Source organism: Chrysemys picta, chromosome 1 (assembly GCF_011386835.1).
Source record: "Chrysemys picta bellii isolate R12L10 chromosome 1, ASM1138683v2, whole genome shotgun sequence".
Lineage (NCBI taxonomy): Eukaryota > Metazoa > Chordata > Testudines > Emydidae > Chrysemys > Chrysemys picta.
In genome coordinates this window covers 355,055,252-355,116,199 of record NC_088791.1, presented here as the reverse complement: position 1 = coordinate 355,116,199, position 60,948 = coordinate 355,055,252, and the positions used below count along the sequence as shown (strand labels likewise).

The window sequence follows — 60,948 nt, the reverse complement described above, 5'->3', positions numbered from 1 at the left end:
CTCCTTTGCCCACATGTTTGTTGACCCTACAAATAATTCTCGTAGATTGGTACCCTACAAATAATTCTCGTAGATTGGTGAGGCACGATTTCCCTTTACAAAAATCATAATGATTCTTCCTCAACAAATTATATTCATGTATGTGTCTTACAATTTTGTTCTTAATATAGTTTCAAAAAGTTTGCCCCATACTGAAGTCAGGCTTACTGGAGCCCTTTTTAAAAAATTGCCGAACATTACCTATCTTCCAGTCATTTGATACAGAAGCGGATTTAAAAGATTGACTAACTGTAGTCAGTAACCTTTTTGCAATTTCACATTTGCCTCTCTTCACAACTCTTGCATGATTACCATCTGGTTTTGGTTACTTATTACTGTTAAATCTGTCAGTTTGTTCCAAAACCTCTTCCAATGACATGTCTATCTGGTATAGTTCTTCAGATTTGTCACCTAAAAAGAATGGCTCAGGTTTGGGAATCTCCCTCGCATCCTCAGCCGTGAAGATTGATGCAAAGAATTCATTCATTTTCTCCAAAGTGGCCTTATCATCCTTGAGTTCTCAAGAATCCAGTGGTCCCATTGGTTGGTTAGCAATGCTTCTTAAGTACTTAAAAAGTTTTGCTATTACTTTTTGAGTCTTTAGCTAGCTGTTCTTCAAATTCTTTTTGGCCTTTCTAATTATATTTATACACTTTGTTTACCAGAGTTTGTGCTCCTTTCTATTTTCCTCGTTTTAACTTCCATTTTTAAAGGATGCCTTTTTGCCTCAAACCTCATGGGTTCTTTGCTGTTCATTTACAGGGTGAAAGCTCTCCCAGCTCAGATAGGAGAAGAACTGCAAGTCATGTCATGTCCGAACACCAGCACCCGCTCTCACCCTGCTACCTTCCTCCTGGTCGGTATCCCTGAACTTCAGGAGGCCCAGTACTGGATCGCCTTCCCTTTCTGCATCATGTATGTCATTGCTGTGCTGGGAAATGTCATTGTTCTCTTCATTATATACACTGAACCGAGCCTCCATGAGCCCATGTACCTCTTCCTGGCCATGCTGGCTGTCACCGACCTAGTTCTGTCCACGACCACCCTGCCCAAAATGCTGAGCATCTTCTGGCTGGGCTCCAGGGAGATCGGGTTCCATGCCTGCCTCACCCAGATGTTCTTTGTGCACGCCTTCTCATCAGTGGAGTCGGGTGTACTCATGGCCATGGCCTTGGATCGCTACGTGGCCATCTGCTGCCCCCTCTGGCACTCCAGCATCCTGTCCATCCCAGCCATAGTGACAATGGGGAGCCTGGTGCTGGCACGCGGAGTCCTTCTGGTGAGCCCCTTCTCCCTCCTTGTCCACAGGCTGTCCTTCTGCCAGCACTGCCTCATCTCCCACACATACTGTGATCACATGGCCGTGGTGAAGCTGGTGTGTGGGGATGCTACAGTCAGTATCATTTACGGCCTGTTTGTGGCTTTTATGGTGGTGGGGGTTGATGTGCTTATCATCTCCGTGTCCTATGCTATGATCCTCCAGGCTGTGCTCAGACTCCCATCCACCGACGCCCGTCTCAAGGCCTTCAGCACCTGCGCATCTCACTTGTGTGTTATCCTGTCATTTTACATCCCTGCCCTCTTCACATTCCTCACCCACCGATTTGGCCACAATGTCCCACACCAAGTCCACATCCTGGTGGCCAATCTGTACCTGCTGGTGCCCCCCATGCTAAATCCTATTGTGTATGGGATGAAAACCAAACAGATCCGGGAGAGGGTGCTCTGTATCTTCCAGCAGAAGGGAATCTGAGCAGTGTGTGCCTGTTTAATTTAATCCAGGAATATAAAACTTTAATCACCATGGCCTCTGACCCATTCATGATCTGCCATCACTCACACTGGCATGTGAGTATAGAGATGTCAGCATGGACATTAGCCAGGATGGGTAAGGAAGGGTGTCCCTGGCCCCTGTTTGTCAGAGGGTGGAGATGGATGGCAGGAGAGAGATCACTTGATCATTGGCCACTGTCGGTAGACAGGATACTGGGCTGGATGGACCTTTGGTTTTTATTTTATTATGGACTCCGGTGGGCTCCACCTTCCCTTCCTGCCCAAGGAAGTCATCTCATCAGATCACCTCAGTGGTAGCTCTAAGAAGAAATGTGAGAGAGAAACCCATGATACGCTCAGCCTGGGTTCAGGATGGCTCATTGGTGGGACTCTCCGTGGATCTCTATCACCTATCACTCTCAATGGCTTATATCAGCTTTCAGCAATGGCTTGTTGTACAACAAAAATAATGTGAAGTCACTTGGGCACAGCTGGGTCCCAGATGACTGTGTCTTCCAAATATACTCAAAGGTTCTAGGCTAAGGTAGAAACTGGCTGGTTTCCGGTGGCTTCTGAAATGTAGACCACATTGAGCTCTGCTACAGGGGTCTCAAACTATTCAAAGGGACTCTACTCTTACCTTATACACTACAGTTATTAATGTTTGGTATCCATTATACAGCTGCTTAGCACCATACATAGACCAGAAACCATCCAAAGCAACAACAAAACCAGTCTCTTCCCTGAAGACATCATGGTTAAATTCACACAGACCTACTTGGTGGAGGAATAGGCCAAAGAGAGAGAGACATGCTCAGCCCCAGTGAGGAGTATGGGGCTGAGAGATGCAGACACGCCCTGCCTCAGTGAGAACAGGGCTGAGAGATGCAGAAACATGACCAGCCTTTATAAGGGGAACAGGGCTGAGAGACAGACACACTTCCGGACCTTGTCAGAGGAATGGGGGCCAGAGATGTAGTTACATGGCTTGCCCCCTCCAGCTCTGAGCAGCAGCAATGGCATGCCAGACATATTAAGACCACCAGATGCAGACTGGGGAGTTTGGACAGAGGCACCAGCAGGCCCCTGGCTCTTGGCAGGAGAATGGGGCTGAGAGGTGAACGCACAGCAAATGGGCCTAAGGGATGTAACCTATAGGGCTAACCTGCTTGCTCACCTATAGAGAGATATTTTCTTCTAGATTTCTTATTTCTGTATGGTTTTGATTATTTGTTTTATTATAATAGGTTTAGATTAAACTAGTTTGGCTGCAGTACAAGGGACTTACAGGCTACATCCTATATGTTGCGCTAGGGCAAATTTAGCATACACAGGTCTGGGACCTTTCACCCGGATAGCAAAGTTGGCTCACATTTGTTTGGGACCTTTCACCTAGAAAGATGGTTATGAGCTAAAGCATAAGGTCCACCTATGATGAGTTAAAGCAAGGTACCATAGGGACTTTCCTAAGTTCATAACTTTTAAACTTAACAGGTACACCACAACTTGGATAAAACCAAATAACTGGTTATGATCAGACCGAAATGACCGGTTAGGACAGAAATAACAAATGTGATACCTAACCACAAAAGGGCCATAGTAACGAACTGATGGATATGGTAATAGGCTGAGATCAATGATATACTGACCTGTAGGAAAAAGACACTTCAACATTAGTAAGATGAGGAAATACAAATAAGAGAAAAGGGAAAAAAAACCCTACTGAATATATATCAGCCATAACAACGTCAGTGTAACATATTATAAAAGTATCAGGGGGGTAGCCGTGTTATGTTATCAGCTTGCATCTGATAAAGTGAGAATTCACCCACGAAAGCTTATGCTCCAATACTTCTGTTAGTCTTAAAGGTGCCACAGGACCCTCTGTTGCATATTATAAAAGTGGCATCCCAGCCTAGGGGCAACAGGAGAAGGAGATGTAGTCCTTGGGAGGTGCAGGAATGATGGCCACTGGTGATGATGGGGAAGGTGATAAGGAAGAGGATGGTAACCCTTCAGGTTGTTGTATAAGGGATGGTGTGAGGATATGGAAGTGCAGATGTACATTCTCTATCTATCTTGTTAAATTGGGGTATTTGTGACTGTGTAACTGTGCTAAATGTATTAATAAACTATAGACAATATAAAAGAGTTCCTATAGTGTGAGTGTTGTAAATGTGCACATCAGGGTTCCCAACTCTATAATAATTTAAATAATACTGGGCCTGATTTTGGGACAAGAACCTATCAATCCTTAAAGTGATAACTGAGGATCCTTAAGTGATCTATATAATTAATACACAATCTAAAAACGGTAGTGGAGAGAGGCCTGGCAGCCTCGTTAGTGGTGGGACCTACAATGCAATGCTAAAGTGTACTATACTGTTGGAGCCACTCTGAATACTTTGTGTAAAATACCTTATTGACGCTAACCTCAGCCAAACCTGGTGGAGTATTAATGGATTCGAGGCTGAACACATCTGGAGTGCACAACAAGGTTTGTAACCAGTCTGTATCTGGTACAAGAACATTACACTGTGTCAGGAAGAAACTAAGAACAAAAAAAGAAGGAAAACAACCACAAAGGTTGCAGAAAGATGGAACAGCTTCAAAGAGGACAAGATCTCATTGACGTGTCACTTTTTAATGCCCAGAGAACTTCACCTTTGATAAGACTTACCAAACAGTAATCGTAATGGGGGATTTGATCATTAGAACCATAGATCGTTGGGTTTGTGATGACTGGGAGAACTGCATGGTGACTTGCCTGCTAGGTGTGAAGGTTGCAGATTTCTTGAGTCATCTAGACAGACTTATGAGTAGTGCTGGGGAGGAGCCAGTGGTCGTGGTACATGTTGGTACCAATGACATAGGAAGGATAGGAGAGAGGTCCTGGAGGCCAAATTTAGGCTGCTCGGTAAGAGATTGAAATCCAGCACCTCCACGGTAGCATTCTCTGAAATGCTTCCAGTTCCATGCACAGGGCCAAAGGTTCAGGGAACCTTCAGGCACAGCTTCAGGCAGAGCTCAATGCATGGATGGGATGATGGTGTAGGGAGGAACTAGGGAACATTTTGGGAAAGGATGCGTCTACACAGGAAGGATGGCCTCCATCTCAATCAACATGGAACTATCCTGCTGGTATGTAGAGGATTTTTTAAACTAAGGCCTGGGGGAAAACTGACTGTACTGTGGAGCACATAGAATCATAAACCCATAGGGTTAGAAGGGACCACAAGGGTCAGCTAGTTTAACCCCCTGCCGAGATGGAGAATTTGTTAGAATTTGTTATGGCTATACCATCCCAAACAGAATACTATCCAGCCTTCACAGGGAAGGAGCTTCCACCAACCTCCTGAGACATCGGTTCCATTGTCCTACTGGTCTGACAGTTAGGAAGTTTTTCCTGAGATTTCATCTAAATTTGCTATATTGTAGTTTGAACCCATTGCCTCTCATACTGCCCTCTATGGCAAGAAAGAACAATCTTCCTCCATCTTTTTTATGGCAGCCTTTAAAGTATTCAAAGACCACTATTATGTCCCCTCTTAATCTTCTCTTTTCCAAACTAAACATACCCAGTTCCTTCAGCCTTTACTCGTGTGGTTTGTATTCCACCCCTTTGGTCATCTTTGTTGATCGCCTCTGGATCCTTTCCAGTTTCTCTACATCCTTCCTACACATTGGTGAACAAAATTGGACACAATGCTCCAGCTGAGCCTTAACCAGTGCCAAGTAGAGCAGTACTCACCTCGGTGACTTGCCTTGTACACCTCTGTTAATGCAACCCCAAATTGCACTTGCTTGTTTTGCAACAGCTAGGGCTTGGGGGTCTCCTGCCAGGGGACATGGGGCCAGGAGGAGGTGCAGCCCCCAGGCAGCCATGAGCTGCCCATAACACCATGGAAGGGTTAATGTGGAGCTGTCCCTCCCTTCAGGCCTCCCTCTCCCCAGGTGCTGGGGGGAGCATCTTGCCATCAGGCCCGCACAGCCAATGAGAGCGTGAGGTGAATGTTGCAGAGCTTCTCTCTGGCATCTCATTGGCTTAGGGCACTGTCAGTCAGTGTCCTGAGGGGGCGGGTGTTGTTCCTCAGTCTCAGTGGGGTGTTAATGGGGAGGGCGGCTGGTCACTCACTCATGGGGTGGGGTGCAGGCAGAGTTGAGAGACAGCAAGAGAGACACCCACGGGTGGGGGATGGGCAGATGGGGGATGGGCAAATGGGGGATGGGCAGCTCTCCCCCCCCGTCTCCTGAGAGAGGCCCACAGTGGGGACACCCAGGCAGTGTCACAGCCCCTAGGCAGGGGACAGGCACACAGAAAGGATGACTCCCTCCCTGCCATTGTGGAGATGGGGCCCCACTGGGCAGAGCCAGGGCACAGCTCACAGTTAATGACACAATATGGCTGAAGCCAGTTTCTGTCCACAGAGGTGTCTGTTAAACCCCAGAGGGCAGAGCCAGGAAAGGGAATGTAACTGAGTGGAGGCACCTCCAGGAGCAGGGCACTCAGCCCCCTCCATCTCCTGGAAGGGAGCTTGGAGGTCTCAACCCCAGGGCTTTCAAAAAGTCACTGCACAGGCTAAGCTCCCGTCATGCCCCCAAGTCTCCTACCCCTTCACATGTGTGGGAGAAGGTCCCAGGTGTCCCAAGCCTCTGGCAATGACTGTGCAGCTGGGGACGCTTCCCTAGGGCCAAGGGAGGCCCACCTCTGGCAGGGTATTGCTCACAATCCCCGCTGGAGGGTTACATCTCCACAGCCGAGGGGGTATCTCAGTACCGGTCAGCAGGGTGCCACGTGGGAAGGTACTTCCCAGGCCTGAACCTGTTGCTTATATCTGTGTTGTTGCTAGGATACAGAATCTCAGGCTGTCTATTGATAGTTTAGATGTAACTAACACCAAGTGACCATGGGACTAATAAAGGAATGCTTGTGGGGAAACTGAGTTGTGGGAAACTGTACAAAAAAAGTTAGGAAAACAGTCTTCAACTGAGACACTCACTCCTATGCTTTCCCCATTGCAGCCCCGTGGCTCCCTGAGCTCCAACCACCTGGATGCACATGAGGCCCCCTAAGCAGCTGGGAGACCATGGAAGATAGGGAGGGTGTCTGCAGGGACCAGAGAGCCAGGGGGAACAGTGTGCGGAGATGCTGGAAAATCCTGCTCTGGGCAGGGGAGGGTTTATGGGGCTGGACAGAGATGCCACCCACCCACCATGGCTCCTGTTCAGACTGTGACCTGGCAGGTCGCGCTGGGGCCCTTTCACTCCAGTTTGTCCCATGTTTCTGGGCAGGGCCAGCTCCAGGCACCAGCTTACCAAGCAGGTGCTTGGGGCGGCCACTTCGGAGAGGGGCGGCATGTCCAGCTGTTCGGCGGCAATTCGGCAGACGGTCCCTCACTCCTGCTCGGAGCAAAGGACCTCCCACTGTATTGCCGCCACAGATCGCGATTGCGGCTTTTGTTGTTGTTGTTTTTTTTTTGTTTGGCTGCTTGGGGCGGCCAAAACCCTGGAGCCGGCCCTGGTTTCTAGACGCTGATGGCACAGGTGGGCTGGGCTCAGAGAGGCCTTTATAGCATTGCCCCGGGAGCTTCAAGCCAGACAGGAGTCATTGGAGAGCCCAAAGCTTCCTCTTGTGTGCCAGAGAAAGAGAGTGCTTTGCTGTGGGATTGCTGTGTGCACCCGGGACACAGACACAGACCCCTACACAGCATGAAGAGTGACAGGAAGGGTGTCCCAGGCAGCTTTCTTAACTCAGGCCTCCAAGCTAGGCATTGTCCCCTTGGACTTTGGGGCTATCTGAGAGTGTGACAGATTGGCTGTGATCTGCTTATCTTCCCTTTACTGCAGAGGAGCTGTCCAGGGAGACTGAGTCTCTTCCTCCCCTGCAGTGCACAGATCCCTCATTAACTTGCCACTAGGAAATTCCACTTTCTGTCCCAGGACTTAATGCAGCAACTGGGCAGGGCTGCTGGGACAGCAGGTGGGTTGCACAGTGTTACGGGCAGACAGTTTATTGCATAGGAATAAAGGATAGAATGACAGAAACCTCTATGGGAGACACAAATTACCCTGGGAGCATGTAGCAAAGCGACGACTCACCGGCGCAGCGCCTCCTGCTGGTTGTTCTGGGAATTAGCTCGATTCCAGCCTGGAGCGCCCTCTGTAGGCTGGTGGCTCACCTGCCTCAGACCCCAGTGTCCCTCCAAGACCCCAGTGCCCTTTTACCTCGGGGTTGTGCCCCAGCAGTACCTCCACACTCTGGGTCTGTCCCTCCCAGGGGAACCCCCAACCCTCTAAACCCACCTTGCCTCAGCGGCTACTGCCAGTCATCATCTAGCCCCCGCTCACTAGAGCAGACTGCAGTCTGTTAGCCACTCATCATCGGCAAGGGGGTTACGACCTGCTGCCTTTGCCTATTCCCGGGCCACACCTCTGCAGCTCCAGTACCTCCACAGGCAGCGGCGGCTCCAGGCACCAGTGCTCCTGCCAGTCCCTGTGAGGGCAGCGGTCAGGCAGCCTTCGGTAGCATGCCTGCGGGAGATCCGCCGGTCCCTCGGATTCGGTGGCAATTCGGCGGCGGGTACGCCAAAGCCGCGGGACCAGGGACCTCCCGCAGGCATGCCGCCGAAGGCAGCCTGACTGCCGTGCTTGGGGCGGCAAAAAAGCTAGAGCCGCCCCTGTCCACAGGCCTTGACCAAGGCCTCAGCCTGGGGAGTTGCCAGGCTGGAGCATCCCAGCTCCTCTTGCCCTTTTCCCCAGCACGGCTCTGATCGGGTACCTCTTTCCCAGGCAGCCAACCCTTCCTACTCCAGTTCTAGAGGGAGACTCCTCAACTCCTAGTCCACAGCACCTTTTATCCAGGCCAGCTGTGGCCGGACTAAGCCAGCCACACCTGTGGCCAGCTATTCACTCAGCTGTTTTCCCCAGCCACAGCCCTCTCCAGGCTGCTTTTACCATTGGCTCCCCAGGGCAGCCCTCTCCCAGGGGTGTTTTAACCCCTTCAGGGCCGGAGCGGGGTGACCACCACACTACGGAGCAAGACTGGGGTGTTCCTGCAGAAGCAAAGGGCTGGTCTGGGGTCTGGCCACAGCAACGAAAACCAGAAGGATGGGCTGTGTCCTGGGGAAAAGTGTTTACACTGGTGCCCAGGCGTCACTGAACTCTTCAAACAGTAACTGGCCTGAGTCCCTGAAAAGGGACAATCCAGATCCCTGGACAGGGAGAGAATCCGTGAACCTTGCTACTAAAATCCCAGTGGTAGTGACCTTTCTCAGTGGGGGATACTCCAAGAGGAGAACTCTGTCCCGCTGGCTGCCCTCCAGGGGATCCAGTTGTCGGCACACATAGACAGCCCCTAAAAGAGGGGGGAGGGAGCCATCCCTTGTGCACGCTTTTATACACAACTATCAGTAATGGGGAGGCAGCCTTGGGTGGAGCTTAGTAAAGGTTCTCAGGTGGAGGGGGCTTTCCTGTTGGCATGATGCCTCACTAACTCCACCCCTTCCCTAGAGCGCGCAGCCAGGGTGTCCAGGTTGTGTCGCCTGCTCACTCCAGAGCATTGCCATGGCACCAGAACAGCGGCTAAGGGCTCAGTGCTCTCTGGGGCCTGCTCCTTGTATCTGAGGGAGGCTGGTACCTAGGAATCTCCTCTACTGTAGCTAGCAATGGATTGCCAGGGAGGTGATGTCCTGCACCGAGCACCCAGTACAGCGCAGCTCTGGCACAGGGGAAGGGAAACTGCCTTGTCTCCTAGGCTGGGGTGGGTAGGTGGAGGGGAGCACTAGCTCAGCACAGCATGTAGGTGAGCAGTAATGGTGTCAAGCCGTAGTGTAGCCACTGCTGAAGGCAGGGACTATTTGGTTTGGGAAAGAGGCAACTGAGGGGGGATATGATCAAGGTCTGTACTGTCATGAGTGGTGTGGAGAAAGTAAATAAGGAACACATAACACAAGAGCCAGGGGATACCTAATAAAATTAATAGGCAACAGGTTTAAAAAACACCTAAGGAAGTATTTCCTTACACAGTGCACAGTCAACCTGTGGAACTCTTTGCCAGAGGATGGTGTGGAAGCCAAAAGTATAACAAGGTTCAAAAAAAAAAAGAACTAGATAAATCCATGAAGGATAAATCCATCAATGGCTATTAGCCACTTTTATCAGGGATATAGCCCCCTGCTCTGGGGGTCCCCACACATCTGACTGCCAGAAGCTGGGACTGGATGACCGGGGATGGATCACTGAAAAATTGTTCTGTTCATTGCCTCTGACGTCTCTGGCACTGGGCACTGTTGGAAGACAGGAGACTGGGCTGGATGGATCATTGGGAGCCTTCCCAGCCCCTTCCCAGCCCCCTCCCCGCCTCCCTACAGCAGCCCGCTCCTTCCCAGCCCCCTCCTCCCTCCCTCCCTACAGCAGCTCACTCCTTCCCAGCCCCCTCCCACCCTCCCTAGAGCAGCCCGCTCCTTCCCAGTCCCCTCCCCAACTCTCTACAGCAGCCTGCTCCTTCCCAGCCCCCTCCCAACCTCCCTAAGGCATGTTATTAAAAAGCCTGACCCTGAAAGAGAACTCCGTGGCTGCAGAAGTGACCAAGCGCTGGGGACAGCAGTTTCTGCTCCATCGGGAGCGAGGGCTAGCACAGCAGAAAACTTGGAAATTGCAAACACTGCTAGAAAACTGGTAGCTGGATCTGTGTCTGGATACCCACCCAAAGCCTGGGACAGGATCAGGCCAGGACGATGGGAACCCTTTCCAGCTGGGACAAGAGGGGCATGGTGGGAGGAGAGGGGCATGAGAGGCATGAGAGGGCACATGGTGGGAGGAGAGGGGCAAACAACTGGGCATCAAAATGCACAGATTGACGCTCATGGGGCAGGGACCATCTCTAGCTGTATGTCGTACAGCGCCTCGGACAATGAGGCCCTGATTTCACTGTGGCGAGTGAAAATGATGAGTGAGAACCCTAGAGCCATGAAAAGTCGAAGCCGTGTTGTGCTGCAGACCCAGAAAAAGGTATTTATTAGCCCTGTTGCTCAGCAAGCCTGAGGTGGCTTTTCACATTAAGGGGGTGACTGAGCCATCTGCATCCCCGGCCTTGCTGGCCCTCACGTCACCTGCACGGACCTTGCTCCCCAGGTGCTGACCCGAGCTGTGGGTTTCAGGATGGTTTGATGCCCAAGACGTGGAGCACCCTCTGCCGGATCCGCGGGGTTCTCACCCCATAGATGATGGGGTTCAACATGGGAGGGAAGAGAACGTACATGTTTGCAATGAGGATGTGAATGTGGGGAGCCACATGGCCAAAGCGGTGGGAGAGGAAGGAGAAGAATGCAGGAGTGTAAAACACCAGCATGACACAGATGTGGGAGCCGCAGGTGCTCAAGGATTTGTGCCGTGCATCCTTGGAGGGGAGGCTGAAGACGGCCCGGAGGATCAGGATGTAGGACAAGACAACGAGGATAAAATCTAACCCCGCTGTTAGAAATGCCACAAGCAGACTATAGGTTCTCATGACCGTCGTGTCTGCACAGGCCAGTTTCACCAGTGCCATGAACTCACAATAGGTGTGAGAAATCACATGGGTCCTGCAATATGGGAGCTGCTTCAGCAGGAATGGGTGAGGGCCCAGTAACACGGCCCCCCTCATCACAACACCCAGCCCTAGCTTGGCTACAACCCGATTGGTGAGGATGGCCGAGTGTCGCAGCGGGTTACAGATCGCAACATAACGATCAAAGGCCATGGCCAGCATGAACCCAGACTCCATGGTAGTAAGTGAGTGAATCAAAAAAATCTGGGCCAGGCAAGCATTGGTGTGAATGGCATTGTTCCTGAACCAGAATATGCAGAGGATTTTGGGCACGGTGGTGGTGGAGATGACCAGGTCGGCGAGCGCCAGCATGGAAAAGAAAAGGTACATGGGCTCATGGAGGCTCGGCTCAGTCTTGATAACAGCCAGGAGGAGGCCGTTCCCCAGGAGGGACAGAATGTAGATGGAGCAGAAGGGGATGGAGATCCAGACATGCGCCGCCTCCAGCCCCGGGATGCCGTGGAGGATGAAGGTGGAGGGGTGGAGCATGGTCCAGTTGGAAGTTGCCATGGTGGGGCTGGTTGGGCATGTTCAGTTCCACGGCATGGTGGCTTCCTGCCCCTGTAACTAACCATTAAAACAATCGTTAACCATCTGATGGGAACATGATAAGGTGGTGTTTTGTCACCATTAGTTCTTCATGTATCCTGAGCTAATGGCACATGAAGAGTGAGTCACAAATAGCCTATTCCTGGCTCCCACACTGCAGCCATTCCACCCTCATTACAGAGGCTTTTAGCGGTAAGTGAGGGCTCCGTAGCAGTTCAAAGCTCTGTTTCTTTTTCTCTACACTCCTCTCATTAGATGCTCTATGAACTGTCCATGAAAAACCTGCCTGAAAATAGACTCATCAGGCTCAGTCCTGAGCTGGCGTAAATGGGCAGACAGCCATTAGAGTTGTACCATTTACACCAGCGGGAGATCTGGCCCATTGCCGCCAGCTGAAAGAGAGACCTGATTTTAATGGTTTTGACTAATTGTGCAAAGCCTCCTGAATACCAGCAGCAGGGGAGGGAGGGGATGGAAAGTGATGTGAGGATTACCATTCACCATTCACGTGAGTAATGGGTGTGGATGACTCAGCCCTGATACTTGTGGGACAGTGGTGGCTAATTAGTCCCTTGGAGGGAATTCAGCAAAGAGGATGGCATGGAGTGGGCCCGGGAGGCTCAGCTGCCCTTCTGGTCCATAGAGGCAGCCTCTGTTGGTCAGAGGTGAGGCCTAGTGGAATGGCTTGGGGGATTGTAGATTTGCTCCCCTGTAGCTTTCTCCAAGACTGTCAAGCCAGCATCAATTCCAGCAATAAATTCATGTGAGAAGAGCAAACCCCTGATTCTGCTGTGTCTAAAGTCTCTTTTTGCAGGATTAACAGCTAGAGTGAAGCTGCCCTGCTTGAGTGTCAGGAGACGCAGAACTGAGCCCGGCGTATTCCTGGGAGAGATGTGGCCATTCTCACGGCCCTGCCTTTTGGAGGAAGGACGCAGGAGGTTTATACCAGAGGTCTGACCTGGGAGCTCTCTGAGCCCAGGAGTCCCATGGACATTGACGGGAGCTTTGCCCACAAAGTGCCTGAAGGATTGGGACCTAATGATTTCATGATGAGAATGCAGGGCACGCTTGCCAGCTTTCCCTCCAATGACGTTCTCGCTCCTCCATCTAGTGTCTGTGGGTTTGTCAACAATGCAGCTGTAGATGTCACTCCCAGCTCTGAGAGAGCCAGGAAGCTAAACAAAGCAGGGTAGCCTTGGTGGTGTGGGGGCCAAGTTCAAGCCCATCAGAACCCCTAGCTGTGTATTTGGGAGGCTGGCCTGTCCCACTGTTTGCTCTGCGACAGCTACACTTCCATTTTTAGTGAGCAACCTGGGTCAGATTTAGTGCGGGTACGACTGCCTGAGTTGGGAATTACACCTCCAGATGTCGCCCGCTTTGCTCGAAGGAACCTTTTGGTAACTTTACTCCACACTGTCAGGACTAACGGCACCAGCATTCACTGCTCAGCCTATAATGAGTGAGCCATGAGCAGAATTCTGCCCATTATCCAAGTGCAACATATTAGTGGTTTTGCACATGCTAGGAGAACTTCCACCAGCTCCCAGCCTGGGTTTTCCGGGGTCACTGGGTGCAAAGTAGAGGCTGGGGCTCGTGTATACACGGGGTTGCATGGGTTTGACGAAGGGTCAATTTTGAACGTATTCAGTTAAATTGGTGCAAAAGACTTTGTGGACTTTTTGATTTCAGACTAAGAGTGGCTTATTGCAGTTTAGTTTAAGAAGATTAGGGAGAGATTTAAGCCACAATAAAAGTGTCCACACAAGGATTTGCATCTGTTTAACTAAACCATTTTAGTTAAAATGGTGCAAGTCTATGGGCTTATCCTCCTCTACAGTGCTTCTCCTGCCTGTGTAGTTAGTCCATCGCTGCAAGAAGTGGTAGCTATGTCAAGTGAAGACATAGGGATGTCTACAAGGGGGCTTAGGTCATTCAGCTGGTGCAAATCTGTGTTAGGCCTCCTTTATTTTGATTCGGGTTAAGCTGATTGGGAATCAGTCTAAGCTAAACTGCAGTAAGCCCTTCTGAACGTGAGATAAGAGCATCCTCAGAGGAGTTTGCACCAGTTTACCTAAATTGGTTTAAAACTAGTTCAACTTTCTCATGTAGACAAGGCCTCAATTAAGAAGCAGTGATGCCCCAACCCGGAGGCTGCCTGTCACTGGAGGGAGAGGCAGAGAGCTTGTCCTGGAATCGCAGCCTCCTGTCACATTTTGGAAGAACCCATTTCTATTCCACTGGGCTCAGGGGTGGGACACTCCCAGGGCAAAGATGGCCGTCAATTCTGGCCTGGAGGAAATTAGAGAAATGAAAACTGATAGACCCGTTTCCATGCCTGACAATGCAAACAACCAGCCAAGCATTCCCATGGCATGTCTGCTGCCCAAAGCATGCACCTGGACCCATGCTTGTGGCTGGGGTCTCAGGAAAACCAGGTGCTCTTCAGACTCCCTCTTGCACCGTCAGTTCCCCTGGGAGTAAAATGAGGATCATACTACACCGACCTCCCGGAGGGTGGCAACGCAGGATCCACCAGTGCCCGAGCTAGGTTCCGATGAGCACTATGGACACGCCCATTCATAAATCACTGCCCCCGAGCCTGGAAGTGCAAGAGAGCCATCTGCTGGCAGAGGAGTGTTACAAACCTGTAAGACACTCCTAGGAGTGGGTATTGCTTTGGGGATTTCTCATTTAACTGACTGGTATCTCAACACTCAGGCAGACAAACAGCTTCTTGTCAATGCCTGGGCTGGCTGCGACAGAGGGCTCACTCCATCCCAAGTGAGGGGTAATTTGTATGTGCTGCAGTTAGATCTGCGCATTTCAAAGCTTGGCTAGAAACTATTTGTGATGAGACCTCCATTGTCCTTTGAAGGTAGGACAGAGAGAGAATCGAGCAGAGTTTCTAATTACGGCTTCTGAGTACTGCTGTACTACAAATAAGTAACAGGAGATGAACCCCAGAGACAGCCCTGCTGTCACACACACAGGGGATATGGACCATTCACACACCTTGTGGGAGAGCAAATTCCCAGCAGATAGAAAGTGAAGCACAGAGGCCGTTGCCAATGCATTGAACTAATCCCACGTTTCAAGGGGCCGTTGTGTCTGAATGATACTCTAACCATAACCTCCCAGCCAAATTCTACCTTCAGCCAGGTGCAAGTGGTTGCTGTTAGATCCAATGGGACATAGGCGGGAGACATTTTGTGAGAGCAGAATCAGACCCTTAGAAGGATCAACATGGTCACATACTATCAAACCGACAATGCTGCCCAGAATATCCAGGGGTCTTTGCCACACAGGGGAGAGCTCGGAAGCCTACAGAATCTCTGTTACCTGAGGTTGTCAGAACCCCTAACAGGAGCAACTTAACTGGGGCAACTTAACTATTTCACTTCAGGCGCTGTAAGGAATAAATTCACAGGAATTCTGAGATTCTGTTTGATCGAGGAGTAAGGCAAGTCAGCATGCTCTTGTCTAACACTGCTGTTTATTAGATTTAAACATACACTGACATAAGCAATAGGTTTAGAACAGCCCAAATATTTACGTATATTCTGAGACGGTATTGAGTAATGAACAACAGATCAGCGCTGGCCAAATGCTTCCCTGCCGGGGAGTAAAGATGTCAGGAAAATGTCTCTCCCGGGATAGGTCCCGAGGACTGCTCCCAAGTACACTTCATTATTTAAACTTTTTTATAACTAACTTTTACAAAACATACAGGTCATAGTTATTACTATTTAAATTTGTTAATACACTTTTATTATTAGGGGCATCTAGACTTAAGGATGTTTATTTACATATTTTTATGATTTTTAGATGTTTACTTTTTTTAATACTGATTAGGAAAAACTGCCAGTCCTTCTGACCTTGCTTCTGAAAGCCTGTCTTCAAGTTAATCCTGAACTATGTTTTTCTTCTATTTTAATAATTCATAATGGATGAGTGCACACAATAGTGTTGCAATTAGTTTGATAACATTTGCGGGTGTATACATCCCTTAAATCCAGGGTAACATCACCATGTGGGAGAGGGAAATTCACACTGAATTCACATTTCCCAGCCAAGCCCCACTGAATAACCCTGCCCCTTCTGAGCAGTCAAAGGGGAATGAAACTGTGAGGCTCCCCCAAGCTACAGAGTTGTAGCCATGTTAGTCTGTATCAGCAAAAATGAGGAGTCCTTGTGCCACCTTAGAGACTAACGTATTTATTTGGGCATAAGCTTTCCTGGGCTAAAACAGTTGACAAGACGGTGTGAGTAACAGTAGGGGAAAATAGCATGGGGAAACAGTTATTACGTTGTGTAATGACCCATCCACAAACACCTTTTTGTCAACTGTTGGAATTGGGCCATCCTGATCATCACTAAAAAAGTTTTTTTTTCTCCTGCTGATAATAGCCCACCTTAATTAATAACTCTTGTTATAGTTGTATGGCAACACCCATCTTTCATGTTCTCTCTGTATATATAACTTCCTACTGTATTTTCCACTGCATGCATCTGATAAAGTGGGTTTTAGCCCACGAAAGCTTATGCCCAAATAAATTTCTTAGTCTGTAAGGTGACCCAAGTACTCCTGTTCTTTTTTCCTCCAAGCTAAGCACCTTTCCTGCAGACCAATCTTCCAGACATGTGTCTCTCACAGCTCTCTCCCCAAACCCTGAGCCTGACCCTATCTCAGCTTCCTTGGCCTGGCACAACCTGCGGGATCCCCTCTCACCCGTCTCAGCTCTGTGCTTCCTCTGGGCTGTTATGTGGGGCAGGTGCCACTAACCAGGGCCATTTCCGGGCTCCAAAGCCCTGCACTCACCCAGCTCCTGCGCAGCAGACAGGGGCTGCCCGGGCCAGCGGGAGGTGTCCGGAGAGTCTCTGTGAAGTGCTGGAGGAGCGCTGGGCAGGGCGGTTTATAGCCATCACTGTGAATCCCAGCAGATTTTTTGCCTCACCTGCGCAGCTGCAGCTCATGAGGGAGCGTGAGAATGACAAACAGTCCCCTGCTTTTCCCCTCCCTGGGCATATGGTGCCCCGAGAGGGCTGGGGAGGGTGACGGGCCAGAGGCAAGTGGAGACAATGGGAAAAGCTCATTATTATCAAACAAATTAAAAGCCATGCAGGGTTTGATGAGGGTCATGAACTCTAGGAGCCCGTTCAAGTGCTGTACGTTCCTGGAGTCATTCATAGATCCATCCGTAAGAAAATCGCTGGCTGTGGGTTGGTTGCAGAAACCACAACCTTTGATAGTTGCTGCGAATTTGAGTGGCATTGCGACCCCATCGGCCAGGGTTGACGTCTCCCCCTACAAATTATGTTCATCAATGTGTCTGACAATTTTGTTCTTTACTAAAGTTTCAGCCAGTTTACTCGGTAAAGACGTCAGGCTTACTGGCTTGTAATTGCTGGGATCACCTCTATTAGCCCTTTTTAAAAATGTGCGTAACATTAGGTATCCTCCAGTCATTTGGCACAGAAACTGATTAAAATGATAGGTTACAAATCACAGTTAGTAGTTCAGCAATTTCACATTTGAGTTCCTTCAGAACCGTTGGGTGAGTTATTATTTTCTAAGTAAGACTATGCTATTTACATGCATATATCACCTTGTGTCTGAGGTTCTGATTATTGGCACTGTACTGATATCTTACACATGTGTTGTGCTCATGGGTAACACCTACCAGGTAGAATTTAAATTAAGGCCACACAACTACATGTTGATGGCCCATCAAGGACAGTTATCCCTCACAATGTGAGTCATCAAAGCATGTGAGGACATGTTATATGCTCATGTGACCATGGACTCCACCTTGGGCCAATAACTTTCCACAAACAGAGGCTGTGGGCTTTGTTTGGGGCAGTAAAATTCCATGCACAGGACAGAGGAGGATTAGGACCAGCATGACCATTAGGTAAGATCTGAGTTATATATTGGCCTGGCTATATAATAAATAAATAAATTAATGGAGATATCCCATCTCCTAGAACTGGAAGGGACCTTAAAAGGTCATTGAGTGCAGTCCCCTGCCTTCACTAGCAGGACCTGATTTTGCCCCAGATCCCTAAGTGGACCCCTCAAGGATTAAACTCACAACCCTGGGGTTAGCAAGCCAATGCTCAAACCACTGAGCTATCCCTCCCCCCATATGGGGGATCTCCTGGGATTGGAAGGACCCTATATGTGGTTGAAATTGGTTTTCACTAAATGCTCATCATGGAGTCTGTGCCATTGCACTCTATATGTTTCTGGAAATATGCTTATGAGTGTAAATATGACATAACTGGAATATGCTTTATGCTAGATATGCCATGTAACATAACTTTGCAAACATTATGATCTGCTGCATACAAATAGGATTAATATATTCATGAATCATTTTTATATCTGGAGTTATGAGCATTGGCTCTATGCTTGTATTTGAAGAGTTTGCTGTACGAAACACATAAGGGATTTTTGGCGAACATATGGTGTAGGGTACATTCAAGAAATCATAAGTATTTAACTCACAATGGACTTTGGGAGACACCAATCCACATCTGAGCTTTCCTGGGAACGTACAAACTAACATGTAAACAATGACGTTGGCCTGCAACGGATTCATTCATGGACGTTTGACTTGCCCATGTGGCTACAAATTCCATCTTGCTGCTGTGATTTTTCACAGAAGAACAAAGGGGTTTCCACCCACAAGAGAGAGAATGTAAAAGGCCCTGGAAGCCTCTCCATTTGGTCTTCAGCTGGCTCAAGAGATGGCCTCTCCACCCCAAAGAGATGACTGAAAGAAACTGGAACATAGGACTGTAACTATGGGGGTGTGGGTGATTGCTGGACCCAGGCCATAAACGAAACCTTTGGTCTGAAAAGCATTGTACCTGAGATAACACCTAGCATGAGAAGTTAGTATTTGTAACTAGATCCTTAGTGAATTAAGTTAGCCTTGCATATTTTGATTTATTTTACTTAACTTACTTTTTTTCTGTCTGTTTTTACTTGAAACCACTTAAATCCTACTTTGTATACTTAATAAACTCACTTTTGTTTATTAATTAGCCCAGAGTAAGTGATTAATACCTGGGGGAGCAAACAGCTGTGCACATCTCTCTATCAGTGTTATAGAGGGCAGACAATTTATGAGTTTACCCTCTCTAAGCTTTATACAGAGTAACACACATTTATTTGGGGTTTGGATCCCATTGGGAAGTGGGTGTCTGGGTGATGCAGACAGGAACACTTGCTAAGGATGTCTAGCTGTCTGGCTCAACAAGACAGGGTTCTGGAGTCCCAAGCTGGCAGGGAAAAGGGGCTCACAGGTAGTCTCAGCACATCAGGTGACAGTCCCAAGGGGTCTCTGTGACCGAACCCTCACAGAGTCCGGTGGCCGGGTGGTGATCCGAAGGCTGGGATGCCTCAGGAGGCGGCATTTGTGGCTAGTACTTCACCAGTGCAGTTCCCTGTAAGCTGCACAATGGCTGCGCAACAGCCTTCTTAGCACCACACAGGTGCTCCAGGAACCCTCCTGGGGGACCTGCTGGGGTGGCCTGGCCTGGACCCAGCTGTGGCCAAGGTGTCTGTCTCCTGGCCTGAGCTCAGCCCCGGCCTGCACTTGCTCGGAAGGGGTGCCTATCCTCCAGCCCCAGGCCCAGAGTTGCCATAGTAGGGAAAGGGCATCTCCTCTCCCCCAGCCCAGGTACTGCTGTGGGGAGAGAGACCTGGGGGGAGTCCCCTGTCCCTGACGTAGCCCCAGAGCATGTTCCTGAACCCCAAATGCCTCATCCCGGCCAGACCCCAGAGCCTGCACCCCCAGCTGGAACTCTCACCCCAAACACCCAACCATCTGCCCCAGTCCTGTGCTCCTCATCTCTACCCCCTCACCCACCCCCTGCCAAAGCCCTCACACCTCTTCACCCCAACCCTCTGCCCCAGCCATGAGCCCCTCGTCCATGGCCCCACCCCAGAGCCTGCACCCCCAGCCAGTGCCCACCGCCCCACAAACCCCAACCCTCAGCCCCACACATCACCATCATATTGCTGCACATAACAAAATTCATTTTCCACTTGGGTGGGAAAAATTAGAGGGAACACTGGACCAGTGAGACAGAAATTTACATTTCTTGCTGGCTTGGTATAATCTAATGATAGAATAACCACCATTCTGGGGTGCATCTGCCCTATTTCTCAGCAGTTTGTCTTGAATTTGGCATCCTGCGCTGTGGCCCACTGATGCATGGTGACAAATGGACCACTGACAGATGCTCACTACTCACAGAGGGTATCCCCCTTTTACAGATGGGGAAACTGAAGCAGCAGGAAGGGGAGTGTTCTGAGCCGGGAACATAATCCATGAGTCCCTAGCTGCCAATCCCTTGCTTAGTCTCTCTCAGACCTGGCTCAGACGGTCCATGCAACATCACAGAGGCCTAGTGCTCTCTCTCCCTTGGATTATCGAGTGAGGAAATCTCCCCTGATTTCAGCGGGGCTGCACCCACTTCCAACAGCTGAGGGTTTGGCCCAAGACATTTAACTAGAGTCATAGAGTCATAGACTTTAAGGTCAGAAGGGACCATTATGATCATCTAGTCTGACCTCCTGCACAATGCAGGCCACAGAATCTCACCCACCTACTCCTGTATCAAACCCTTAACTTATGGCTGTGCTATTGAAATCCTCAAATCATGGTTTAAAGACTTCAAGGTTCATAGAATCCTCCAACAAGTGACCCGTGCCCCACGCTGCAGAAGAAGGTGAAAAACCCCCAGGGCCTCTGCCAATCTGCCCTGGAGGAAAATTCCTTCCCGACCCCAAATATGGCGATCAGCTAAACCCTGAGCATGTGGGCAAGACTCACCAGCCAGACACCCAGGAAAGAATTCTATATAGTAACTCAGATCCCACCCCATCTAACTTCCCATCACAGGCCGTTGGGCATATTTGCCACTAATAGTCAAAGATCAATTAATTGCCAAAAGTAGGCTATCCCATCATACCATCCCCTCCATAAACTTAACAAGCTTAGTCTAGAGATATCTAGAGATAAGGCATCAGCAGAGACCAGTGAGCTGGGAGTGAAGAGGACCAGATCTGCCATGTATTCGCTGGGTGACTTTGGCAGAGCCGATGATTATTATTTCTAGTGGGCTGCTACCGCAGAGTGGCACGCTGCACTGATTTCGTTCCTTGCAGCACATCGGAAGGGATGGTGTCCATAACCTCTGTTTGCCAGGAGCAGTGAATGGGTGATAGGAGATGGACCACTTGATGATTACCTGTTCTGTTCCTTCCCTCTGGGACACCTGGCACTGGCCACTGTCGGAAGACAGGATACTGGGCTAGATGGACCTTTGGTCTGACCCAGTCTGACAATTCTTATGTTCTTATCATTGGCCTCTATGCAGTGCCTACCGGTAGCAACCTAGATAAAGAGCTTCTAGATTCACTGATAAAAAGCATCATGCAGAGTATATGCTATGCTCACATTCAGCGCTCAACTTCCAGCCCTAGGAAACGGGTGCTGTCAAGGCTGTATCCCCACTTTGAACCTTAGGGTACAAATGTAGGGGCCTGCATGAAAACTGCTAAGCTTAACTACCAGCTTAGCTCTGGTCCCGCTGCCACCATTCCCAATTGGATTCCCCCCCTGGGAAGCCTTGAGAAACCTTTCACCAATTCCCTGGTGAATACAGATCCAAACCCCTCGGATCTTAAAACAAGGAGAAATTAACCATTCCCCTCCTTCCTCCCACCAACTCCCGGTGAATACAGTTCCAACCCCCCTGGGATCTAAAACAAGGAGAAATTAATCATTCCCCCTCCTTCCTCCCACCAACTCCTGGTGAATACAGTTCCAACCCCCTTGGGATCTAAAACAAGGAGAAATTAACCATTCCCCCTCCTTCCTTTCACCAACTCCTGGTGAATACAGATCCAATCCCGTTGAATCTAAAACAAGGAAAAATCAATCAGGTTCTTAAAAAGAAGGCTTTTAATTAAAGAAAAAGGTAAAAATCATCTCTGTAAAATCAGTATGGAAAATAACCTTACAGGGTAATCAAACTTAAAAAGAGCTCAGAGGACTCCCCTCTAGTCTTAGATTCAAAGTACAGCAAACAAAGATAAACACTCTAGTCAAAGGTACATTTACAAGTTGAGAAAACAAAGGAAAACTAACACGCCTTGCCTGGCTATTTACTTACAAGTTTGAAATAGGAGAGACTTGTTTAGAAAGATGTGGAGAACCTGGATTGATGTCTGGTCCCTCTCAGTCCCGAGAGCGAACACCCTCCCAAACAAAGAACACAAACAACAGCCTTCCCCCCCCCCCCCCCCCAAGATTTGAAAGTATCTTGTCCCCTTATTGGTCCTTTGGGTCAGATGCCAGCCAGGTTACCTGAGCTTCTTAACCCTTTACAGGGAAAAGGATTTCGGAGTCTCTGGCCAGGAGGGGTTTTATAGTACTGTACACAGGACAGCTGTTACCCTTCCCTTTATAGTTATGACAGGTGCCCTGTAGTTCCTGATAAGATGCCATGTACGTGTGTAAATAGCTGGCTTATCTCCCTCCCTGTCAGTTACCAAAGTCACCCCGGCCTCTGCCCAGAATCCCGCCTTCCCAGCTAACACAGGGGCTGATCCTTCCACCTCTCTCAGCTGCTGTCCTCCTCGCTTCCAAGCTGATCCCTTGCCCTGGCCCCGAGGCCTGGCTCAGGGCAAAGGGTTCCCAGCCCATTCCCATTGCAGGGACCCTGCCTGCTACAGGCCCCCAGCCAGGAGGAAAAAAAAGGAGCTTAAAGCTAAAGAAATAAGCCACACAATGGTCTCTGCCCTCAGGACTTTTTAGCTGAGGTTTAGGGCCCACCAGCTGTATGATGCACAATCTCGCCCACCCACCACATAGTCCTGCTCCAACCCTCAGTTGCCTTTATACGGCTTCCTGGCTTCTCTCTCTGCTCCTGACTGGCCTGTCAGCCCCAGCGCTGTGTCTTAACAGCACAAACCACAGGCTGCAGCAGCTCCCATCACAGCCCCGGAGCAGAGGGAGCCCAGCTGGGGAGGACTAGGGAGGAGGAAGGTAGAGATGATCCACCAAGTGATGGGGGAGGGGAGGAGAGGAGAGAGTGAGAGGCAGAGCTTTGCGGGAAAAGGCACAAAAGTGGAAGGGGCTTTGAGGGAATATGTGGGGCCTCTGGGATCCAGTTACAAGCAATTAGAAAGGGGGCAACCCAATGAGTTCTACATAGACCAATTCCCCAGTTTGTCACACTGACACAGCACAGTAAGATCAGGAAAGGGTTGAATGTCACTTTGACTGTCCAGTCAATGATTCAGGGAAGAGGGCCCAGCACCATGTCACCAGCCAGCTCTGCAGGGCCAGAGCACCAGGAGAAAAATTTAGGTCCGTTTATGAGCAAAGATCCGGAGCACCCTGCTCCTGATCTGTTTGGTCCTCACCCCATAGATGATGGGGTTTACCATGGGGGGCACCAGGAGGTACACGTTGGAAATCAGCACATGGAAATACAGGGAAACATTGTGGCCAAACCGGTGCATGAGAGAGGAGAAGATAGCTGAGCTATAAAAGGCTAAGATGACACAGAGATGAGAGCTGCAGGTCCCAAAAGTCTTGAGCCGGGCGTCCTTTGTGGGGAGGCTGAAGATGGCCATGAGGATCTGGGTATAGGACATAGCAATAAGAAACACATCCACACAGATCACAGAGAATACAACAAAAAGGCCGTAGTAACTATTGATGCGGATGTCGGCGCAGGCCAGCTTCACCACGGCCATGTGTTCACAGTGCGTGTGGGGGATGATGTTGGTTCTGCAATATGGCCACTGCCTAGCCAGAAGGAGATAGGGCAGAACGATTGTGCTGCCACGCAACACCACAGCCAGGCCGATCTTGGCCACCAGAATGTTTGTCAGAGTGGTGGAATATCTCAGGGGGTGGCAGATGGCCACGTAACGATCCAAAGCCATGGCCACGAGGATCCCAGACTCCATCACTAAGAAAGAGTGAATGAAGTACATCTGGGTGAAGCAGGCACTGAAATCTATCTCCCTGGAATTGAACCAGAAGATGCTCAGCGTTTTGGGCAGGATGGACGTGGACAGAACCAGGTCGGTGACAGCCAGCATGCAGAGGAAATAGTACATGGGCCCATGGAGGCTCGGCTCCCTCTTTACAATGAACAGAATAATGAAATTCCCAAAGATGGCTATGGTGTACATGGTGCAGAAGGGGATGGAGATCCAGACGTGGGCTGCCTCTAGGCCAGGAATGCCCAGCAGGATGAAGGTGGAGGGGCTGGTGAAGTCAGTTATGTTGTATTCTGACATGCAGTAGGGTCCAACTCTGAGGCAGAGCAGTGTTTCTTGCATGTACCGTATGTTCCCCTGACTTCCTGTATGTACCCAGGGTCTAGAGTGATGGTTGCAGTAAAAATGCCTGGAAGGAGACACAATATTAATATGAGACTACATGCACTACTGGAGGATGTTCTCATGGGGGAAGGAGAATGGTCACTCCTCACACACTGAAAAATGACATTGTCATTATTCAGAGAAATGAATTATGAAGAACTGACCCTACTAATGCCAATTCCATATTTTATGGTCCTCTTTGTGTCAGTAATTCCTACACATTGTGGTGCGGGAAATCTTAATAGGCACCAGCAGGAAACACGAGTGTGGATACTGGTTATCCATCGTTGTTTCTTAATTCAATGAAACTCAGGCTAGAGAATCCATGGTATAGGTAGTTCCCCATTCACCCAGTTGCTCAAAAATTGAGAGTGAAAAAAACCCCAAATCTTTGCCAAGACATGTGCCGGGGGATACATCCCAACTAGAGCACAGCTCAGGGAAAAGACCTGTGTGTCATTGATAGCAACTCCAAGGAAACACCTACTCATTCGCAATTGTAGCCAAAATAAAGACAATGTTAGGAAGTCTAAGGTATGGGATGGAGAATAACCTGCTCTGGATACGTTCTCAGTTTTGGCCATCCATTCCCTATAAATGATTTAGCAGATAGAAAGGGGATTTTTGAAACAGGCTATAGGAATTGGGGAGGCTGCCATATGCAGACTGACTGAACAGTTTGGGAATGTTTAGTTTAGAGAAGAAACTAAGAACAGGGCCTATGATAGAGGATAGCAAAATAAAGAATTCTGAACCAGTACCATGTATATATGCTTAATGTTTTAAAAAGATTAATTCCCCTGAGCACAGGCAAATTATCAGCAAAACTGTTTTGGAGCAAAAATTTAGACAGAAAAATTGGATGGAAAATTGCGAATCATTTAAGAAAAGTTTATTAGATAGTTAAAAAGCCACATTTTCACAGTCAAGAAAGTGCACACCTTTTTCTAAAAGCCCATTTCAGGGGCAAAATGAAGGCAGCAATTTTGGGGTGGGTGGTAAGCAATATATAACAAATGGGAAAAATAGAAAATATCAAGCAATAGAAATTGGAAGTTATGAAAATTGATAATGGATGTTAAAGATATCAGGGAAAATCCACACTTGGTAGGGCTAAGAATCACAAAAAGGAAGTTATTAAGTATATAAAGAGCAAAAGAAATCCTATAAAAGGTTTAGGCCAATTCCTAGATGGTGAAAGAAAACATGTTAATGTAGCTGAAAAGGTAGAAGTGTTAAAAATAGTTTTGTTCTTGGATCATATGCAGTGATTAAGTACTTTCCAGTTCAGTAGCAGTCAAGGAGGAAGTTAAACAGCATCTATGGTAGAAACTCAGAGTTACAGACACCAGAGTTACGAACCGATCGATCCATCACACATCTCATTTGGAACCAGAAATACGCAATCAGGCATCAGCAAAGCTCCCCCACCCCCAAGGCAAATACAGGACAATACTGTGTTAAATGTAAAATATTTTAAAAAATGAAAGGTTTTTTTTTTTTAAAAGGATTTGACAAGGTTAGGAAACAATAAAAAAACTGGCATGGGATTAGTTCCAAAAAAAGGTCTAGGAACATAATTAATGCCAGCCAACCACAAAAAACAATAACAGAAGATGTGGAAATGGCAGAAGTGCTTAATTACTTCTTTGTTTTGGTTTTCATGAAGAAGGTTGCCATAGAGAATGCCGGTGAAAATGGGGTAGGTTTAGTTGCTAAATTAGGGAAAGAACAAGTTAAAAGTTACTTGGACAACTTAGATGTCTTCAAATCACCAGGGCCTGAAGAAATGCATCCTATAATACTCAAGGAACTGGCTGTGGAAACATCTGAGCCAATAGCTATTATATTTGAAAAGTCATGTAAGACAGGGGAGATTCCAGAAGACTGGAAAGGAGAACATATAGTGCCTATCTATAAAAAGAGATTTGGTATATCTAGACTTGGTCAGAACAATTCATGTCAAACCAACCTGATAGTTTTCTTTGACAGTGTAACAAGGGGGATGTGGTAGGGGGATGTGGTAGATGTGGTATATCTAGACTTTCGTAAGGCTTCTGATACATGACCTTCTCATTAAGAAACTAGGGAAATACAACCTAGATGGAGCTACTGTAAAATGGGTGCATAACTGGTTGGAAAACCATTCCCAGAGCATAGTTATCAATGGTTCACAGTCAGGCTGGAAGGGCATAATGAGTGGGATTCCACAAGGATCAGTTCTGGGTTCGGTTCTTTTCAATGTTTACATCAATGATTTACATGACGGCATAGAGAGTACACTTATTAAGTTTGGAGATGATACCAAGCTAGGAGGGGTTGCAAGTGTTTTGGAGGATAGGATGAAAATTCAAAATGATCTGGACAAACTGGAGAAATGGTCTGAAGTAAATAGGATGAAATTCAATAAGGACAAATACAAAGTACTCCACTTAGGAAGAAACAATTAGATGCACACATGCAGAATGGGAAATGACTCCCTAGGAAGGAGTACTGTGGAAAGGGATCTAGGGGTCATAGTGGACCACAAGCTAAATATGAGTCAACAATGTAACGGTATTGAAAAAAAAGCGAGCATCATTCTGGGATGTATTATTAGGTGTGTTGTAAACTAGACACGAGCAGTAATTCTTCCACTCTAATCTGTGCTGATTAGGCCTCAACTGGAGTATTGTGTCCAGTTCTGGGTGCCACATTTCAGGAAAGTTGTGGACAAATTGGAGAGAGTCCAGAGAAGAACAACAAGGATAATTAGGGGCCTGGAAAATATGACCTCTGAGGGAATATTGAAATAATTAAGTTTGTTTAGTCTAGAAAAAAGAAGACTGAGAGGGGACATGATAACTGTTTTCAAGTACCTAAAAGGTTATTACAAGGAGGAGGGAGAAAAATTGTTCTCCTTAACCTCTGATGATAGGACAAGAAGCAATGGACTTAAATTGCAGCAAGGGAGATTTAGGTTGGACAATAAGAAAATTTTCCAACTGTCAGGGTGGTTAGGCACTGGACTAAATTGCCTAGGGAAGTTATGGAATCTCCATCACTTGAGATTTTTAAGAGCAGGTTAGACAAACACCTGTAAGGGATGTTATAGATGGTGCTCGGTCCTGCCATGAGTGCAGGGGACTGGACTTGATGACCTCTTGAGGTCCTTTCCAGTTCTATGATTCTATGGTTTATGGAAAATATGGATAACTGGTCTTGTTAAATTAAACTGATTTCATCCTTTACTGAGAGTACACATTTGGTTGATCAAGGGAACTGTGCAGTTGCAATAGACTTCCATTTCTCTGAGGCATTTTATTTAATAGGGGAAAACATTCACATTAAAAAACAAACACTATAAAGTATGGAAATGCTAAATGGACTAAAAACTGGCTAACTGACAGATCTCAGAAAGCAGTTGTCAATGGCCCACTGTCAGGAAATGATGGTTTTCTAGTTGGATTCTGCAGGAATCAGTTCTAGGCTGATGCTATTCAATATTTTTGTCAATGATTTGGAAGGGCCCATGCAAACATATTTTCATACAGTCAAATGCAAAGTTAAGCTTCTCAGAAGAGGGAATGCAGGCCCAACCCACAGACTAGGGCACTGTATTATGGAACACAGGGACGCTGAAAAGGATTTAGGGGTCATTGTGGACAACCAACTCATCGTGAGCTCCCAGTGTGATGCTGTTGCCAGAAGGGCTGATGCGATCCTTGGATGCCTAAACAGGAGAGTGGTGAGTTGGAACAGGGGAAGGATTTTACCTCTGCACATGGGTTCCACATTTCAAAGAGGAAGTTGAAAATTGGAGAGGATGCAGAAAAGAGCCCCCAAAATGATTGCAGGCTGGAAAAAATGCCTAACATAGAGAGACACTTTAACACATCAAAAAGACAATCAAGCAAAGACTTTCATGGGGAGAAAGCCTTGGGTAAGAATAGGCTCTGTAATCTAGCAAAGAAAGGCAGAGCAAGGAAGCTCAAGACAGACAAATTCTAGCTGGAAATAAAGGCCAGATGTTTAGCACTGAGGATGATTAACAATTGGAATAAACTGTGAAGAGAAATGATGTGTTCTACAATTCCCCATGTCTGCAGATCCAGACTGGATGCTTTTCTGGAAGATCTGCTTAATGGTTTATCTACACTTAAAATGTCACAGTGGCGCTGCCATAACGTTTTAGTGTAGACACTACTTTCACTGATGGCACAGTTCTCCCATCAGTGTAGGTAATCCATCTCCCAAAGGGATGGTACCTAGATTGGTGGAAGAATTTTTCCATTGACTTCTTGAAAAGAAACCCTAAGCCAATGTTAGGTTGCATTAGCAGAGGTACGTGCAGGTCCCGGGACGTGCTAGTACTGCTCTAGTCTGCTCTGGTTAGGCCTCAGCTAGAATATTGTGTGCAATTTTGGTCACCAATGGATATGAATGATGTAGAGTAGCTAGAAAAGATTCACAGATGAGAAACAAAGATGACCAAAGGGATGTAAAACAAGCCATACGAGCAAAGACTGAAGGAACTGGGTATATTTAGTTTGGAAACGAGATTAAGGGGAAGACATCACAACAGTCTTCAAATACTTGAAAGGCTGCCATAAAAAGGAGAAAAGTTGATCTCTCTTACTACAGAAGGCAGGAGAAGAGGCAATGGGTTCAAACTACAGCACAGCAGATTTAGATTAAATCTCAGGATAAACTTCCTAACTGTAAGAACAGTAGGACAATAGAACAGATGCGCAGGGAAGTAACAGAAGCTCCTTCACTGGAGATTTTCCAAAGGAGTGTGGATAGCTATTAGTCTTTGATGACTAAGAAACAACAAATCCTGCATCTTGGCATGGGGTTTGAATAACTGACCCTTGCTGTCTCTTCTTTGGGCTCAATACAGGAGTAACTGGGTGAAGTTTAATGACTTATGTTATACAGGAGGGCAGACTGGGTGATGTAATGGTCCCTTCTGACATTAAACCGTATGGATATATTGATAAAGAAAGTAGATCAGGCATTTATATTTACTCCATCTCATAACACACGAACAAGGGAACATTCAATTACATTGCAAGTCTGAACATATAACACTGATTAAATTAAATTGTTTATATAATCCATATTTGGCCTGTGGAACTCCTTGCCACAGACTTTATTGGAACAAAGAGCTTAGCTGAATGAGATTCACAAATGGATTGGCCATTTTTGGTGGTTTTGGTGGCACCACCGTTAGTTAAGGCTGTCTGACACCTTCAATTACAAGACCTCATTTTCAGTTGCTGATACGTATTCCAAACTAAATTTCCCTCTCTGAGTGTCTGCTTTCAGCTAAATTCTATTTTGAAAGTTTCAGGCATAACAATTCAGCTGACTTCCCAAATGAAAGTAGGACAATAGCTGTGTTGCTTATGTTGAAAATTTTTTAGAATTGTTCCAGTGAGAAGCTCTTGCACCTCCATGCTGTCCAGCAGATAACAGCCGCCACCCCTATTAACAGTCAGAATCCTGAAATGCAAGAGGAGGAGGGGACAGTCTCTGTACATTAACACACAATTGGCTCCTCAGGTCTTTACTCAGTTCTTACTCCAAGGGGAGTTTTGCCTCAGTGTGACCTGAGCAAACTACTGTCCAGGGCCTCAGAATTTTGCCTTGCATTGTACATATACTGACATCCTCCATCTTAGTGCTCCACTGTATCACTGAAATGCAGCCGCTTTGGGTTCGAGGCCATCAGTCATGGGCAGGGGCACAGGAAAGAGGGACGATACTGGCCCTGGGATGTTTCATGGCTGTGCAGAGTGAAAGGACCACTAACTATTCTCTATTACATCATACGCATGTTGCACTGGGTTTGTCGAGCAGGTGAGCTCCTCAGCAAGAGATGGGTACCTGTGAATCCTGAGACACGACTGTCTTCCCTGGGAATCCCCCTCAGGTAGCCGTGTCCAACGCCTCTCTCACCCCAGCACCTGCAGCAACATCCCACACTGAGAGCCAACCCAGGGGTGTGCACCATTTATAATATAGCTCTGTGCAATCCTGGTGGGGGGGGGGGTGTCACTCTGCCTCTATTGGAGAAAGGCTTGGACTCTAGGGGAGAAGCGGCATCTGGATGTAAACACGCTGGAGACCAGCCTGTCTGTGCTTCTGTGCTCTTTATTCAGCTTCAGGAGTAAACAGTAATTAAGGGACCTTCCCAAAGGGAGATGAGATCTCTGGGGCTCTGTGCTGAGTCAGAGAGGAATTGGCTGCTCTGTGTATTTGTGTATATTTAAAAATTATAGTTGATTACTAAGAAAACTAGGGATAGTGCCTAGATCTGCATAGCGTCTGATACACTGTAAATGCCCAGGATGGATGGGTAGATAGCAGACAGAGAGATCTGAAAGTACATGACTGAGGGGAGACAGGAACACTTTCTGGAGACATACAGGGCTGTCTCTAAGGGATCAGTGATTATCATCAGTAACTATCATCATACTGTGTAGCACATTTCGTTGAGGGATCTTTAAGACACCTAACAAAGGAAATTCACAGTGAACATATCACCATTATACAGATAGGTGAACTGAGGCACAGGGAGACATGAATTGTCCAAGGTCACACAGAGATTGAGTAGCAGGATGACAGACAGAACCCAGGAGTCCTGACTTCCCTGCCGTAACCACGGTCTCTCTGTCACACCAGAGTGAAATGGACTCCCGCTCTGGCAGAGAACGTTTGTTGGATGGGATGCAGAAGAAAGGCTGGAAGAGGGAGCCTGAGCCTTCTCTATCCTCTCAAGGTGAATCTGAGGTTTTCAGAACTAGTTTCAGTTTGTGAGCTCCCCGCTCCTGTGAGGTGTGAACTCTGGGTGTCTTCTTCCGCTCCCACTCAGAAACCTGCCACCGCATCTGTGATGTTCCCCTCTGGTGTTACCCGGACTGGTGATCTGCTAGGCCTCTACCATCCCTGACTCTGGGAGCCAGCCTTGCCCTGCTCTGCTCTGAGAACCCCCACTCCTGGGCTGTTCACGCACAGCCTCTGACATGTAAGCTGCTCCTTGGATTATGCAAACGAATGACACTAGCCAATATCTCCAGTCCCAGACACAACCCTAGGAACCTCCACCTTGCAGTGTCCAGTTATGCTTGCTCTCCCCTTTGATCAGTGGTTCAGTCGCTTAGTGGTGATGGTGTCTGTAGATGTAGATAGAAGAGAGAGAGCAGGGCAAAATGTCTTCCTTTTATCATGTCCTTTCTTTCCTCTTTGCTTTGCTCCCCCCTCCCACCTTCAGAGTCAGGTAAGCATTACCTCATCGCCAGTGTCCACTGTTCCTGTGAGGCTGGGCTGGGTTTGTCCCATCCATGCCCTGATGAGGTGTGAACTCCCCCTCTTCTCTTGGAGAGTTTTTCCTGGGCTTGCTTTAAACCATGAGGATGCCTTTTCAGTCTCATAACTATATACATGAAATTATAACCTATAACCTCACTATAACATTACTTTAACAATTACTATAACATCACTATAACAACCATGCTCAGTGCATCATGAGCCTTCTGAAGACACCCAACATGACAAACTTTGCATTGGACACCACACAGTCATTTTATAAAGATGAACATGGGGGTGTAGGGTGTTCCCCTGAGGTACAGAGCTTCACAGCATCACAGTCACTGGGGTCGCTTTGGGGGAATAGACTCAGTAAAAGCAACACCAACAGAATGTTCCTGTGGATAGAGGGCAGCCGGGGCCTGTCCTGGAGACAGAGGCCTCCCCCTTCCCCCACCCCAAAAAAACACAACTGCCCTGGAACAAGGGGAGCCCTGTAGGCATGGTAGAGACTGGATTAGTGTTTGCTCTGGATTTGTTCTCTCCCTCTCTGTTCATTTCCACTTGTCTCTCCCAGGTGGAATTGAAATCTAATGTTCCAGGCTGAGTTACACATTCCAGGACTGCCCCGGCTGGAGAGCACTTGGATTCCTACAGCTGAACTCTCTGCCTGCTCCCCTGGCTCATCGGGGGTATTTCTCCGGTGTCGAGCACCTGGGTTTTTAAACTCTGGAATGAGACTGAGAATTCTCCTGTCTGAGTCCAACAGGGACATTGTGTCCACCTGTATTCAAGTGACTAACACTCTGTGGCTGGCCAGCATGGTTTGTCTGTAGTTAAAGGCAAAGGAAGGAGGGTTGGCTCTGATTTACCTGGATTATTGTGTTGATTATTTATTATCATTATTGGTATTGTGGAAGCCTCCAGAGACCCCGCTCCAGTTCAGGGCCCCTTGTGCTGCGCTCTTCGCACAAGCAGAAGGAGAAATAGCTCCTGCCCCGTGGAGCGTATTAATGAAATTAAGACAAGACACAGCTACTGTGTGTAACAAACAGATGAGTCCGCCGGTGAATCAGCGCTATACTAAAGAGCCGTTTATTACACAGTTTTGCAGAAATTTTAACAGACTTTCATATTGCAAAATAGAAAAACATTCAAAGGGTGAAAGTTCCACCTTAGAAAACTAAAGTAAGGCGAGTCCTTTGAAGAATTCCTAACAGATGGACGCGGGGATATGGTCCTGCTCTTGTGGGGAATTTTCCTGGCTTATACACGACCCTGGTGGTATAGGCTAGTGAAAGGTTCTGAGTCCTCGCTCCCACTCCTTTTACCCAGATCCCTGCCTGACCTCGAGGGCTCCCCTTCCACTCCCCTGTGTGGCAGAGTCCACATAACGCCAACAAGGCTGGGCCCAGGATTCTTGGGCGCTCACCCCTAATCTTGTCATGGTCACTTAGGACTCCTCAAGTATGGACTGAATTGCCCAGTTGTGGATGTGAACCTTCAGTCAAAGGAGGCTGCACCGTAGCTGCAACTCTTCAAAATCAGGGTTGCTGACTTTCATGCTGTAAATAAGCAATGCTCTGCCCACCAGCATCACCTCTGTCTTCCTTGGGTTCAGCTTCAGACAGCTGTTCCATCCAAGAACTGGGCCATCTTGGTGATAGTGATGTGGTCGTACAGGAAAGAGAGGGAGGAGCTCAGTCTCACCTGCATATAGCTGGTATTTCAGTCCATGTTGTGTGACCAGTTCCCATAGAGGCTGCATGGAGATGTTGAAAAGCCCCAGAGAGGGAACTGATCCTTCTGGGACTCCACCCGGGAGGGGTCTAGTGCTGGAGATGCAATTTCCCATCACCACTAATTGGGTATGTCCCGCCAAGACCATTTTAGTGCATCCCTCTGGATTTCTGCTGCCTCTCAAGTGAGACAGCAGTATCTCATTGTCAACAGTGTCAAATAATGCAAAGAGGTTAAGGAGAACAAGCATGGATGTCTGCCCCCCACTCATTGATAGAATGTCATCCATCAGTACCTCTAAAGCAGAGAAAGTGGATAGCAATTGATAGAAATGAGAAGTTATGAAGTATAGATAATGGCTAAGGGAAGCAAAAGTCACAAAAGACAAATCCATGGAGAGCAGGGCTAAGGAAAATAATAAGATGACTTTTTTGTATATTAGAAACAATGGAAATCCTAATAGAGGTATAGTCCTTTACTAGCTGGAGCCAGTAGGTGAACACTTCAATCTCCCTGGATATTCTATAACCAATTTAAAAGTAACCATTCTTGAACAAAAAAATTCAGAAACAGACTTCAAAGAGAAACAGCAGAACTAAAATTCATTTGCAAATTTAACACCATTAATCTGAGCTTGAACTGTTAATGATGCAGAAAGGGTAAAAATGGTAAATAAACCATTCTGTGCAGTATTTGGAAAGAAGCAGGATGATGCACTGAGATCACATCAACTTCTTTCCAGTCCACTGGTAACTATGGAGAATGGTAAACAGCACCTACTAGGGATCAATATTTTTAAATCAGCAGCCCCAGATATCTCACATCCAAAAAGTCCTAAAGGAGTTGCCTGAGGAGATCTCTGTTCAACTGAAGGTAATTTTAATAAATATTGGAAGACCAGAGATATCCAGTATCATGCAAATATTCAAAAAGTGTGATGTGCATTGTGGTGGGGCGATTGCCCCACACTCAGAGAGGGTGGGCTGCAGCAGGCCTAGGCGCCTGCGCAGCCGCCCAACCAATCAGGGAAGGGCTCACAGAGGGCCAATCAGAAGGCAGATTGGGGCCAACCAATCAGGGCCCGCCTCAGCCATATAAAAGACTGCCCAGATCAGGAGCAGTCAGTCTGTCCCAGGCCTTCAGAGGGGAAGGTCTGTCTCCAGAGCTGGGAGGCCAGCACCACGGACAGCGCAGTGCAGGCCTGCCTGAGAGAGTGGGAGAAGGCCCTACTCCATAGCCTGCTAGGCGGCAGGCCTGGGAGGAGGAGCCCTAGCGTAGCGAAGGGCTGTTGGGGAAGTGGTCCAGAGGGATAGTCAGAGGAGGAAGGAGAAGGAAGACAGTGAGACTGTCGCCCGAGGGCCTCTGGACCGGGACTCAAAGTAGTGGGCGGGCCTGAGTCCCCCCCCCCCTTTTTCCCCCTCTGTTTGCTGTGCTGTCCCATGCACAGCCACGGGCCACAGGGAGCGGCCAGTCAGAACCACACCGGGTCCTGGACTCTGAGGATCGGACTCGAGGGTGTGGGGCTGTTGTTTAACCACCCCCCCCCCCGGAAGGGGGTGTGAATGGACCAGGGAACACTGTCGGAGGGCAGTGCTCCGGAAGCGGACGCCGTACGTGGAGAGCAGCGCAAACCCGCGCACCCAACGAAGGCGAGACGACAGGCGGGACGCCACCCAAAGAGGACGCTCTTCTGGCTAAAACTATTTCCCGAGACGACCAGGAGGAGGCGCCGCAGCGGTGAGCTACTGACCCTGTCACACGTGGTGGAGAATGCGGGCATAGTGGTCCGCCCCTGATACGAGGGGCCAGCGCCAAGACTGCGGACTATTGCCCAGAGCAGTGTCTTGCGCAGACAGACGGTCGACCCAGATTGTGGGTACAGACCCGGACCCACCAAAGGGGTCCAGAGTGTGGGGATTGAATCGGGAGTAACCCGCTGAACCCCAATATGGAGGCTGAGAAGTTATTAAAATGGCTGCTAGAGAAGCAGCAGGAGCAGTTGGCCCAGCAGCACCAGCAGCAGATGCAAATGCTGCAGCAAGTGACCACTCAGCAGCAGCTGATGATGACTCAGCACCAAGAGAATCAGCAGCAGCTCCTTCGAGAGTTGGCCACCCAGCAGCGGGTGCAGCAGGAACATTTGGTGCAACAGATGGCCGCGTTATTACGCCCGGCGGGGGGCACCCCTGCCGCCCCCTTGGGGGCCGGACGGGGGGATAACCCAGGATCACTACCGGTACGCCTCACCAAGATGGGGCCTGAGGACGACCCAGAGGCCTATCTGGTGACATTTGAACGGGTGGCGACCGCCACCCGGTGGCCTTCAGAACATTGGGCCACGTTACTAGCCCCTTATTTGACGGGACAGGCTCAGGCTGCATATCGGAGCCTCGACCCCCGGGAAGCGCTCGAGTACACCCGAGTGAAGGCGGCCATCCTAGACCACACCGGCATTAGCCCAGAGACCTACCGAAAATGTCTCCGTAAGGAACAATATCCTCCGGGGGCCCGACCCCGCGCCGTGGCCCAACGCATCCGGGACCACTGCTGGAGATGGTTGGACCCAGAGGTCCTGACGGGACCCCAGGTGGCGGAGCTGGTAGCCTTAGAGCAGTTCACTCAGATCCTACCCCCGGGTGGGAGGGTCTGGGTGCGACGGCATCGACCGGCCACCCTCTCCACAGGAGTGGCCTTAATGGAGGACTACTTATCGGCCGAGGGGGCGGAGGCACCACCCCGAGCAGCCGAGAGCCTTGGTCGCAAGGGCGGCGCAGAGAAGGGGAACCCTCGTGGGGCGGGAGCCTCTGGACCACTGGCAGGCAACAGCCATCGGCACCCGAGACCTCCCAACCCTGAACCCCGACCCAAGTTATTGCCGATGGCGACTCGGAGGGAGCAACAGCCCCTGGAGCGAACAGGCCCCCCCAGAGGAGGCCCAAGCCCGGCCGAAACCCGAGAGAGGTGCTGGGGCTGCGGTCAAGAGGGACATTTCTGGCGAGATCGCCCTTTTATGGACTGCAGCTACGGGCAGGCCTGGATGGCCGGACAACGGGCACGGAAGAAAGGGGTAAGAAAATTGATAGTCCCGGTCCAGGTTGAAGGGAACCCCACCAACGCCCTTGTAGATTCGGGGTGTAGTCAGACCCTCATACGAGAGACAGACCCTGTTCGGTGGAGGGCGCCCGGGTGGAGTTAGAGCGCGACGGGGACTTCTTACGGGAGCAACGGGAAGACCCAACCCTAAGCCGAGCCTGGGAACAAGCCACCAACCCCGCTATTGAGGAGGACGGGGCGCTACGGACTCCGCAGGGCCCCCACTTTGAGGTATGGCAGGACCGCCTATACCGAATAGCGCAGGAACCCCAGACCCGAGAGACGTTCCGCCAGCTGTTAGTCCCCCGGAGACTGCGAGCCGGCCTCCTCCACTTAGCCCACGCAAACCCTTGGGCCGGACACCTGGGACGTGAGAAGACCCTACAGAGGGTGGCCCGCCGGTTTTTCTGGCCAGGCATCCACCGGGAAGTGGCAGACTTTTGCACCTCGTGCCCAGAATGCCAGCGAGCCGGACCGAAAGGGGTAGCTCCTGCACCCCTGGTACCCATGCCAGTCGTGGGGGTACCCTTTGAACGGATCGGGATGGACCTCGTCGGCCCCCTTGAGTGAAGTAAGACAGGGAACCGCTTTATATTAGTAGTCGTGGACTACGCAACACGCTATCCCGAAGCCGTTCCCCTAAAGACAGCGACGGCACCGACCATTGCGGGGGAATTGGTAAAGATTTTCGCCCGGGTGGGGATACCCGGGGAAATATTGACGGACCAGGGCACCAATGTGTCCTCCAAGTTAATTGCCGAGCTATGTTGCCTCCTCCATATCCGGACCCTCCGGACATCGGTGTACCACCCGCAGACCGATGGCTTGGTAGAGCGGTTCAATGGTATGCTAAAAGCCATGTTGCGGAAGTTTGTGGAGGAGGACCCCTCGCATTGGGACACCTTGTTGCCGGCCCTGCTGTTTGCAATAAGAGAGGTATCACAGGCCTCGACAGGGTTCTCGCCTTTTGAACTCCTATATGGCAGGCAGCCCAGAGGAATACTGGACCTCCTGAAAGAGGAATGGGAAACACAGGAAACATGGGTCCTTGGTTCCACACAATATGTGCTACAACTCCGGGAGCGACTCCGAACGTTAGGGGCCTTCGCCCGTGAGAACCTGGAATGGGCCCAGGCATGCCAGGAGCGCCTCTATAATCGAGGGGCTAGAGGGAGGAAGTTTGCCCCAGGCGACCGAGTGCTGCTTTTACTGCCCTCTGCCGAGTCGAAGCTCCTAGCCAAATGGCAGGGTCCCTATGAAGTGATCCGACGAGTGGGGCCAGTCGATTACGGCCTCGACCCCAGACAGAGAGGACAACTGCAACAGATGGTGGAGGAGTTTTCAGATGTTTTATCAGCCCGCCCGGGCCGGACGACCCTAATGAGTCATCATATTGCCACAGACCCCGGGAAGAGGGTGACGGACAACCATCGACCGTTACCCGAGAAAATGTGGGACACCGTCCGGCGGGAGGTGGAGACGATGTTGGAGATGGGAGTGGTAGAGGAATCGACGAGCGAGTGGCGAAGCCCTATCGTCTTAGTACCGAAACCAGACGAGACGACCCGGTTTTGCATCGACTTCAGAAAGGTCAACGCTATCTCTCGTTTCGATGCCTATCCGATGCCGAGAGTGGATGAACTGTTAGAGCGCCTCGGGGGAGCCAAGTACCTGTCAACCTTAGATTTGACTAAAGGATATTGGCAGATCCCACTGACGCCAAACTCCCGGGCGAAGACTGCCTTCCCTACACCTTTCGGCCTCTTCCAGTTCGTAACCATGCCGTTCGGGTTACACGGAGCCGCAGCCACGTTTCAACGCCTGATGAACAAGGTCCTCCAACCCCATGACCAATACGCAGCGGCGTACATAGATGATATCGTAGTTTACAGCCTCGACTGGGAGAGCCATTTACACCACCTGGCAGCGGTGTTACAAGCCCTCAGAGCGGCCGGCCTGACAGCTAACCCGGTGAAATGTCACTTAGGCCAAGAAGAAGTGACCTACCTGGGATACACGGTAGGAGGGGGGAAACTAACACTCCTGATTAGCAAGGTACAAGCCCTCAGAGATGTACCCACCCCCACGACGAAGAAACAAGTACGCCAGTTTTTAGGACTAGCTGGGTACTATCGTCGTTTTGTGCCAGACTTCGCATCTATAGCCGTCCCCTTGTCAGACCTAACGAAGAACTCCCAACCTCAACAGGTACAGTGGACTACGCAATGCGAGCGAGCCTTTAACACACTCAAGGAACGGCTCACTCAAGAACCAGTACTACGACACCCCGACTTCGCAAAAGAATTTATACTCCAAACAGACGCTTCGGAAGTCAGCCTGGGCGCAGTACTCTCCCAGGAAGTAGACGGGGAGGAACATCCCGTACTGTATTTAAGTCGGAAGCTGTTCCCCCGGGAAAGACATTTCTCAACGATAGAGAAAGAGGCCCTGGCGGTACGGTGGGCTATCGACGCCCTTCGTTACTACCTGCTAGGGAATAGTTTTAAATTAATCACAGATCACGCCCCATTGCGATGGATCCACAGCATGAAAGACACGAATGCTAGAATTATGCGGTGGTACCTCGCCCTCCAGCCTTACGACTTCCAGGTGCTCCACCGACCAGGTAAGGCCGATACTAATGCCGATTTCTTCTCCAGGCTAGGGGAGGAGGGCGAAGAATCAGATCAAGGAGGGGGGTCCTTAGCACAGGGGGTGGTCTGCGAGGGGGCAGCCAAGCCCCCATCCAACTGCCAAGGTCCTAGACAGTTAGCCCTGACGGCAGAGGATCCGTCACGCTCGTACGGGGTGTGTCCCAAATGCACGGAGAGTGCGAGAGGACGGAGCATACCCCCACCTAGGCAGACGGCCGTGGGAGAAGAACCCTTGCGGGAAGCCCCAGTGGAGGACCAGCCACACTCCTGGAACCGCCAAGGACTGTGACTTCTCCAGGTCGAGAGGGAGCCTCACTGTGGGAGGGACCAGCAGAGGCGGTGGACCACGAGACCCGTGGAGAATCAGGGGACCCGTGGGACACTCCGGCAGCTGAACGGATAGGAGGCAGTTTCAGGGAATCGACGGATTGGTACGTTGGACCCGGTAAGCCTCAGCGTGTATCGGTGGGACCCCCCCGCTGAGACGGTGGATAAGCCGGGTTGCCTGGTAGCAAAGACTAATTTCCGTGACTTTGGGGCCAGTAGGCCATGGGGCCCCGTGACAAGAGCTAAGTTTCTGGACTCTGAGCCGGTAAGCCGAGCCACTGTGGGATAAAAGCTAAGTTCCGAGCTCCTGAACATTAGGCCGATTAGAATACCACCCCCGGGAAGGTTCTTAAGTGGGAGGGTGTGTGGTGGGGCAATTGCCCCACACTCAGAGAGGGTGGGCTGCAGCAGGCCTAGGCGCCTGCGCAGCCGCCCAACCAATCAGGGAAGGGCTTACAGAGGGCCAATCAGAAGGCAGATTGGGGCCAACCAATCAGGGCCCGCCTCAGCCATATAAAAGACTGCCCAGAGCAGGAGCAGTCAGTCTCTCCCAGGCCTTCAGAGGGGAAGGTCTGTCTCCAGAGCTGGGAGGCCAGCACCACGGACAGCGCAGTGCAGGCCTGCCTGAGAAAGTGGGAGAAGGCCCTACTCCATAGCCTGCTAGGCGGCAGGCCTGGGAGGAGGAGCCCTAGCGTAGCGAAGGGCTGTTGGGGAAGTGGTCCAGAGGGATAGTCAGAGGAGGAAGGAGAAGGAAGACAGTGAGACTGTCGCCCGAGGGCCTCTGGACCGGGACTCAGAGTAGTGGGCGGGCCTGAGTCCCCCCCCCCTTTTTCCCCCTCTGTTTGCTGTGCTGTCCCACGCACAGCCACGGGCCGCAGGGAGCGGCCGGTCAGAACCACACCGGGTCCTGGACTCTGAGGATCGGACTCGAGGGTGTGGGGCTGTTGTTTAACCCCCCCCCCCCGGAAGGGGGTGTGAATGGACCAGGGAACGCTGTCGGAGGGCAGTGCTCCGGAAGCGGACGCCGTATGTGGAGAGCAGCGCAAACCCGCGCACCCAACGAAGGCGACGACAGGTGGGACGCCACCCAAAGAGGACGCTCTTCTGGCTAAAACTAATTCCCCGAGACGACCAGGAGGAGGCGCCGCAGCGGTGAGCTACTGACCCTGTCACATGCATATTAAATGCTTGGTAATTTTACATCAGTCCTGGGCATAATAATGGAAAAGCTGATGGGGGATTTAGTCAACAAAGAATTAAAGGGTGCCTTTTTTAGGTGACAACAAATTTGAGTGATAAAGAGAACTGGGGAGATGTAATAGATTTAGACCATTACAAGTTTGACCTAGTACCACATGACACTCAGATTAATTAACTAGTGCTAGACAATATCACTAGAGCACTCATTAAATGGAGTGAGAACTGGCTAACGGACAGATCTCAGAAAGGAGATGTCCCTGGGGAATCATCATCTAACGGGGTTCTTTCTAGTGGTTGACAAAGGTCCTTCAGCACCTAATGGCAACTGATGTATGCCTCTAGGGGGCTGGTTCATTGGCAGCCAAGAAGTGCCTATTTCCATGTGGGACTGGCAGCTGTGAGCCTCTGCTGGCGTGAGATGCATAGGACAGGTCAGCGCTTTCTTATGAGAGACATAAGAACGGCCATACTGGGTCAGATCACAGGTTCATCTAGCTCAGTATCCTGTCTTCTGACAGTGGCCAATGCCAGGTGACCCAGAAGGAAGGAACAGAACAGATAATCAGCAAGTGGTCCATCCCCTGTCGCTCATTCCCATCTTCTGGCAAACAGAGGCATGGGACACCATCCCTGATCATCCTGGCTAATAGCCATTGATGGACCTATCCTCCATGAATTTATCTATTTCCTTTTTTAACCCTCTTATACTCTTGGCCTTCACAACATCCTCTGACAAGGAGTTCCTCAGGTTGACTGTGCGTTGTGTGAAAAAGATACTTCCTTTTGTTTGTTTTAAACTGCTGCCTATTAATTTCATTTAGTGACCCCTAGTTCTTGTGCTATGGGAAGGAGTAAATAACACTTCCGTATTTACTTTCTCTATACCGGTCATGAATTTATAAACCTCTAACATATCTCCCCTTCATCATCTTTTTTCCAAACTTAAAAGTCCCAGTCTTTTAAATCTCTCTTCATACAGAAACTGCTCCATATCCCTAATCATTACTGTTGCCCTTTTCCGAACCTTTTCCAATTCCAATATATTCTGGGTGGGGCTCTCAGTTTCTCTGGCTGGAGCTCTTCCACTTTGTGCAATAAATTTTACTTTTTATTCTGTAAAGGCATCATAGTGAGAGAGGGATACCCCAGGTTGGTGGGACAGAGGGCTGAGCTGTCCCACAGTCCTGGTTGCACCCCAGGGATCCCATCACAGGAATTCTGTCCTTGGGCTAGTCCCAGAAAATGCAGGGACACTTAAAAGCACCCCTGTATGGGCAGGTTGTTCAATGCCAAGTGGACTGGCTGGTGATGCTTGGAGGAAACAGCCAAGTTCACAGACGTCCACTCTCACTGTGAAAGAACTCTTTCCTCCTTTCTTTGTACAAGGACCAGGCTCTCTGTGGCAAAACAGATTTTTATCTGTACGTCCCATCCTCCAGTGGCTCTGGTGTCCAAGCTGCTTGACCTGCTAGAACCCAGACAATGGGCCTTGCTTAGGTGGCTGGCAGCTATCACACCATCATGGGATGAGAACGTGGAGTGATATGATTGAATATGACCATTTTTATCATTGTTGCTACCACAGTTATACTATTGCAACAAATATTGTACACAGTATGTCCTGCCAAGTGTCAATGGGAAAGTTATTATTGGCTAAGTATGATTATCCTGTGTATATGTGTGTATCATCTTTGTGTCTGAAGTTATTAATATTGGCAATATACTGGCATGGGCTCTGTTTGGGACAGTAAAATTCCAAGCACAGGGCAGAGGATATAAAAGGACCCCCGAGACATCTCCATCTTGTCTAGACTGGGTTTCTCTAGACTGGGTTTCCACCAAGGAAGCTCTGAACAAGGACTGATGACCCCCAAACTGCTTGGGTAATTTCCAGAGAGACTTTTGCAATCAAGCACTTTATTCCATCGCTGCTATGATCCTGATCTCCGAACACTGAAAAATCTCTTGAATGTATCTGATCTATTGACCATTTATAACTCTTCTTCCTTTGTTTTATTATTAAACCTTTAGTATTTAAATGCTAAAGGGATGGCAGCAGCATGATTATTGGGTAAGATCTGAGTTATATATTCATATGCATAAATGTTTGGTCTCTTCAGATTAGAACTCTATATGTGGTGGAAATTGGTTTTCACTGACCGCTCATCGTGGCGTCCGTCTTCTGGGTGGCGAGCCAAGGGCTGGGATGCCTCGGGGGATTGAATTTTTGGCTTCTAGTTAGTTAACCAGGGCGGTAAGTCAGAGTTGGCAACAGGCCCAACAAAGAAAGTAACAGAACGCAACTAGCCGTCACCTTCAGCCCCCAACTAAAACCTCTCCAGCGCATCATCAAGGATCTACAACCTATCCTGCAGGACGATCCCTTATTCTCAAGGACCTTGGGAGACAGGCCAGTCCTCGCTTACAGACAGTCCTCCCACCAGAAGCAAAAACTCACTAGCAACTACACACCACACAACAAAAACACTAACCCAGGTACCAATCTCTGCAACAAACCCCATTGCCAACTCTTTCTGCATATCTAATTAAGAGACACCATCATAGGCCAGAGTCCCTAGCTGCCGATCCATTGTTTTGAGTCTCAGACCAGGCTTGTATGGTCCATGCAGCAGAACAGATGCATGGGGCTCCATTTGTTTCTTTAGTGCCGGTGATCAACCCTGATTTCAGTGGGGCTGCAGCCACTTACACCAGCTGAGGATTTGGCCCAAGACATTGAACTAGAGATAAAACGTCAGCGGAGACCAGTGAGCTCGGAGGGAAGAGATCCAGCTCTGCCATGGATTAGCTGCGTGACCTTGGGCACAGCTTCTTCATGCATTAAATGGAGATTGTTATTTATTATTTCTAGTGTGCTGCTAATCAGGATCGTTGAGTGACAGGCTGCACTGATGTGGTTCCTTACAGCACATCATTGGCCTTTATGCTCTGTGTAGAATTCCAGGCAGCGTGTGGTCCCTGGTAAACAATCGAGACAATGCTGAAGACTGAAATGTGTAGAAACCTTTTTTTGTGTCTGTAGTTTTTAGCTGTTCCTTTAATAAATTCCTCCTGTTTAAGAAGGACGGCAACTGCACTGATCACAACACACAAATAGCCTCACTGTATCTAATAAAACCCAAGGAGTCTGGTGGCACCTTAAAGACTAACAGATTTATTTGGGCATAAGCTTTCGTGAGTAAAAACCTCACTGCTTCGGATGCATAGAGTGAAAGTTACAGATGCAGGCATTATATACTGACACATGGAGAGCAGGGAGTTACTTCACAAGTAGAGAACCAGTGTTGACAGGGCCAATTCAATCAGGGTGGATGTAGTCCACTCCCAATAATAGATGAGGAGGTGTCAATTCCAGGAGAGGAAAAGCTGCTTCTGTAGTGAGCCAGCCACTCCCAGTCCCTATTCAAGCCCAGATTAATGGTGTTGAATTTGCAAATGAATTTTAGTTCTGCTGTTTCTCTTTGAAGTCTGTTTCTGAAGTTTTTTTGTTCAATGATAGTGACTTTTAAATCTGTAATAGAATGACCAGGGAGATTGAAGTGTTCACTTACTGGCTTATGTATGTTACCATTCCTGATGTTCGATTTGTGTCCATTTATTCTTTTGCGGAGGGACTGTCCCGTTTGGCCAATGTACATGGCAGAGGGGCATTGCTGGCACATGATGGCATATATGACATTAGAGGATGTGCAGGTGAATGAGCCCCTGATGGTGTGGCTGATGTGGTTGGGTCCTCTGATGCTGTTGCCAGAGTAGATATGGGGACAGAGTAGGCAACGAGGTTAGGTTTGCTACAGGGATAGGTTCCTGGGTTGGTGTTTCTGTGGTGTGGTGTGTAGTTGCTGGTGAGTATTTGCTTCAGGTTGGGGGGTTGTCCGTAAGCAAGGACTGGCCTGCCTCCCCCTGATACTTAATAAAACCCAGAGGAGCAATGCCAGTTCAGGGCTAGAGCAGTGGTGCTGGGGTTCAGGACTTATAGTTTCTATTCTCAGCTCTGCCACCAACTCATTGTGTGGCCTTGGGTAAATCACTGAACTGCTGCTCGGCTCCATGACATGGGGATAATGCTGCCTTGCAGCTGAGCTAAAGCTCTTTCAGATGTAGTGACCAAAAGTGTCATGCAAAGTGTATGTTAGACTGAGCTTCACTGTTCAGCTTCAGCCCCTGGGCAATGGCTGCCCTGTAGTTCCAGATAAGGTGCCGTGTACATGTTTAAATACCCAGCTAATGGTAGCTGTGCCTCTTATCTCCCTACCTCTGAGTTACTGAAGCCACCTTGGACTCTGCCCAGCATCCCGCCTTCCCAGCTAACACAGGGGCTGATCCTTCCGCCTCTCTCAGCTGTTATCCTCCTACATTCACACATGATCCCTTGCCCTGCCCCCGAGGCCTGGCTCAAGGCAAAGGGCTCCCAGTCCATCCCCATTGCTGGGACCCAGCCTCCTACAGGCCCCCAGCTGGGAGTAACAAATCATAGAATCATAGAATCTCAGGGTTGGAAGGGACCTCAGGAGGTATCTGGTCCAACCCCCTGCTCAAAGCAGGACCTAATCAAAACTAAATCATCCCAGCCAGGGCTTTGTGAAGGCTTTAAAAAAACCTACAAGGATGGAGATTCCATGACCTCCCTCGGTAACCCATTCCACTGCTGTGTTTCCTAATATCCAACCTAGACCTCCCCCACTGCAACTTGAGACCATTGCTGAAAGCTAAGGAAATAAGCTACACAAAGGTGTCTTCCCTCAGGACGTTGCATCTGAGCTTTAGGGCCCACAAGCTGTGTGATGCACAATCTCCGCTGACTTCCTCACAGCCCTGCTTCCAGCACTAAGCTGATTTTATACGGTTTTCTGCCTTCCCTCTTAGGATGACCAGATAGCAAGTGTGAAAAATTGGGATGGGGTTGGGGGTAATAGGTAATATAAGAAAAAGCCCCCAAAATCGGGACTGTCCCTATAAAATCGGGACATCTGGTCACCCTATTCCCTCTCCACTCCGGATTGACCGGTGGGCCCCAGTGCTGCGTCCTCACTGCCAGTTCCTTGCCAGGCTGCGACACATCTAGTCCCAACCCCAGAGCAGAGGGAGCCAAGATTGGGAGCGGGGAGGAAGGAGATTGTGACGTTGTGCAGTCTATATGGTTTTATAAAAACTTGATAATAAGTCAATATAATGTAACTGAGATGGTTTTAGAGAAAATACGGTAATAAGTGAATGTAACGTAACTGGGATATGCTTCATGCGAAAGGTCTCTTGTAAGGTATCATTACAAAGCTTATAATCTACTGAGTGTGATCATCTGATTTGAATAAATGTACCACTCTTGTATCCAAAACTAGAAATATAAAATGTAACTCTGAGGGCCTATTGTAATTGTGTAAAGTGTGGACCATTAATGATGGTTTGGAATCTTGATGACTCCCATTGTCTGCAGATGGCTGTATTTACCTGTGAGTCTTCCTGTATATGTGTGTGCTGGCAAGTGAGTAATGAAGTCTTGCAGTGACATGTGATCATGTCACCTGAACTGGAATCCATCTTTAACCTGGTGCTTTTCCAGTGAGGTGGGGGTGGAAACCCAGAGAGACAAAGAGTTCCCGGCTTATACAAAAGATATATAAAGGGGGGAAGAGAACAGAGAGGGGGAGGAGCCATCATGAAGAATCCCCTAGCTATCACCTGAGTTGCAACAAGAGCTGCACCAGGGGAAAGAATTGTGCCCAGGCCTGGAAGGTGTCCAGTCTGAGGAAAAACTTACTGAAACATCTCTGAGGGTGAGATTATCTGTATTTAGTTTGATTAGACATAGATTTGCGTGTTTTATTTTATTTTGCTTGGTGACTTACTTTGTTCTGTCTGTTAATACTTTGAACCACTTAAATCCTACTGTCTGTATTTAATAAAATCACTTTTTATTTAGTAATTTACTCGGAGTATGTATTAATACCTGAGGGAGGAAACAACTGTGCATATCTCTATCAGTGTTATAGAGGGCGAACAGTTTATGAATTTATGAACAATTTATGCATAAGCTTTATGCAGGGTAAAACGGATTTATCTGGGTTTAGACCCCACTGGGAGTTGGGCATCTGAGTGCTAAAGACAAGCACACTACTGTGAGCTGTTTTCAGGTAAACTTGCAGCTTTGGGACAAGTGATTCAGACCCTGGATCTGTGTTGGAGCCAGACGGGAGTGTCTGGCTCAGCAAGACAGGGTGCTGGAGTCCTGAGCTGGCAGGGAAAGCAGAAGCATGGGTAGTCTTTGCACATCTGGTGGCAGCTCCCAAGAGGGTTTCTGTGATCCAACCCGTCACAGAGATGATCCAGCAAGTGCTTGGGGTTGGAGAGGAGGGGAGCGAGTAACAAGGGTGGGGCTTTGGGGGAAAAAGCAGAGCTGAGGCGGGGCACCGGAGGAAGAGATGGAGAAGGTGTACGGGGACACTTTGGCAAACCAGTAAAGTGCCTAAAACCACTATGGCTTATGGTTAAAAAGCAACCTAGTCAAATGTAAATTGATCATTCAGCAATCTCGGCTAGACCAAGGCAGGAGGGAAGGGGGTTTTGGGTGCCGTGGAAAGGGCAGCTTGACCTTGCGTCCTTCCTGATAAGAATTGTGTTGAAGGTGCTGATACATGCATTTTAAAAAGAGCAGGAATGTCTATTGGGTCTCAGAGATGCAGACTCTGGAAAACTCACACCTGGTTAATCAATAATCAGAAGGAACCTCTTGCTTGAAACTGCTTACTTAACAAGGTTTCTTTAAGGGACATGTCATTCTATTATTAATGTGTATATATAAGGGGAAAAGATTGAGATAATTGGACTCGTCTGGGGACTCTTTTTGACTCTCCCTCTGGATACATCTTGCGGTCCCCACCGGCAGACGGAAGATTTGGCCACTGGAAGCCTGCCGCTGTGTCACTTGAAAACCACCCTCAGCTTTGGTAATTATAAAGGGTTGAGGGTGTTTTACTAACCTATTGCGGACGTGTGTAAGTGTTTGAGACTAAGTAAAGTTTAGCCTTAAGTGAAAGCACTCTTGTGTTGTCGTGTTTGTGCCAGCCATCTATCGGTCGGACGGCTGTGTCTCCCCAATCGCACAGAGTAAAGTTACCAAGAGCTTTGGGTTGAAAGAACCCCGGGTAACAAAGGGAGTGGTGCCTTGGGGAGGTGGACAGTGGAAGCAGCCTTGTGGAAAGATGTAGGGCAGGGGGCAGGGCCTTTGGGAATAGGAAGGGCAGGGCGTGAGGCCTCAGAGGTCCAGTTATCAGCAATTAGAAATCTGGACATCCTATGAGAGAATGAGTTGTACACAGAATGATTCCTCAGTCTGTCACACTGTCACAGCACAATAAGGCCAGGAAAGGGTTTAATGTCTCTTTGACTGTCCAGTCAGTGACTCACGGAAGGGGGCCCAGCACCATGTCACCAGCCAGCTCTGCACAGAGCTCGGTCTGAGAGCCAGAGCACCAGGAGAAAACTTTAAGTACCTTTATGAGTAAGGAGCCAGAGAAGCCTTCCCCGGATCTGTTTGGTCCTCACTCCATAGATGATGGGGTTTAGCATGGCGGGCATCAAGACACAAACGTTGGCAATGAGAACATGCAAATGCAGGGGCACATTTTGGGCAAATCGGTAGATGAGGGAGACTAAGAAACCTGGGATGTAAAAGGCTAAAATGACTAAAAGGTGGGAGCCGCAAGTCCCCAAAGTCTTGAGACGGGCATCCTTTGTGGGGAGTCTGAAGATGGCCCTGAGGATCTGGGTATAGGACACAGCAATAAAAATCGCATCCAGATCCATCACACATACTAGCACAAAGAGGCCGTAGTAACTACTAACACGGGTGTCGGTGCAGGCAAGGTTCACCACGGATATGTGCGCGCAGTACGGCTCGGGGATAATGTTGGTTCTGCAATATGGCCATTGCCTCGCTAGGAAGGGAAAGGGCAGGATGACTATGCTGCCACGCAGCACCACGGCCAGGCTGATCTTGGCCACCACGGGGTTTGTCAGGATGGCGGAATGTCTCAAGGGGTGGCAGATGGCCACATAGCGATCAAAAGCCATGGCCACAAGGATTCCAGACTCCATCACTAAGAAGCAGTGAAGGAAGTACATCTGGGTGAGGCAGGCACTGAAATTGATCTCCCTGGAATTGAACCAGAAGATGCTCAGCATTTTGGGCAGGGTGGATGTATGCACGACCAGGTCCGTGACTGCCAGCATGCAGAGGAAATAGTACATGGGCTCATGGAGGCTCCGCTCCATCTTTACAGTGAACAGGATGGTGAAGTTCCCCAAGATGGCTATGATGTACATGGTGCAGAAGGGGATGGAGATCCAGACATGGGATGCCTCCAGGCCAGGAATGCCCTGCAGGATGAAGGTGGAGGGGTTGGTGAAGTCGGTTGTGTTGGATTCTGACATGGAGTAGGGGAGAAGGTTTCCAACTCTGAGGCAGAACGGTGTCTCCTGCATGTACTGTACGTTCCCCTGACTTCCTGTATATGCCGAAGGTGATGGTTGCAGTACAAATACCTGGATGGAGAGACAATGTAAATATGAGACACTACATGCAATACTGGGGGCTGTTCTTATGGGTGAAGCAGATTGTTCACTCTTCACACACTGAAAAATGACCTTGTCCTTGAAATGAACTATGAACAACTGACCCTACTACTGCCAATTCCATATTTTATGCTGCTCCCTGACTCAATAATTCCTACACATCATGGCTTGGGAAACCTTACTAGGCACCAATAGGAAACACAGGTGTGGATACTGGTTATCCATCATTGTTCCTTAGGGTTTGTCTATACTGCCATGTTTTTTCACACAGAAGCAGCTTTCGGCATAGAAACAGTGGAGGTGTATACACTGCAAAGCAACTTTCAGTGATGGAACTCCTCAGTTTCAGTGACATAATACACCACTATGACAAGAGTTTTACACAAAAGTATCGTCAGCATCGAGGAAGAGGTGGAGGCAGAAGAAGATGTGGTGCCCAGGCCAGGGTCCCCCAGTGCTGTGTCCATGGTGTGTGTGTGTGGAGGGGGGGGGAGGGCTTGGCTTTAAAAGCAAAGTTATTTCAATTATAAACACTCTTTATTTGTTTCCATGCAAGTTGTGACAGCAGATGGCAGCAGCAAACAAACCAGCATTAAATCCTGGGCCTTAAAACAGTACAGCAGAGCTGCCATAGAGCTTCGGTGTAGGTATTACTTACACCAACGGCAGGGGTTCTCCTGTCAGTGTAGGTAATCCACCTCCCCAAGAGGTAGTAGCTAGGTCGATGAAGAATTCCTTGGTAGACCTCATGCTGTCTATATCATGGTTAGATTGATAGAGCTACATCTCTCAGGGGTGTGATTTGTTTGGTTTTTTTTTGCTATTGTACAAAAAAAAATGCAAATGCAATTTTCATTTGCATTAGCAGAGCCATAGCATGCCAGTCACGGGAGGGGATAGTAGCATTTTTCTTAGTGCTGGTTAGGCCTCAGCTGCAGTACTGTGTCCAGTTTGGGTCTCCACTACATAAGAAGGATGTAGAGAAACTGGAAAGGATCCAGAGGTGAGTGACAAAGACGATCCACAGGATAGAATGCAAGCCATAGGAGCAAATGCTGAAGGAAACGGGTATGTTTAGATTGGAAAGGGAGGGTAAAAATGAAGGAAAGATGCCACATAGAGCAGGAGAAGAAGCAATGAGGTCAAACTACAGCACAGCAAATTTAGATTTAATCTCAGATAAACTTCCCAACCGTAAGAATAGGAGAACAATGGAAGAGGCACCCAGGCAGGATGTGGAAAGTCCTTCATTGGAGGTTTTCAACAGGAGGCTGGATAGTCATCTGTCTGGGGTGGTTTAAACACAACAAATCCTGCATCTTGGCAGGGGGTTAGACTAGCTGATCCTCGCAGGACCTTCTCACCCTATGGCTCTATGATTCCATGATATAAAATCCTAGCGTAGACCAGGTCTTACTCAAACACAAGTTATGGAGCTCCATAGTGGGGTAAGTGGGTGAAATTAATGGCCTGTGTTATACAGGAGGTCAGACTGGATGATCTGATGGTCCCTTCTGACTTTGAACCCTATGATTCTAACAATATAGAAAGTAGTCCAGGCATTTATATTTATTCTATCTTATAACACACGGACAAGGGAACATTCAATTACGTTAGAGGGTCCTGTGGCACCTTTAAGACCAAAAGAAGTATTGGGAGCATAAGCTTTAGTGGGTAAGAACCTCACTTCTTCAGATGATTTGACTTCAGGTTCTTGCCCACAAAAGCTTATGCTCCCAATAATTCTGTTGTTCTTAAAGGTGCCACAGGACCCTCTGTTGCTTTTTACAGATTCAGACTAACACGGCTACCCCTCTCATACATTCAATTACATTGAAAGTCTGAACATACTAAATCTGGCCTTGCATTGGATGTCTACTAACAACTTTCATCCTGAAGGATCCACTGTGCCACTGAAATGAAGCCACTGTAGGGCTGGAGCCCATCACCGAGGGGCAGAGCAAAAGGGACATTTTGGCCCATGATATTAGAGCAAATTCAGCACCTGTGGCAGCGGCCCTGGGATGTTTAATGGCTGTGCAGAGCAGAAATGAAAACAGACCTATTCTCTATCTCATACATAGATTGTACTTGGTTTGTCAAACAGAAAGAGATGGGTACCTGTGATTTCTGAGACGGAAGCGTCTTCACTGGGAATATTCCTCAGGTAGCCGAGTCCCTCTCTCACCCCAATATCTGCAGCAGCATCCCACACTGAAACCGAACACAGTGATGTGCACTGTTTATAATATAGCTCTGTGCAATCCCAGTGGGGTTTGCACAGTTTCTAGGGGAGAAGCGGCATTTGGATGCAGACAGGCTGGAGACCAGACACACTCTAGCTCATGTCTGTTTCCATGTCTGAACTTCTGGGCTTGTTATCCAGCTTTAGCAGTGAACAGTAATTAAGGGACCTTCCCAAAGGGAGATGAGAACTCCTGGGCTCTGTGCTGAGTCAGAGAGGAATTGTCTGCTCTGTGTATTTGTGTATATTTAAAAATTATAGTTGATTACTAAGAAACCTAGGGATAGTGCCTAGGTCTCATGGGGTCTAATGCTGTGTAAATGCCCAGGATGGATGGATAGATAGTTGACAGACAGATCTGGAGAAAGATGACTGCGGGGAGGCACGACTGTGACATTGCCGTCTATATGATTTTATAAAAATATGCTAATGAGTGTGAATATAATGTAACTGGAATATGCTTCATGCAAAATGTCTCTTGTAAGGTATCATTACAAAGCTTATAATCTACTGAGTGTGATCATCCTATTTGTATAAATGTACCACTCTTGTATCTGAAACTAGACATATGAAATATATCTCTGAGGACCTATTGGAGTTATGCAAAGTGTGGGCCATCAATGGTGGTTTGGAATCTGGATGACTCCCATTAACCAGGACAATTGACTGCAGATGGGTATTTTCCTGTATATGTGTGTCCTGGCAAGTGGGTAATGAACTCTTGCAGTGACATGTGATCATGTCACCTGAAGTGGAATCCATCTTTAACCTGGTGTCTTTCCATTGAGAAGGAGGGGGTGGGAACCAGAGAGGGACAAAGGATTCCCGCCTTATGCAAAAGATAAATAAAGGGGTGGAACAGAACAAAGGGGGAGGAGGCATCATGAAGAATCCCCTAGCTACCACCTGAACTGGAACAAGAGCTGTACCAGGTGAAAGAATTGTGCCCAGGCCTGGAAGGTGTCCAGTCTGAGAAAAAAACTTACTGAAGCATCTCTAATGGTGAGATTATCTGTATTTGGTTTGATAAGACATAGATTTGCGTGTTTTATTTTATTTTGCTTGGTGACTTACTTTGTTCTGTCTGTTACTACTTGGAACCACTTAAATCCTACTTTCTGTATTTAATAAAATCACTTTTTACTTATTAATTAACTCAGAGTATGTATTAATACCTGGGGGAGCAAACAACTGTGCATATCTCTCTATCACTGTTATAGAGGCAGAACAATTTATGAGTAAAATGGATTTATTTGGGTTTAGACCCCATTGGGAGTTGGTCATCTGAGTGTTAAAGACAGGAACACTTCTGTAAGCTGCTTTCAGACAAGCCTGCAGCTGTCAGGGGACGTGATTCAGACACTAGCAGCCGGCTGGTGAGTCTGGCTCAAACCAGGCAGGGCACTGAAGTCCTAAGCTGACAGGGCAGGAAAGCAGGGGCAGAAGTAGTCTGGGCACATCAGGTGGCTGCTCCCAGGGGGTTTCTGTGATCCAACCTGTCACAATGACACTTCTTGCTGGCACTGGGGATTTTCGCTAAGGGATGAGAAATCATTAATTCTCATCAGTCGCTATTATCACACAATGTAGAAGCTTTCCTTGAAGGATCTTCAAAAGACAGAGGTACAGGGTGACATGACTTGGTCAAAGTCACACAGAGAATGACAGACAGACCCCAGCAGTCTTGACTTCATTGCCATAACAACGGTCTCTCCATTAGTAACTGAGCACATGGTAAGCAGGAAATGGATTCATACTGTCATAGGGCCTGTTCATTGGGTGGGCATGATGGGCTTCTGCAGGGTGCAACCTGAAACAGGGGTTCCCGTGAGCCTTCTCACATAACAATCTGGGCCTCTGTCACACTCTGAGGCTGGGAAAAGCTGCAAGTCCCTCCAGGTCTTGCACTTCCACAGCCACACACAGACAGGGACACACCCAGCTGCAGTTACATGGAAGCTTTCACGAGCCACTCATGAACCAACAATAGAGAGGCTCCAGCCAATTCCCCCAGCTCTCCAGCCTAGGACCCCAGAGCTGTACTGTCTTGCCCTTGACAGAAGACTGACCAGTGTATGTATATCGCCCTGCCCCTTCCCTCAATGTGGAGAGGACAATGCACCAGCCCCCTTTCCTAATCAGATTTCCCTTTATACTTCAAAGAACACACGGTTTTAGGTAAATAAATAGAAAGCAGATGTACTAAGTACAGAAAGATGGATTTTAAGTCATTATAAGTTATAGAGACAGATCAAAGCTGGTTACTTAAGAAATAAATAAAATCATAGTGTAAGTTCTATACGCTAGACAGGATTTGAATGAAGGAGCGTCTCACTCTAATGGTACAAACTATCCACCAATCTTCCATACACAGGCTAGACATCCCTTCAGCCTGGGACCACAGCCCCAGTTCAGTCCTTGTTCCTAAGGTAGTTCCAGGGGTTGAGTTGTTGGGGAGTGAAACCAAGTGACGATGTCGCTTTCCCCTATTACAGCTTCTGCCATGTGGAGGGAACTTCATTTTTCCAAGCAAAAGCCTCCAGCACAGTTAATGGAAAAGTTCAGGCACAATATGGAGTCCAGTGTCATATGAGCTGGTCACATGCCCTTGCTGCTTTGATAATTCATAGCAGGGGCCATTATCCATATTCTGGCTAGAACATCACAGGAAATTCCATCAGGTGGGGATAATCTTCATCTAACGCCTATTGTGTTTCTTAATGCACCATTACCTTGAATGGTTCATTCACATTATGCTGGCTAGATCCTCCTGTTACCGAAGAGCAATCACATTTGAAATACTGATACATAGTCAATATTCATAACTTTAGGTACAAAAATGAAACATGCATACAACTAGGATAATCATATTCAGCAAATCATAACTTTTCCATTGGTACATTACATGACAAACTTTATATAAAACACATCCTAATCACATCACCATGGTAAATATGGGTAGGTGAGGGTGTTGTTTTGGGTGCAGAATGTCAGACCTCCCCCATTAGTTTACTGCAGCAGAGTTAGTAATCTGGAGGCAGTGTGCCCAAGGCCTTAATTAGGTTTTGACCACACAACTCCCAAGTGTTGCAAACATTGTGGTGTTACCCACAGGTGTTCTTGCAAAGTTCTGTGTACCTTTCAACACTTTGTAAATCAGTCTAGTGCTCTAAAATGTCAGCAAGTGTGCCTCCTCTGGGTCCTGAGAAAAACACTATTAATGTCTGTGCAGCATTGTTTACCATTGTGCTTTTCCAACTGGTGATATCTCAACACAGATATTCATCAATGCCATGAGGTTGTGTGACTCAGTTTCCCCTTTCACACAGCAGACCAGGTTTATTATGGTTTCCCTGCTGAGAGAAGCTTTGAACCTCTTTGCAGATGTTAGCTGAGAAGCACTATCCCCATAGGGCTTCTTGTTTACTACTGGTAGCATGGCTAAGAGTTTTCCCCCAAAATCATGCATATTCCACCTTTTAATAGGATTTACCATCATTACCAAATACTTTGTTATAAGATTTACCAATAGCAACAAACTTTACATCATCTGATTTAACACCATCACCAAATCTTTTATCACAAGTAGATGTCTCCATGTATTTTTATTATACCATGCGTCTTGCTTGAACAATTTGGTTTGTTCACCATCCATTGGGTCATTCAATTCCTCCAATAACCTTGGCATGTATTTAGTTACTGTTTTTCCTTTCCCCTCGGTGTCCCCTTCAGTAGGGATCTTACTCTAAGGTTATCTTTGGTGTCTTGGTATGCCAGGGTCTGGTGATGTAAAGATGTAAGAGGACTTTGTATGGTCACTAGCCCTCTGTGGAAGAAGGGGGTAAAACAGAACAATCTTCCCACCAAGTGTAAAACACTCTGTCTGTGGTTTATTCAAAATAGATGCTTGTGTCTGCTCAAAATCATCAGCTAGAGAAGTCATCTCATCCACAGTGTTCACCCTTTTGTCCCACAGACTCTGTTTTACATCATCTTTACATATGTGTAAGAAATGTTCCTGAGCAACAACATCAAACATTCCTTCAAAGCTTATAATACCTTTGCCCCTTGTCCACTTTCCCATCAAATCTTTCATTTTATTTACATATTCCACTGACTCGTATCAGCGCCCCTCTTAGGATTTGTAAATTTAACTCGATATGTTTCAGGGGTAATGTGACATTGTTTCAAAACCATTTATTTGAATTTAGAATAATCTAACAGATTCCCAATTGGCATTTTATTGAGTATATCCAGTTTTTACCAATTAACTTTGCAACTAAAGTGCTCATCTTCTGTTTATCAGGAATCTTACGAATCACACACAGTATCTCAAAGATAGTGAAGTATTCAGTAATATCACCTGCCTCGTTGTATGCAGGACACAACTGTTCCCATTTATGGACTTTTGGAGATTTTCCTGCATTTCTCCTTTGATCACCTCTCCAGTCAAAGTCTTTTTCTTCTAACTGTGTTTCAAAGTGTTGAGTTGTGGTGGGAGTGAGACCAAGTGGTAATATCAGTTCCCCTTTTATAGCTTCTGCCATGTGGCGGGAACTTCATTGTCCCAAACAGAGACACCAGCACAGTTACTGGAAAAGTACAGGCACAAGATCGAGTCCAGTGTCACATAAGCTGGTCACCTGCCTTTCATGGATTTCAGCTATAGATGGGGCCAAACTTCTTCCATGGCCCATTGTGTTCATTGATGAGCCATCAAGTTGAATATCCATTCCCAATGTGCTGGCTAGGCTGGATGTAAACTACTTTGTGGGAGTCACCACAGGAGGAAACACGTTTGAAATACAGGTAGATTGTCAATATTTGTTACTTCAGAGGCAAAAATGATACAGTCACACACATAGGATAATGACATTCAGCAAACCACAGCTTTCCATAGATACCTCATATGACATATTTTGTACAAGATTTGTTGCAACTGTATAACAGTGGTAAATGTGGGGAGCAGGGTTTTGCTTTGGGGGTACAGAGTGTCACAGCAATAGAGCTATAGAACTAGAGTTCTCTGAAATCTAATTTGTATGTTTATAGAAACATACTTCCGTGTCCTGAAAAAGACTGCAGTCTGCTCTCTACCCTAGGAGAAAAGAATGCCGAGGTGCAGAGCAAAGGAAACTCGCCTCAGGGCCTTGGCCCCTGGTGTGCAGCTCCCCACTCCCAGAGGGAGGTGCTAGACTGGAAGCCGCATCCTGAGTCTGGGCCTAGAAACCCAGGGCCTGAACGCTGCTCTGACTCAACAACACATGGGCCCCGTGTGTGGGAGCCAAACGTGCACTTCTGGCGGGCGTCGAGCCACGGGAGCTTGAGCAGGGCTGTGACAGCAAACCTGGAGCTGCTCCATGGACCCTAGTGTACTGTGAATGGAGAGGGAGTGGGGCTGGGTGATCCCTAACCTGTGTGAAGAGGCCCACAAGCTGTTCTCTTCACCCTGATGTGGTTCAGCTCCCCCAGACACTCCAATTGGTTCAACACACCCTTGCCAAAGTGGAATTTTCCCTCATTACCTTCTACGTGAACCTATGTGAGTCTTACTGTTTTCTGTGAATCCCGTGTATTGCACCAATACCTAGGTGGTGGGAATAAGGGTGTGTGACTTTTGCTGTGACCCTCAAGGTCAGGTGAGGAGGCTCCAGCTCCCTGCACGTAAGTGATGAGCTCTGTTATATGCTGTGTTACTGTCAATTAATAAACCCTTCCGTTGTACAGCGCTGGCTGAGAGTCACAGCTGACTGGGAAGTTGGGGTGCAGGGACCTCTGTCTTCCCCAGAGGTCCCATCCAGGTGGTCCCGCCAAGGGGAAATGTACCGTGTGAACAGGCATCCTGAATGCTCTGATGTCAGACCAGGAATGCCATAGCCGAGAAAGGTTTTGCCCTGGATAGCCTGCCCTGAGAGGAGACACGCTACACCGGGGTCCTGGCTGGCTTCATTCAGAGCAGTTCCAGAGCATCGGACCTGTGACTTTGTCACAGAATTACTATCCATACAGATTCTATGGTGCAGTTTGGTTCATTTCAGATTTTTACTTCTTTTGATTCTGCTCTTTCTTTCGCATATAGTGCCACCCCCCCACCAGCACGACCTGTTCTGTCCTTCCGATATATTTTGTACCCTGGTATTACTGTTTCCCATTGATTATCCTCATTCCACCAAGTTTCTGGGATGCCTCTTACATCAATATCCTCATTTAAAACAAGGCACTCTAGTTCACCCATATGATACTGTATGACCATTTTTATCAGTCTTGCTACCACGGTTGTATAATTGCAACAAATGTTGTACAAAGTATGTCCTGTCAGGTTTCAAAGGGAAAGTTCTGATTTCCTAAGTATGATTATCCTGTGTATATACATATATCATCTTTGTGTCCGATGTTATTGATATTGGTGATGTACTGGTATGGGCTTTGTTTGGGACAGTAAAATTCCAAGCACAGGGCAGAGGCTATAAAAGGTCCTCCGAGACATCTCTGTATTGTCTTCACTTCGCTGCACTGGGTTTCTAACAAGGAAGCTCTGAACAAGGATTAATGACCCCCAACCTGCTTTGGTTATTTCAAGAGAGACTTTTGCAAGCTAGCAGTTTATTCCATCACTTCTGTGATGCTGATCTCTGAACACTGAAAAACCACTTGGATGTATCTGATTTATAACTCTTCCTGTTTTCTTTTATTATTAAACCTTTAGTTTTAAATATGCAAAGGGATACTAGAAGTGGGATTATTGGGATCTGAGTTATATATTGACCTGTATCAGAGGGGTAGCCGTGTTAGTCTGAATCTGTAAAAAGCAACAGAGGGTCCTGTGGCACCTTTGAGACTAACAGAAGTACTGGGAGCATAAGCTTTCGTGGGTAAGAACCTCACTTCTTCAGATGCAAGAACCTCACTCCTTGCATCTGAAGAAGTGAGGTTCTTACCCACGAAAGCTTATGCTCCCAGTACTTCTGTTAGTCTCAAAGGTGCCACAGGACCCTCTGTTGCTTTTTACATATTGACCTGGATAAGTGGCTGGTCTCTTCAGATTAGAAGGACCCTATGTGTGGTGGAAATTGGTTTTCACTGACTGCTCACCATGGAGTCTGGTGTCCGGGTGGGGAGCCGAGGGCTGGGATGTGTCTAGTTAACCAGTGCGGTGAGACAGACGTTTATGTTTGTTACTGGCTTCGTATAATGTAATCATAGAATAACCACCAGCCTGGGGTGAGTCTGCCTTCTATGTCAGCAGTTTGTCCTGAGTTTGGCACCCTCAGCCATGTCCCACTGAACCACGGTCACACATGGACAGAACTGACTGTTGATAGGTTCTACACACAGTATTGCTCACTCCTCCCAGGAGGTATCCCCCTTTTACAGATGAGGAAACTGAGGCAGCAGGAATGAAAATGTCTTGAGCCAGGAAAATAGCCCAGAGTCCCTCACTTCCAATCCCTGGTTTAGTGTCTCAGACGTGGCTTGTATGGTCCATGCAACAGCACAGATTCATGGTGCTCTCTCTCCATTGGTTCTTTAGTGCTGGGGATCTCCCCTGATTTCAGTGAGGCTGCAACCACTTACACCAGCTGAGGATTTGGCCCAAGACATTTTAACTAGAGATAACGTGTCAGAAGAGACCAGTGAGCTGGGAGTGAAGAGTCCCAGATCTTCCCCACATTCACTGGGTGACCTTGGGCACATCTTCTCCCTGCACTAAATGGAAATGATTAGTTATTATTTCTAGTGTGTTGCTACCCAAAGGCCCTAATCTGTGCTGCAGAGTCACACCCTGCACTGATGTGGTTCCTTACAGCACATTGTTGGCCTTTATGCTCGCTATAGAGTTCCAGGAAGTGTGTGGTCCCTGGTAAACAAGCAAGACAAAGTTGAACACTGAACTGTGTGGAAACCGGTTTTTGTGTCTGTAGTTTTTAGCTGTTTCTTTAATAAATTCTGCCTGCTTAAGAAAGACGGAAACTCCACTGATCATGACACACAAATAGCCTCACTCTAGCTAACACAACGCATAGGAGCAATGCCAGTTCATGGCCAGAGCAGTGGTGCTGAGGGTATGGGGTCAGGACTCTGGGTTTCTATTCTCAGCTCTGCCACCGACTCATTGTGTGGCCTTGAGTAAATCACTTTACCTCTGTGGGGCTCAGTGAATCCAAGACATGGGGAGAACGCTGCCTGGCAGCCTAGCTAAAGAACTTCCAGATGTAGTGATCCAAAGTGTCATGCAGAGCATACGTTACACTCAGCTTCACCGTTCAGCTCAGCCCCTGGGCAGTGGGTGTCCTGTCATTCCAGATAGGGTGCCGTTTAATTTGCTGGCTAATGGTAAATGTGCTGTTTATTTCCCTCTGTGTGAGCTATCACAGCCATCCCGGCATCTGCCCAGCATCCCGCCTTCCCAGCTTACACAGGGGCTGACCCTTCCGCCTCTCTCACCTGCTGTCCTCCTAGCTTCAAAGCTGATCCCTTGCCCTGCTCACGAGGCCTGGCTCAGGGCAAAGGACCCCCAGCCAATCCCTATTGCTGGAACCCTGCCAGCTACAGGTCCCCAGAAAGGAGGAACAAATCATAGAAGATCAGGATTGGAAGGGACCTCAGGAGGTATCTAGTCCAACCCCCTGCTCAAATCAGGACCAACCCCAGCTAAATCATCCCACCCATGGTTTTGTCAAGCTGGTACTTAAATACTTCTAAGGGTGGAGATTCCACCAGCTCCCCAGGTAACCCATTCCAGTGCTTCACCACCCTCCTAGTGAAATAGTGTTTCCTAATATCCAACCTAGACCTCCCCCACTGCAAATTGAGACAATCGCTGAAAGCTAAGGAAATAAGCATCACAAAGGTGTCTGCCCTCAGGACTTTACAGCTGAACTTTAGGGCCCACAAGCTGTTACTGCATCACAGCGCTGCTCCCAACCCTCAGCTGTTTTTATACAGTTTCCTGGCTTCCCACTCTGCTACAGCATGGCCAGTTGGACCCAGCACTGCGTCCTCACTGCCAGTTACTTGCCAGGCTGCAGCAGATCCCGTCCCAGCCCCGGAGCAGAGGGAGCCAAGGCTGGAGGGGAGAGGAAGGTGGAGATGATCCAGCAAGTGGATGGGGTTGGAAAGCAGGGGAGCGAGTAACAGGGGTTGGGCTTTGGGGTAAGAGGTGGAGAAGGGAGTGGGGCCTGGGGAAGAAATGGGACAGCGGAAGCGGCCTTGTGGAAAGAGGTGGGTCAGGGGTCAGGGCCTTGTGGAATAGGCAGGGCAGGGTGTGGGGCCTCAGAGGTCCAGTTTACAGTGTTTAGAAAGGTGGCAATCCTATGAGACATTGAGTTGTACACAAAAAGATTCCTCAGTTTGTCACGCTGACACCGCACAGCAAGGCCAGGAAAGGGTTTATTGTCACTTTGACTGGCCAGTCAGTGATTCACGGAAGGGGGTCCAG

General features: G+C 48.3%; 4 protein-coding genes across 4 annotated transcripts; 1 reads left to right on the top strand and 3 right to left on the bottom strand.

Annotated features, from left to right (window-relative positions):
* The first annotated feature begins 844 nt into the window (after window positions 1-844).
* Window positions 845-1,792, top strand: LOC101938281 (olfactory receptor 52R1-like). The gene has a single exon (XM_005313250.3). It carries the CDS (start codon window positions 845-847, stop codon window positions 1,790-1,792), a length of 948 nt encoding a protein of 315 aa, XP_005313307.3.
* Window positions 1,793-10,966: 9,174 nt separating this feature from the next.
* On the bottom strand, window positions 10,967-11,908 carry LOC101942823 (olfactory receptor 52D1-like). The gene has a single exon (XM_005314634.2). The coding sequence runs from the start codon at window positions 11,906-11,908 to the stop codon at window positions 10,967-10,969; it is 942 nt and encodes a 313-aa protein (XP_005314691.2).
* Window positions 11,909-23,333: 11,425 nt separating this feature from the next.
* Window positions 23,334-24,281, bottom strand: LOC103307279 (olfactory receptor 52E2-like). Its single transcript, XM_008177904.2, has one exon. It carries the CDS (start codon window positions 24,279-24,281, stop codon window positions 23,334-23,336), a length of 948 nt encoding a protein of 315 aa, XP_008176126.2.
* Window positions 24,282-47,867: 23,586 nt separating this feature from the next.
* Window positions 47,868-49,174, bottom strand: LOC135972423 (olfactory receptor 52B2-like). Its single transcript, XM_065550454.1, has one exon. The coding sequence runs from the start codon at window positions 49,172-49,174 to the stop codon at window positions 48,176-48,178; it is 999 nt and encodes a 332-aa protein (XP_065406526.1). The 3' UTR covers window positions 47,868-48,175.
* Between the last annotated feature and the right edge of the window lie 11,774 nt (window positions 49,175-60,948).

What these genes read in the sequence shown, in the direction of transcription:
- LOC135972423 (XM_065550454.1), bottom strand. Translation starts at nt 49,174, where the DNA reads ATGCAGGAGACACCGTTCTGCCTCAGAGTTGGAAACCTTCTCCCCTAC.
- LOC103307279 (XM_008177904.2), bottom strand. Translation starts at nt 24,281, where the DNA reads ATGTCAGAATACAACATAACTGACTTCACCAGCCCCTCCACCTTCATC.
- LOC101942823 (XM_005314634.2), bottom strand. Translation starts at nt 11,908, where the DNA reads ATGGCAACTTCCAACTGGACCATGCTCCACCCCTCCACCTTCATCCTC.
- LOC101938281 (XM_005313250.3), top strand. Translation starts at nt 845, where the DNA reads ATGTCATGTCCGAACACCAGCACCCGCTCTCACCCTGCTACCTTCCTC.